The sequence below is a fragment of the Parambassis ranga genome, chromosome 14, assembly GCF_900634625.1.
Source record: "Parambassis ranga chromosome 14, fParRan2.1, whole genome shotgun sequence".
Taxonomy (NCBI): Eukaryota; Metazoa; Chordata; class Actinopteri; family Ambassidae; genus Parambassis; species Parambassis ranga.
In genome coordinates, this window is record NC_041034.1 from 21,657,658 (window position 1) to 21,729,746 (window position 72,089).

Here is a 72,089-nt window from a genome sequence, read left to right on the forward strand (position 1 = left end):
TGACCCTACTCAAAACAGGCCACAGGGGGCAGGCAGAAAAACCTATGAAAACACAACATTTTGTGTAGCCAGTAGGTGGCGCTCTGTCAAAGCCTCAATATTGTTGTATAGATGTGTTTAGGGTCAGACTCTGATCATACATGTGACATTTCGTACAGATCGGACAGAAAACGAAGAAGTTATAGAGACTTTCTGTGTCCTCAGAAATGGTCAAACTTTGAGGCCACGCCCCGGCCACACCGTCAGACTTTTGTAAGAGTTTTGGAATGCGTCTATTCCCTATGGTGTCCTGAGTGGACACGGCGAATTTCAGCTCAATCCGATGACGTATGCGAGGCGTGAAAAGTTTGGCAGCAGGGTCACACATCGCCAAAAATGGCCACAAACCTTCAAATGGCGGACTTCCTGTTGGGTTTGGAGGGGGGGTCCAAGAGACTTTTTTGTGCGTCTTGAGGTGATACATATGTGTGCCAATTTTCATAATCCTGTGTCAAACCGGCCAGAGGGGCTACGCGTTGGGGGCGCTATAGAGCCATTTTCTATGTGCATTTCAAAAGTCAGCAAATTTCAAAATTTTTCGGGCGAATGAATTTTTCTACCAAGTTTGGTGAGTTTTTGGGCATGTTAAGGCCTCCAAAAATGCGATCTCAGGGGGGGAAAGAAAAAAAAAAAAAAAAAAATAATAATCCTAAGGGTTTCAATAGGGCTCTTGCACCATTCGGTGCTCGGGCCCTAATAATAATCCTAAGGGTTTCAATAGGGCTCTTGCACCATTCGGTGCTCGGCCCTAAAATTAAAGCTGCAAGCAGCATTGCGGGCCCTCGCGCACCTTGCGATCCGCGGGGTCCATCGCAGTCTTCTCTCCTATGCTCTCGTCTCCTATACTCTCCTGTCCTATGCTCTCCTCCTCTCATTTCCACAGAGATACAACGAACACATGTTTACAACCAAACTTTCCTGCTACCAGTAGGTGGCGCTATGACCGTATCATCCTATTAGCATATATATCTGTTCAGACTCGGGTCCATAGCAGTACTGTAAGATTTTGTCCACATTGCATAAAGTATATGGGTAGTACTGCATAAAACACAGCGAGTTCCTTTGTAATGGCGAACGGTCAACTTTGAGGCCACTCCCCCGCCACACGGTAATACTTTTGAAAGAGTTTTGGAATGCATCTATTCCCTATGGTGTCCTGAGTAGACACAGTGAATTTCAGCTCAATTGCATGAAGTATGTGAGGCGTGAAAAGTTTTGAAGCAGGGTCAAAAATAGGCAAACAATTGCCACAAAAGTCAAAATGGCGGACTTCCTGTTGGGTTTGGAGGCGGGGTCCAAGAGACTTTTTTGTGCGTCTTGGGGTGATACACATGTGTGCTAATTTTCATGAACCTGTGTCAAACTGGCCAGCGGGGCTACACATTAGGGCAAAAAATACAGGGAGTTCCTTTGTAATGGCGAATGGTCAACTTTGAGGCCACGCCCCCACCACACCGTAAGACTTTTGTAAGAGTTTTGGAATGCGTCTATTCCCTGTGGTGTCCTGAGTGGACACAGTGAATTTCAGCTCAATTGCATGAAGTATGTGAGGCGTGAAAAGTTTTGAAGCAGGGTCACAAATAGGCAAAAAATGGCCACAAAAGTCAAAATGGTGGACTTCCTGTTGGGTTTGGAGGGGGGGTCCAAGAGACTTTTTTGTGCGTCTTGGGGTGATACACATGTGTGCTAATTCTCATGATCCTGTGTCAAACTGGCCAGCGGGGCTACGCATTAGGGCAATAAATACAGTGAGATCCTTTGTAATGGCGAATGGTCAACTTTGAGGCCACGCCCCCGCCTCACCGTCAGACTTTTGTAAGAGTTTTTGAATGCGTCTATTCCCTATGGTGTCCTGAGTGGACACAGTGAGTTTTAGCTCATTTGGATGAAGTATGCGAGGCATGAAAAGTTTTGTAGGAGGGTCACAAATCGCCAAAAATTAACAGAAATTTCAAAATTGCGGACTTCCTGTTGGGTTTGGAGGGGGGGTCCAAGAGACTTTTTTGTGCATCTTGGGGTGATACACATGTGTACCAATTTTCATGCCCCTACTCAAAACAGGCCAGGGGGGCAGGCAGAAAAACCTATGAAAACACAACATTTTGTGTAGCCAGTAGGTGGCGCTCTGTCAAAGCCTCAATATTGTTGTATAGATGTGTTTAGGGTCAGACTCTGATCATACATGTGACATTTCGTACAGATCGGACAGAAAACGAAGAAGTTATAGAGACTTTCTGTGTCCTCAGAAATGGTCAAACTTTGAGGCCACGCCCCGGCCACACCGTCAGACTTTTGTAAGAGTTTTGGAATGCGTCTATTCCCTATGGTGTCCTGAGTGGACACGGCGAATTTCAGCTCAATCCGTTGAAGTATGCGAGGCGTGAAAAGTTTGGCAGCAGGGTCACACATCGCCAAAAATGGCCACAAACCTTCAAATGGCGGACTTCCTGTTGGGTTTGGAGGGGGGGTCCAAGAGACTTTTTTGTGCGTCTTGAGGTGATACATATGTGTGCCAATTTTCATAATCCTGTGTCAAACCGGCCAGAGGGGCTACGCGTTGGGGGCGCTATAGAGCTATTTTTATATGTGCATTTCAAAAGTCAGCAAATTTCAAAATTTTTCGGGCGAATGAATTTTTCTACCAAGTTTGGTGAGTTTTTGGGTATGTTAAGGCCTCCAAAAATGCGATCTCGGAGGGGGAAAAAAAAAAAAAAAAAAAAATTAAAGCTGCAAGCAGCATTGCGGGCCCTCGCGCACCTTGCGATCCGCGGGGTCATCGCAGTCTTCTCTCCTATGCTCTCGTCTCCTATACTCTCCTGTCCTATGCTCTCCTCCTCTCATTTCCACAGATATACAACGAACACGTTTACAACCAAACTTTCCTGCTACCAGTAGGTGGCGCTATGACCATATCATCCTATTAGCATATATATCTGTTCAGACTCAGGTCCATAGCAGTACTGTAAGATTTTGTCCACATTGCATAAAGTATATGGGTAGTACTGCAGAAAACACAGCAAGTTCCTTTGTAATGGCGAATGGTCAACTTTGAGGCCACTCCCCTGCCACACGGTAATACTTTTGAAAGAGTTTTGGAATGCGTCTATTCCCTATGGTGTCCTGAGTGGACACAGTGAATTTCAGCTCAATTGCATGAAGTATGTGAGCCGTGAAAAGTTTTGCAGCAGGGTCACAAATAGGCAAAAAATGGCCACAAAAGTCAAAATGGCGGACTTCCTGTTGGGTTTGGAGGGGGGGTCCAAGAGACTTTTTTGTGCGTCTTGGGGTGATACACATGTGTGCTAATTTTCATGATCCTGTGTCAAACTGGCCAGCGGGGCTACGCGTTAGGGCAAAAAATACAGGGAGTTCATTTGTAATGGCGAATGGTCTACTTTGAGGCCACGCCCCCACCACAATGTAAGACTTTTGTAAGAGTTTTGGAAAGCATCTATTCCCTATGGTGTCCTGAGTAGACACAGTGAATTTCAGCTCAATTGCATGAAGTATGTGAGGCGTGAAAAGTTTTGAAGCAGGGTCAAAAATAGGCAAAAAATGGCCACAAAAGTCAAAATGGCGGACTTCCTGTTGGGTTTGGAGGCGGGGTCCAAGAGACTTTTTTGTGCGTCTTGGGGTGATACACATGTGTGCTAATTTTCATGAACCTGTGTCAAACTGGCCAGCGGGGCTACACATTAGGGCAAAAAATACAGGGAGTTCCTTTGTAATGGCGAATGGTCAACTTTGAGGCCACGCCCCCACCACACCGTAAGACTTTTGTAAGAGTTTTGGAATGCGTCTATTCCCTGTGGTGTCCTGAGTGGACACAGTGAATTTCAGCTCAATTGCATGAAGTATGTGAGGCGTGAAAAGTTTTGAAGCAGGGTCAAAAATAGGCAAAAAATGCCCACAAAAGTCAAAATGGCGGACTTCCTCTTGGGTTTGGAGGGGGGGTCCAAGAGACTTTTTTGTGCGTCTTGGGGTGATACACATGTGTGCTAATTCTCATGATCCTGTGTCAAACTGGCCAGCGGGGCTACGCGTTAGGGCAAAAAATACAGGGAGTTCCTTTGTAATGGCGAATGGTCAACTTTGAGGCCACGCCCCCGCCACACCTTCAGACTTTTGTAAGAGTTTTTGAATGCGTCTATTCCCTATGGTGTCCTGAGTGGACACAGTGATTTTCAGCTCATTTGGATGAAGTATGCGAGGCGTGAAAAGTTTTGCAGCAGGGTCACAAATCGCCAAAAATTAACAGAAATTTCAAAATGGCGGACTTCCTGTTGGGTTTGGAGGGGGGGTCCAAGAGACTTTTTTGTGCATCTTGGGGTGATACACATGTGTACCAATTTTCATGACCCTACTCAAAACAGGCCAGGGGGGCAGGCAGAAAAACCTATGAAAACACAACATTTTGTGTAGCCAGTAGGTGGCGCTCTGTCAAAGCCTCAATATTGTTGTATAGATGTGTTTAGGGTCAGACTCTGATCATACATGTGACATTTCGTACAGATCGGACAGAAAACGAAGAAGTTATAGAGACTTTCTGTGTCCTCAGAAATGGTCAAACTTTGAGGCCACGCCCCGGCCACACCGTCAGACTTTTGTAAGAGTTTTGGAATGCGTCTATTCCCTATGGTGTCCTGAGTGGACACGGCGAATTTCAGCTCAATCCGATGAAGTATGCGAGGCGTGAAAAGTTTGGCAGCAGGGTCACACATCGCCAAAAATGGCCACAAACCTTCAAATGGCGGACTTCCTGTTGGGTTTGGAGGGGGGGTCCAAGAGACTTTTTTGTGCGTCTTGAGGTGATACATATGTGTGCCAATTTTCATAATCCTGTGTCAAACCGGCCAGAGGGGCTACGCGTTGGGGGCGCTATAGAGCCATTTTTATATGTGCATTTCAAAAGTCAGCAAAGTTCAAAATTTTTCGGGCGAATGAATTTTTCTACCAAGTTTGGTGAGTTTTTGGGCATGTTAAGGCCTCCAAAAATGCGATCTCGGAGGGGGAAAAAAAAAAAAAATAATAATCCTAAGGGTTTCAATAGGGCTCTTGCACCATTCGGTGCTCGGGCCCTAATTAAAGCTGCAAGCAGCATTGCGGGCCCTCGCGCACCTTGCGATCCGCGGGGCTATCGCAGTCTTCCCTCCAATGCTCTCGTCTCCTATACTCTCCTGTCCTATGCTCTCCTCCTCTCATTTCCACAAATATACAACAAACACATGTTTACAACCAAACTTTCCTGCTACCAGTAGGTGGCGCTATGACCGTATCATCCTATTAGCATATATATCTGTTCAGACTCGGGTCCATAGCAGTACAGTAAGATTTTGTCCACATTGCATAAAGTATATGGGTAGTACTGCATAAAACACAGCGAGTTCCTTTGTAATGGCGAATGGTCAACTTTGAGGCCACTCCCCCGCCACACGGTAATACTTTTGAAAGAGTTTTGGAATGCGTCTATTCCCTATGGTGTCCTGAAGTAGACACAGTGAATTTCAGCTCAATTGCATGAAGTATGTGAGGCGTGAAAAGTTTTGAAGCAGGGTCAAAAATAGGCAAAAAATTGCCACAAAAGTCAAAATGGCGGACTTCCTGTTGGGTTTGGAGGCGGGGTCCAAGAGACTTTTTTGTGCGTCTTGGGGTGATACACATGTGTGCTAATTTTCATGAACCTGTGTCAAACTGGCCAGCGGGGCTACACATTAGGGCAAAAAATACAGGGAGTTCCTTTGTAATGGCGAATGGTCAACTTTGAGGCCACGCCCCCACCACACCGTAAGACTTTTGTAAGAGTTTTGGAATGCGTCTATTCCCTGTGGTGTCCTGAGTGGACACAGTGAATTTCAGCTCAATTGCATGAAGTATGTGAGGCGTGAAAAGTTTTGAAGCAGGGTCAAAAATAGGCAAAAAATGGCCACAAAAGTCAAAATGGCGGACTTCCTGTTGGGTTTGGAGGGGGGGTCCAAGAGACTTTTTTGTGCGTCTTGGGGTGATACACATGTGTGCCAATTATCATGATCCTGTGTCAAACTGGCCAGAGGGGCTACGCGTTAGGGCAAAAAATACAGGGAGTTCTTTGTAATGGCGAATGGTCAACTTTGAGGCCACGCCCCCACCACACCGTAAGACTTTTGTAAGAGTTTTGGAATGCGTCTATTCCCTATGGTGTCCTGAGTGGACACAGTGACTTTTCAGCTCATTGGCATGAAGTATGCGAGGCGTGAAAAGTTTTGTAGGCAGGGTCACAAATCGCCAAAAATTAACAGAAATTTCAAAATGGCGGACTTCCTGTTGGGTTTGGAGGGGGGGTCCAAGAGACTTTTTTGTGCATCTTGGGGTGATACACATGTGTACCAATTTTCATGACCCTACTCAAAACAGGCCAGGGGGGCAGGCAGAAAAACCTATGAAAACACAACATTTTGTGTAGCCAGTAGGTGGCGCTCTGTCAAAGCCTCAATATTGTTGTATAGATGTGTTTAGGGTCAGACTCTGATCATACATGTGACATTTCGTACAGATCGGACAGAAAACGAAGAAGTTATAGAGACTTTCTGTGTCCTCAGAAATGGTCAAACTTTGAGGCCACGCCCCGGCCACACCGTCAGACTTTTGTAAGAGTTTTGGAATGCGTCTATTCCCTATGGTGTCCTGAGTGGACACGGCGAATTTCAGCTCAATCCGATGAAGTATGCGAGGCGTGAAAAGTTTGGCAGCAGGGTCACACATCGCCAAAAATGGCCACAAACCTTCAAATGGCGGACTTCCTGTTGGGTTTGGAGGGGGGGTCCAAGAGACTTTTTTGTGCGTCTTGAGGTGATACATATGTGTGCCAATTTTCATAATCCTGTGTCAAACCGGCCAGAGGGGCTACGCGTTGGGGGCGCTATAGAGCCATTTTTATATGTGCATTTCAAAAGTCAGCAAATTTCAAAATTTTTCGGGCGAATGAATTTTTCTACCAAGTTTGGTGAGTTTTTGGGCATGTTAAGGCCTCCAAAAATGCGATCTCGGAGGGGGAAAAAAAAAAAAAAAAAAAATTAAAGCTGCAAGCAGCATTGCGGGCCCTCGCGCACCTTGCGATCCGCGGGGTCATCGCAGTCTTCTCTCCTATGCTCTTGTCTCCTATACTCTCCTGTCCTATGCTCTCCTCCTCTCATTTCCACAGATATACAACAAACACATGTTTACAACCAAACTTTCCTGCTACCAGTAGGTGGCGCTATGACCGTATCATCCTATTAGCATATATATCTGTTCAGACTCAGGTCCATAGCAGTACTGTAAGATTTTGTCCACATTGCATAAAGTATATGGGTAGTACTGCATAAAACACAGCGAGTTCCTTTGTAATGGCGAACGGTCAACTTTGAGGCCACTCCCCCGCCACACGGTAATACTTTTGAAAGAGTTTTGGAATGCATCTATTCCCTATGGTGTCCTGAGTAGACACAGTGAATTTCAGCTCAATTGCATGAAGTATGTGAGGCGTGAAAAGTTTTGAAACAGGGTCAAATATAGGCAAAAAATTGCCACAAAAGTCAAAATGGCGGACTTCCTGTTGGGTTTGGAGGCGGGGTCCAAGAGACTTTTTTGTGCGTCTTGGGGTGATACACATGTGTGCTAATTTTCATGAACCTGTGTCAAACTGGCCAGCAGGGCTACGCATTAGGGCAAAAAATACAGGGAGTTCCTTTGTAATGGCGAACGGTCAACTTTGAGGCCACGCCCCCACCACACCGTAAGACTTTTGTAAGAGTTTTGGAATGCGTCTATTCCCTGTGGTGTCCTGAGTGGACACAGTGAATTTCAGCTCAATTGCATGAAGTATGTGAGGCGTGAAAAGTTTTGAAGCAGGGTCAAAAATAGGCAAAAAATGGCCACAAAAGTCAAAATGGCGGACTTCCTGTTGGGTTTGGAGGGGGGGTCCAAGAGACTTTTTTGTGCGTCTTGGGGTGATACACATGTGTGCCAATTCTCATGATCCTGTGTCAAACTGGCCAGCGGGGCTACGCATTAGGGCAATAAATACAGTGAGTTCCTTTGTAATGGCGAATGGTCAACTTTGAGGCCACGCCCCCGCCACACCGTCAGACTTTTGTAAGAGTTTTGGAATGCGTCTATTCCCTATGGTGTCCTGAGTGGACACAGTGAGTTTTAGCTCATTTGGATGAAGTATGCGAGGCGTGAAAAGTTTTGTAGGAGGGTCACAAATCGCCAAAAATTAACAGAAATTTCAAAATCGCGGACTTCCTGTTGGGTTTGGAGGGGGGGTCCAAGAGACTTTTTTGTGCATCTTGGCGTGATACACATGTGTGCCAATTTTCGTGACCCTACTCAGAACAGGCCACAGGGGCAGGCAGAAAAACCTATGAAAACACAACATTTTGTGTAGCCAGTAGGTGGCGCTCTGTCAAAGCCTCAATATTGTTGTATAGATGTGTTTAGGGTCAGACTCTGATCATACATGTGACATTTCGTACAGATCGGACAGAAAACGAAGAAGTTATAGAGACTTTCTGTGTCCTCAGAAATGGTCAAACTTTGAGGCCACGCCCCGGCCACACCGTCAGACTTTTGTAAGAGTTTTGGAATGCGTCTATTCCCTATGGTGTCCTGAGTGGACACGGCGAATTTCAGCTCAATCCGATGAAGTATGCGAGGCGTGAAAAGTTTGGCAGCAGGGTCACACATCGCCAAAAATGGCCACAAACCTTCAAATGGCGGACTTCCTGTTGGGTTTGGAGGGGGGGTCCAAGAGACTTTTTTGTGCGTCTTGAGGTGATACATATGTGTGCCAATTTTCATAATCCTGTGTCAAACCGGCCAGAGGGGCTACGCGTTGGGGGCGCTATAGAGTCATTTTTATATGTGCATTTCAAAAGTCAGCAAATTTCAAAATTTTTCGGGCGAATGAATTTTTCTACCAAGTTTGGTGAGTTTTTGGGCATGTTAAGGCCCCCAAAAATGCGATCTCGGAGGGGGAAAAAAAAAAAAAATAATAATCCTAAGGGTTTCAATAGGGCTCTTGCACCATTCGGTGCTCGGGCCCTAATTAAAGCTGCAAGCAGCATTGCGGGCCCTCGCGCACCTTGCGATCCGCGGGGTCATCGCAGTCTTCTCTCCTATGCTCTCGTCTCCTATACTCTCCTGTCCTATGCTCTCCTCCTCTCATTTCCACAGATATACAACGAACACGTTTACAACCAAACTTTCCTGCTACCAGTAGGTGGCGTTATGACCATATCATCCTATTAGCATATATATCTGTTCAGACTCAGGTCCATAGCAGTACTGTAAGATTTTGTCCACATTGCATAAAGTATATGGGTAGTACTGCAGAAAACACAGCAAGTTCCTTTGTAATGGCGAATGGTCAACTTTGAGGCCACTCCCCTGCCACACGGTAATACTTTTGAAAGAGTTTTGGAATGCGTCTATTCCCTATGGTGTCCTGAGTGGACACAGTGAATTTCAGCTCAATTGCAAGAAGTATGTGAGCCGTGAAAAGTTTTGCAGCAGGGTCACAAATAGGCAAAAAATGGCCACAAAAGTCAAAATGGCGGACTTCCTGTTGGGTTTGGAGGGGGGGTCCAAGAGACTTTTTTGTGCGTCTTGGGGTGATACACATGTGTGCTAATTTTCATGATCCTGTGTCAAACTGGCCAGCGGGGCTACGCGTTAGGGCAAAAAATACAGGGAGTTCATTTGTAATGGCGAATGGTCTACTTTGAGGCCACGCCCCCACCACAATGTAAGACTTTTGTAAGAGTTTTGGAATGCATCTATTCCCTATGGTGTCCTGAGTAGACACAGTGAATTTCAGCTCAATTGCATGAAGTATGTGAGGCGTGAAAAGTTTTGAAGCAGGGTCAAAAATAGGCAAAAAATGGCCACAAAAGTCAAAATGGCGGACTTCCTGTTGGGTTTGGAGGCGGGGTCCAAGAGACTTTTTTGTGCGTCTTGGGGTGATACACATGTGTGCTAATTTTCATGAACCTGTGTCAAACTGGCCAGCGGGGCTACACATTAGGGCAAAAAATACAGGGAGTTCCTTTGTAATGGCGAATGGTCAACTTTGAGGCCACGCCCCCACCACACCGTAAGACTTTTGTAAGAGTTTTGGAATGCGTCTATTCCCTGTGGTGTCCTGAGTGGACACAGTGAATTTCAGCTCAATTGCATGAAGTATGTGAGGCGTGAAAAGTTTTGAAGCAGGGTCAAAAATAGGCAAAAAATGCCCACAAAAGTCAAAATGGCGGACTTCCTCTTGGGTTTGGAGGGGGGGTCCAAGAGACTTTTTTGTGCGTCTTGGGGTGATACACATGTGTGCTAATTCTCATGATCCTGTGTCAAACTGGCCAGCGGGGCTACGCGTTAGGGCAAAAAATACAGGGAGTTCCTTTGTAATGGCGAATGGTCAACTTTGAGGCCACGCCCCCGCCACACCTTCAGACTTTTGTAAGAGTTTTTGAATGCGTCTATTCCCTATGGTGTCCTGAGTGGACACAGTGATTTTCAGCTCATTTGGATGAAGTATGCGAGGCGTGAAAAGTTTTGCAGCAGGGTCACAAATCGCCAAAAATTAACAGAAATTTCAAAATGGCGGACTTCCTGTTGGGTTTGGAGGGGGGGTCCAAGAGACTTTTTTGTGCATCTTGGGGTGATACACATGTGTACCAATTTTCATGACCCTACTCAAAACAGGCCAGGGGGGCAGGCAGAAAAACCTATGAAAACACAACATTTTGTGTAGCCAGTAGGTGGCGCTCTGTCAAAGCCTCAATATTGTTGTATAGATGTGTTTAGGGTCAGACTCTGATCATACATGTGACATTTCGTACAGATCGGACAGAAAACGAAGAAGTTATTGAGACTTTCTGTGTCCTCAGAAATGGTCAAACTTTGAGGCCACGCCCCGGCCACACCGTCAGACTTTTGTAAGACTTTTGGAATGCGTCTATTCCCTATGGTGTCCTGAGTGGACACGGCGAATTTCAGCTCAATCCGATGAAGTATGCGAGGCGTGAAAAGTTTGGCAGCAGGGTCACACATCGCCAAAAATGGCCACAAACCTTCAAATGGCGGACTTCCTGTTGGGTTTGGAGGGGGGGTCCAAGAGACTTTTTTGTGCGTCTTGAGGTGATACATATGTGTGCCAATTTTCATAATCCTGTGTCAAACCGGCCAGAGGGGCTACGCGTTGGGGGCGCTATAGAGCCATTTTTATATGTGCATTTCAAAAGTCAGCAAATTTCAAAATTTTTCGGGCGAATGAATTTTTCTACCAAGTTTGGTGAGTTTTTGGGCATGTTAAGGCCTCCAAAAATGCGATCTCGGAGGGGGAAAAAAAAAAAAAATAATAATCCTAAGGGTTTCAATAGGGCTCTTGCACCATTCGGTGCTCGGGCCCTAATAATAATCCTAAGGGTTTCAATAGGGCTCTTGCACCATTCGGTGCTCGGGCCCTAAAAATTAAAGCTGCAAGCAGCATTGCGGGCCCTCGCGCACCTTGCGATCCGCGGGGTCATCGCAGTCTTCTCTCCTATGCTCTCGTCTCCTATACTCTCCTGTCCTATGCTCTCCTCTTATTTCCACAGAGATACAACGAACACATGTTTACAACCAAACTTTCCTGCTACCAGTAGGTGGCGCTATGACCGTATCATCCTATTAGCATATATGTCTGTTCAGACTCGGGTCCATAGCAGTACTGTAAGATTTTGTCCACATTGCATAAAGTATATGGGTAGTACTGCATAAAACACAGCGAGTTCCTTTGTAATGGCGAACGGTCAACTTTGAGGCCACTCCCCCGCCACACGGTAATACTTTTGAAAGAGTTTTGGAATGCGTCTATTCCCTATGGTGTCCTGAGTAGACACAGTGAATTTCAGCTCAATTGCATGAAGTATGTGAGGCGTGAAAAGTTTTGAAGCAGGGTCAAAAATAGGCAAACAATTGCCACAAAAGTCAAAATGGCGGACTTCCTGTTGGGTTTGGAGGCGGGGTCCAAGAGACTTTTTTGTGCGTCTTGGGGTGATACACGTGTGCTAATTTTCATGAACCTGTGTCAAACTGGCCAGCGGGGCTACGCATTAGGGCAAAAAATACAGGGAGTTCCTTTGTAATGGCGAATGGTCAACTTTGAGGCCACGCCCCCACCACACCGTAAGACCTTTGTAAGAGTTTTGGAATGCGTCTATTCCCTGTGGTGTCCTGAGTGGACACAGTGAATTTCAGCTCAATTGCATGAAGTATGTGAGGCGTGAAAAGTTTTGAAGCAGGGTCACAAATAGGCAAAAAATGGCCACAAAAGTCAAAATGGTGGACTTCCTGTTGGGTTTGGAGGGGGGGTCCAAGAGACTTTTTTGTGCGTCTTGGGGTGATACACATGTGTGCTAATTCTCATGATCCTGTGTCAAACTGGCCAGCGGGGCTACGCATTAGGGCAATAAATACAGTGAGTTCCTTTGTAATGGCGAATGGTCAACTTTGAGGCCACGCCCCCGCCACACCGTCAGACTTTTGTAAGAGTTTTTGAATGCGTCTATTCCCTATGGTGTCCTGAGTGGACACAGTGAGTTTTAGCTCATTTGGATGAAGTATGCGAGGCGTGAAAAGTTTTGTAGGAGGGTCACAAATCGCCAAAAATTACCAGAAATTTCAAAATTGCGGACTTCCTGTTGGGTTTGGAGGGGTGGTCCAAGAGACTTTTTTGTGCATCTTGGGGTGATACACATGTGTACCAATTTTCATGACCCTACTCAAAACAGGCCAGGGGGGCAGGCAGAAAAACCTATGAAAACACAACATTTTGTGTAGCCAGTAGGTGGCGCTCTGTCAAAGCCTCAATATTGTTGTATAGATGTGTTTAGGGTCAGACTCTGATCATACATGTGACATTTCGTACAGATCGGACAGAAAACGAAGAAGTTATAGAGACTTTCTGTGTCCTCAGAAATGGTCAAACTTTGAGGCCACGCCCCGGCCACACCGTCAGACTTTTGTAAGAGTTTTGGAATGCGTCTATTCCCTATGGTGTCCTGAGTGGACACGGCGAATTTCAGCTCAATCCGTTGAAGTATGCGAGGCGTGAAAAGTTTGGCAGCAGGGTCACACATCGCCAAAAATGGCCACAAACCTTCAAATGGCGGACTTCCTGTTGGGTTTGGAGGGGGGGTCCAAGAGACTTTTTTGTGCGTCTTGAGGTGATACATATGTGTGCCAATTTTCATAATCCTGTGTCAAACCGGCCAGAGGGGCTACGCGTTGGGGGCGCTATAGAGCCATTTTTATATGTGCATTTCAAAAGTCAGCAAATTTCAAAATTTTTCGGGCGAATGAATTTTTCTACCAAGTTTGGTGAGTTTTTGGGCATGTTAAGGCCTCCAAAAATGCGATCTCGGAGGGGGAAAAAAAAAAAAAAAAAAAAAAAAAAAAATAATAATCCTAAGGGTTTCAATAGGGCTCTTGCACCATTCGGTGCTCGGGCCCTAATAATCCTAAGGGTTTCAATAGGGCTCTTGCACCATTCGGTGCTCGGGCCCTAATTAAAGCTGCAAGCAGCATTGCGGGCCCTCGCGCACCTTGCGATCCGCGGGGTCATCGCAGTCTTCTCTCCTATGCTCTCGTCTCCTATACTCTCCTGTCCTATGCTCTCCTCCTCTCATTTCCACAGATATACAACGAACACGTTTACAACCAAACTTTCCTGCTACCAGTAGGTGGCGTTATGACCATATCATCCTATTAGCATATATATCTGTTCAGACTCAGGTCCATAGCAGTACTGTAAGATTTTGTCCACATTGCATAAAGTATATGGGTAGTACTGCAGAAAACACAGCAAGTTCCTTTGTAATGGCGAATGGTCAACTTTGAGGCCACTCCCCTGCCACATGGTAATACTTTTGAAAGAGTTTTGGAATGCATCTATTCCCTATGGTGTCCTGAGTAGACACAGTGAATTTCAGCTCAATTGCATGAAGTATGTGAGGCGTGAAAAGTTTTGAAGCAGGGTCAAAAAAAAGCAAAAAATTGCCACAAAAGTCAAAATGGCGGACTTCCTGTTGGGTTTGGAGGCGGGGTCCAAGAGACTTTTTTGTGCGTCTTGGGGTGATACACATGTGTGCTAATTTTCATGAACCTGTGTCAAACTGGCCAGCGGGGCTACACATTAGGGCAAAAAATACAGGGAGTTCCTTTGTAATGGCGAATGGTCAACTTTGAGGCCACGCCCCCACCACACCGTCAGACTTTTGTAAGAGTTTTGGAATGCTTCTATTCCCTGTGGTGTCCTGAGTGGACACAGTGAATTTCAGCTCAATTGCATGAAGTATGTGAGGCGTGAAAAGTTTTGCAGCAGGGTCACACATCGCCAAAAATGGCCACAAAAGGTAAAATGGCGGGCTTCCTGTTGGGTTTGGAGGGGGGGTCCAAGAGACTTTTTTGTGCGTCTTGAGGTGATACACATGTGTGCCAATTTTCATAATCCTGTGTCAAACTGGCCAGAGGGGCTACGCGTTGGGGGCGCTATAGAGTCATTTTCCTATGTGCGTTTCAAACGTCAGCAAATTTCAAAATTTTTCGGGCGAATGAATTTTTCTACCAAGTTTGGTGAGTTTTTGGGCATGGTAAGGCCCCCAAAAATGCGATCTAAGGGGGGGAAGGAAGAAAAAAAAAAATGAAAAATAATAATCCTAAGGGTTTCAATAGGGCTCTTGCACCATTCGGTGCTCGGGCCCTAATTAAAGCTGCAAGCAGCATTGCGGGCCCTCGCGCACCTTGCGATCCGCGGGGTCATCGCAGTCTTCTCTCCTATGCTCTCGTCTCCTATACTCTCCTGTGCTATTATCTCCTCCTCTCATTTCCACAGATATACAACAAACACATTTCCTGCTACCAGTAGGTGGCGCTATGACCGTATCATCCTATTAGCATATATATCTGTTTAGACTCGGCTCCATGGCAGTACTGTAAGACTTTGTCCACATTGCATAAAGTATATGGGTAGTACTGCATAAAACACAGCGAGTTCCTTTGTAATGGCGAATGGTCAACTTTGAGGCCACTCCCCCACCACACGGTAATACTTTTGAAAGAGTTTTGGAATGCGTCTATTCTCTATGGTGTCCTGAGTGGACACAGTGAATTTCAGCTCAATTGCATGAAGTATGCGAGGTATGAAAAGTTTTATAGCAGGGTCAGAAAACGGTAAAAATTACAAAAAAAATCAAAATGGCGGACTTCCTGTTGGGTTTGGAGGGGGGGTCCAAGAGACTTTTTTGTGCGTCTTGGGGTGATACACATGTGTGCTAATTCTCATGATCCTGTGTCAAACTGGCCAGCGGGGCTACGCATTAGGGCAATAAATACAGTGAGTTCCTTTGTAATGGCGAATGGTCAACTTTGAGGCCACGCCCCCGCCACACCGTCAGACTTTTGTAAGAGTTTTGGAATGCGTCTATTCCCTATGGTGTCCTGAGTGGACACAGTGAGTTTTAGCTCATTTGGATGAAGTATGCGAGGCGTGAAAAGTTTTGTAGGAGGGTCACAAATCGCCAAAAATTAACAGAAATTTCAAAATTGCGGACTTCCTGTTGGGTTTGGAGGGGGGGTCCAAGAGACTTTTTTGTGCATCTTTGGGTGATAAACATGTGTACCAATTTTCATGACCCTACTCAAAACAGGCCAGGGGGGCAGGCAGAAAAAACTATGAAAACACAACATTTTGTGTAGCCAGTAGGTGGCGCTCTGTCAAAGCCTCAATATTGTTGTATAGATGTGTTTAGGGTCAGACTCTGATCATACATGTGACATTTGGTACAGATCGGACAGAAAACAAAGAAGTTATAGCGACTTCCTGTTTCCTCTGAAATGGTCAAACTTTGAGGCCACGCCCCGGCCACACCGTCAGACTTTTGTAAGAGTTTTGGAATGCGTCTATTCCCTATGGTGTCCTGAGTGGACACGGTGACTTTCAGCTCAATTCTATGAAGTATGCGAGGCGTGAAAAGTTTGGCAGCAGGGTCACACATCGCCAAAAATGGCCACAAACCTTCAAATGGCGGACTTCCTGTTGGGTTTGGAGGGGGGGTCCAAGAGACTTTTTTGTGCGTGTTGAGGTGATACATATGTGTGCCAATTTTCATAATCCTGTGTCAAACTGGCCAGAGGGGCTACACGTTGGGGCGCTATAGAGTCATTTTCCTATGTGCGTCTCAAACGTCAGCAAATTTCAAAATTTTTAGGGCGAATGAATTTTTCTACCAAGTTTGGTGAGTTTTTGGGCATGTTAAGGCCCCCAAAAATGCGATCTAAGGGGGGGAAAGAAAAAAAAAAAAAATAATAATCCTAAGGGTTTCAATAGGGCTCTTGCACCATTCGGTGCTCGGGCCCTAATAATAATCCTAAGGGTTTCAATAGGGCTCTTGCACCATTCGGTGCTCGGGCCCTAATAATAATCCTAAGGGTTTCAATAGGGCTCTTGCACCATTCGGTGCTCGGGCCCTAATAATCCTAAGGGTTTCAATAGGGCTCTTGCACCATTCGGTGCACGGGCCCTAATTAAAGCTGCAAGCAGCATTGCGGGCCCTCGCGCACCTTGCGATCCGCGGGGCTATCGCTGTCTTCTCTCCTATGCTCTTGTCTCCCATACTCTCCTGTGCTATGCTCTCCTGTCCTCTCATTTGCAGAGATGTACAACAAACACATGTTTACAACCAATCTTTCCTGTTAGCAGTAGGTGGCGCTATGACCGTATCATCCTATTAGCATATATAACTGTTCAGACTCGGGTCCATAGCAGTAGTGTAAGATTTTGGCCACATTGCATAAAGTATATGGGTGGCACTGCATAAAACACAGCGAGTTCCTTTGTAATGGCGAATGGTGAACTTTGAGGCCACTCCCCCGCCACACGGTAATACTTTTGAAAGAGTTTTGGAATGCGTCTATTCCCTATGGTGTCCTGAGTGGACACAGTGAATTTCATCTCAATTGCATGAAGTATGTGAGGCGTGAAAAGTTTTGAAGCAGGGTCACAAATAGGCAAAAAATGGCCACAAAAGTCAAAATGGCGGACTTCCTGTTGGGTTTGGATGGGGGGTCCAAGAGACTTTTTTGTGCGTCTTGGGGTGATACACATGTGTGCCAATTTTCATGATCCTGTGTCAAACTGGCCAGCGGGGCTACGCGTTAGGGCAAAAAATACAGGGAGTTCATTTGTAATGGCGAATGGTCAACTTTAAGGCCACGCCCCCACCACACCTTCAGACTTTTGTAAGAGTTTTGGAATGCGTCTATTCCCTATGGTGTCCTGAGTGGACACAGTGATTTTCAGCTTGATTGGATGAAGTATGCGAGGCGTGAAAAGTTTTGCAGCAGGGTCACAAATCGCCAAAAATTAACAGAAATTTCAAAATGGCGGACTTCCTGTTGGGTTTGGAGGGGGGGTCCAAGAGACTTTTTTGTGCATCTTGGGGTGATACACACGTGTGCCAATTTTCATGACCCTACTCAAAACAGGCCACAGGGGCAGGCAGAAAAACCTATGAAAACACAACATTTTGTGTAGCCAGTAGGTGGCGCTCTGTCAAAGCCTCAATATTGTTGTATAGATGTGTTTAGGGTCAGACTCTGATCATACATGTGACATTTCGTACAGATCGGACAGAAAACGAAGAAGTTATAGAGACTTCCTGTTTCCTCAGAAATGGTCAAACTTTGAGGCCACGCCCCGGCCACACCGTCAGACTTTTGTAAGAGTTTTGGAATGCGTCTATTCCCTATGGTGTCCTGAGTGGACACGGTGACTTTCAGCTCAATCCGATAAAATATGCGAGGCGTGAAAAGTTTTGCAGCAGGGTCACACATCGCCAAAAATGGCCACAAAAGGTAAAATGGCGGACTTCCTGTTGGGTTTGGAGGGGGGGTCCAAGAGACTTTTTTGTGCGTCTTGAGGTGATACATATGTGTGCTAATTTTCATAATCCTGTGTCAAACTGGCCAGAGGGGCTACGCGTTGGGGGCGCTATAGAGTCATTTTGCTATGTGCGTTTCAAACGTCAGCAAATTTCAAAATTTTTCGGGCGAATGAATTTTTCTACCAAGTTTGGTGAGTTTTTGGGCATGTTAAGGCCCCCAAAAATGCGATCTTAGGGGGGGAAGGAAAAAAAAAATGAAAAATAATAATCCTAAGGGTTTCAATAGGGCTCTTGCACCATTCGGTGCTCGGGCCCTAATAATAATCCTAAGGGTTTCAATAGGGCTCTTGCACCATTCGGTGCTCGGGCCCTAATAATAATCCTAAGGGTTTCAATAGGGCTCTTGCACCATTCGGTGCTCGGGCCCTAATAATCCTAAGGGTTTCAATAGGGCTCTTGCACCATTCGGTGCTCGGGCCCTAATAATCCTAAGGGTTTCAATAGGGCTCTTGCACCATTCGGTGCTCGGGCCCTAATTATATAGACATGGTGAAGCATGGTGGCAGTAGATTCATTCACAGGGTGGCCAGAAGCGTGGCCTGCAAAGAAGGAGGACAGTGCTACAGTGATAAAGTGTTTGATTAATCATTACATTCCACAGCATGGATTTCAGAGCGAATCAGATCTGATAATGGGTTTCACTTCAAGAGTGCAGACCTAGAAAAGATGGAGCTGTCAGGATTTGAGCCAGGGCTCTTATTTTGATAGCTTATTTTCTGTGTGCATTACCTTGAGTTTTACTAGTCACTTCCTGTCTTATTTTGGTATTCATTTTTCCCTTTGTGTTTCAGGTTTGTTGATTTCCCCTTCCTCTTGTGTGCACCATTCCACCCTCCCGTGATTACCTGCTCCGCCCTAATGTGCCTCACCTGTGGCTTCCCGCCCTCTTGTGTTTAAAGTCTGTGTGTTTCCTCCCTCTCGTTCGTCTTGTGAGTAATCCTAGCGACACAGCCGTCCAAGTAGCCTCCCGCTCTTTTGATTTCCTCAGTGAGTTTTCGAGTGAGTTTTGGATTTTCCTGTGTATTACCTGTTTTGGACCGGACTACTGTTTTTGCCTTGCCCTTTGTGTTACCTCTGCCTCGCGGACTTATCTACTGTGTACCGACCACTGCTTTGGACTTTGACCACTGTTTTTGCCATTGCCCTTTTGGACACTTTTGCTACGCTGACTGATTACTCGTGTACCGAACATTGGCTTGAATTAAACACTGAGAATTGCCTTATACTTCCGGCTCCGCTGCGTTTGTGTCCTCCATCTTATATCAGCCTTGACAGGAGCAGGCTTTAGGCCTAAATGTAGGTATTGTATGGTATATTACCCACAGTCATAGGGTAAGGTGGAAAGATTGAACCAAATTTAGAAAAAATATTGGCTAAAATCTGTGCACAGACCAAATTTATATGGGTTCAAGTGTTTTTATTGTATTAACGTGTATATGATGTTCAGTTAATAATGCCGCATAATTCACATATTATGAGTTTCTTACAGGCTGACAGCCTCTTGGATTGGCTGGACGCTGAGACTGAAGAAGTGAGCAGTATGGTAGTAATATAAACCATAATATAATGAATTTTAAGCTTTGGTGTGAGTATTTATATCACAGGTGAAAGGAGAAACTGAGAGACCAGATGAGGACACGCCACACGCTGAGTGGGTCCTCCTGAAGGTGATAAAGAAGAAGTGGTCGGAGCCAAGGTGGACAGGCCCTTACCAGGTGGTGGAACGCACCTCCCATGCGGTGCAGCTGAAAGCGAAAGGAGACCCCTGGTATCATTGGAGCCAGTGCACCCCGGCCTTGGAGCCAGGGCGGACGCTGGCCGACATTCAGACGGACCAGGACAAGGAGAAAATACATGGGGCAGAATAATCCCCTAAACGCAGGAATGTGACCAGTAGGTAGTCTACCCTACTGGTTGAAGAGGACGAGACGGTGAATTACAGCCAACACGAGTGAGCAGTTGTCATTAGGAAGGTTTGAAGCTTCAGGAGCGGAGATTCTGGTTCCTGTTGTCAAGAAGATTCTGATGCTGGAGAGTGTGGGGTGGTTGTATTTTATTGTTTGTAATTGTTGTTGTTTGTTGTTGTTGATTCTATATGTATGGTATTGTCATTAATCACTTCTTTTGCAGCATTCTTGGGTATTTTAACTACATGTGGTGGTTGTTGTATTTTTGTGCACTGTTTAGGTACAAGGTTAATTGCATTAGCTATTGAGAAGAAAGATATAGGTGTATGTTATGCCTTTGTTGGTAGCTGAGATGGAGATGAGGAAGAGGAAGCTTTGTTGTGAGCTCTAAAATGAGCTCAAAAGGGGGAACTGTTAGGTGAAAGATTTTAGTTTGCATGATGTTGTTATGTGGTGTGGGTCCACATATCTAGAAGTGTGTTCCTAACTTTAAGTTTTCATTTCTGTATGCATATTACTGTAATGTGTTTTATGAGTACTTATGTGTTAAGTAAGTTTTACAGAAGATCAAAGGAAGACAGGTATACTGAATGTATTGAGAAGTGTGTAATTTCCCTACTTCTCATAGACTTTTGTAATTCACTCTCTGTTAGTTGTTGTGTGCTCTTTGGAGACAGCTCTAGTTGATATCAAGCTAAGGTTGTAAATCCAGATCTTGATTAAAAGAATGTGTTAATCTCCATGACCCCATTTTTTACGACCCACCCTTCCTGTGAGGTGGTCTTCCTGGTCACCTCCAGATCTGATCCACAGCCTATGAGATTTTAGGACTTAAAGTGAATTTACATGGGGGAAGAGGTGTAAGCTTTTATGGGGCATCATAAAGTCGCTCGTATGGGACAGTGATCATTCTCATGGAGAATTTATCTTCAACTTAGGTTTACGATTGACAAAAGGGGACCCCCTCCTATTTCCTTTCTGTTTTCTCCTGACTCTCAGGTTTAACCATTACCAAATAAGGTAAACTAAATATCAGTTGAGCTGACCCTATTGGTGCAGAGTTAGGGGAGGACATGATTTTATGGGATCTCAAGATGTGTTTACAAAAGAATGGGTTGTTGTTCTTTGGCTGTGAGGCCAGGCAACCACAGAGATCTCTGTTTGTGTGATTAAGAATTTGCTTCTTTACTATTAGAATAAATTGTAATTTTGAGACCAGATATTGTCAACTTCTTCTTAATCAAAGAACCGGGGAAGATGAACGAAAGGATCCAGAAGATTTCTTTTCCCCAACAATCATCGCATCCTGCTTCACAGATTAGAACACGAGATCAGGATTACAGGAACAGCACTGCGGTGGTTTAAATCGTATTTATCTGACAGATTTCACTTTGTTCATGCTAACGATGTTTCTTCCACAGGTGCAAGGGTTAATCACGGTGTTCCACAGGGTTCTGTGCTCGGACCGATCCTGTTCACCCTCTACATGCTCCCTCTTGGAAACATCATCCAGAAGCACGGCATAAACTTTCAATGTTATGCTGATGATACCCAGCTGTATTTATCCATGAAGCCTGAAGAAACGGTGCGCTAGTCAGACTACAGGTGTGTCTAAAGGACATAAGGGACTGTATGTCCTCCAACTTTTTACTATTAAACTCGGACAAGACTGAGGTCATTGTTTTTGGACCTAAACATCTCAGAACTAGTTTATCAGATAATACTTTCTCTTTGGATGGAATTACTCTGGCCTACAGTACGACTGTGAGGAACCTTGGAGTCATCTTTGTCCAAGACATGTCGTTTGTCTTTCATATTAAGCAGGTCTCCAAGACCACTTTCTTTCACCTGCGTAATATTACTAAGATCAGGAGCATCCTCTCTCAGAGTGATGCTGAAAAGCTCATCCATGCTTTTGTCACTTCAAGACTGGACTACTGCAACACTTTATTGTCTGCATGTCCACATTACTCCATCAACAGTCTGCAGCTGATCCAGAAGCAGCATCTAGAGTTCTGACAGGAAGCAGCCAAAGGGATCATATCTCTCCTGTTCTAGCGTCTCTTCACTGGCTCCCAGTGGACTCAAGAATACACTTCAAGATCCTTATTCTAAACTACAAGGCTCTTCATGGACTTGCTCCATTGTATGTGCAGGACCTGATTGTACCATATGTTCCTGATAGGACACTCAGATCTCTGAGTGCAGGTTTACTTGTAGTTCCTAGGATACATAAAAGTAGAATGGGAGGACGAGCTTTCAGCTATCAGGCACCACTATTATGGAACCAGTTACCATTCTGGGTCCGAGAGGCAGACACTGCCTCCACCTTTAAGACTAGACTTAAAACTTTTCTGTTTAGTAAGGCATACAGTTAGCCTTAGACCTAGTGTGTAGCACAGCTATGCTGCTCTAGGCCTATGTTGTCGGGGGGCACAAACATGATCCACTGAGCAGTTTCCCTGGCGTGTGTGCGTTTCCCAGAGGGTGCTCTGACCTCTCCTTTACTCTCCTTAGACTGGCTCACACTGGTCTCAAGACCTGCATGCTGACCTGCAGTCCGGCCCGTGAAGTCTCTCTTGCCCTACGTTGTCGGGGGGCACAAACATGATCCTCTGAGCAGTTTCCCCCTCACCCTATGACCTCTGCTCTACTCTCCTTAGTCTGGCTCATACTGGGTAATATCGTCTCATACTCTGTCTTTACTGTCTTCCTCGTAGTTTTGTGCCTCGCTCTCGCTCTCTCTCTGTCTCTTAACAGGTCTCGACACCCATGCTGACCTGCAGTCCGGCCCCCGAACTCTCCCTAGGCCTAAGTTGTTGGGGGGCACAAATATGATCCACTGAGCAGTTTCCAACTCACCCACTCACCTCTCCTCTCCTTAGTCTGGCTCATTCCGACCCCTGATCTCTCCTGTGCTCATCGACTTCACTAGCCCCTGCTGCTCATCTTTGCTTTGATTACTATCAAATTACTATTACTACTTATGGACTGACGATATATATAGATATCCATTATAATATAATCACTGTTTCATCTTGCTGTCATGTTTGCTCTGTACTGTATCATGTTTGTAACATGTTTGCTCCTCTCTCTCTCTCTCTCTCCTTCATCCTCTCTGTCCTGTCTCCCTCTTCTTCTCCTCCTCTACCCGGCCGACTAGCAGCAGGACTGGTTTCCCCTTAAGTTGACGGGTCCTGCTCAAGGTCTCTTCCTCTTAAAGGGAGTTTTTCCTTGCCACAGTGCTCTTAGAGGGGTTCGGGTTCTGGGTCTCACGCTCTGAGTTTCTGTGAAGTGCTTTGAGACAATTTCTGATTGTAAAATGCGCTATAGAAATAAAACTGAATTGAATTGAAATTGAATTGAATTGAATCTATCAAAGCAAACTACTGGAACCACCTGATGGCCAAACATTTCATTACAATAATGATTCTCTTTTACAAGCTTGAGCACAAAAAAAGGATCAATAACAGGACGATGCTTCAAGCTTGTCCTGATTACCTCCTTCAACATCACTGACAATAATTGACAGGGATGAAAAATAAATCAAGTTACAATCAGTGTGATGGCTATAGCATTGTATCAACAGATTCAAAATATGCTAAAAAAAAAAACTGAAATTGAGGGTCCTTCAATGCAGCATACAAGAAGGTATGAGCAAAAAAAACACAGGCTAAAATTGAGATATTTCATTAAAACCTCAACATTAAGTTATTCTAAAATAACTTTATCTAAATAATAAGGCAAGATTCACCCATTTGTTTACAGTTTATGGCGATATATAGTGGAAAAACTGGTTTATGGAGGCTGTTGGCACTTCAAAAATGTAAATAGTGACTGCCTATTATTTATGTAACCCTCTTCTTCAGGTCCGCTGCCAGCAGACACCATCCCTAATCCCGCTAATCTGCGTTGTGTTAGTCTTGATGTGTCATGCGGGTATGGGAGGAAAAGAGACAGCGGAGTTCTGGATTGCGGCTGAGACGTTTAGCTGCACTTTAATAGATCTCCACACAGTCTCTTCAGCAGAAAGAAAAATACTCAGATACATAGTCAGATACAGAACTAGAACATATAAATATACGATACGTTTGTTTACTCCATGTGGAGCTCCCAATAGCCGTCCGCAATCACCAAACTCAAACATAACTAAACCACATCACAAAATGAACAAAATAAAGTGCCAATGCCTGAAAACTGAATAATAAAAACTAACTATTTGGGCAACATAGCTGGTTCTGGTTTTTATAACAGTGTTTAAAATCCTGCCTACAGCGTTGCTTACCGTTCAGCAGAAAGAAAAATACTGAAGGCAATATGGCGCTCTGCGCCAACTTCACTGGGCACTACGGTGTCCTGTAAGACTCAAACAATGCCACGTACGAGCTGTCACTCCAGCCAAATCAATTGTGGCTCTGCGCCACCTACAGTTACAATTTTGTAATGTTAATCTAAGAAATACAGCTTTTGTATTTAATTATGTCTTTATAAACATGTTATACAACACACACCAAAAAAGCTCAATAATGCTTTAGGATCTGTTGAAATAAAAATACTATTTTCGACAAATTAAATGGTTAAAATGCATTTAAAATTAATGCCAAATCTTTTAACAATTTGAGACAGTGCATCTAGTTGTAAATTCAAACCATCCTACAATTAACTTTGAGCAGAAGATTCTAAAACACTCAAACATAGTTAATTGTATTCACATTAATGTTACATGTAAAAATTATCTTTAAAAAATCAACAAATTGCTACTCCAATTTAACAAATCCACAGAGGCTGTGGCAGTAGAAACAAGCCAGTGGCCCACTGATTTCCCTATGCTATGACCCATTTTGATTTGGTCAATAATGATTCAATGAAGGTCTGTTCTGTATGAAAACAACCTTTAGATGAAATTGAGCATGTTTATATGCAACAGGGATACTGTCATACTGTAATGCCAATACCTTTACAACCAATTGGATTCTAGCTTTGCAATCCCTTCTCTGATTAAGCCCTGCAGCCTCATGACACTCCAGCGCTTGTTCCTGCCTGTGCCATCCATTGCCTTTTCAGTGACAATCTATTACTCACCTCCACTGAAAGGCAGCAATGCACTCATTTAGCCACGAACGCTCAGTGAATGCTCACTGAGGGGCATGTTCACTCATGCCAACCTCCCCACTGTCAGATGAATGTTAGTCTGTGTTCACTATTGTTGCAATGCTGTGGATGTGTAAGCAGTGAGTCACTGTCAATGATTGTTTCATGACAATACAGCAGTGTTCTAAATCCAAAGTAGATTATGTGTTATTTATCTTGGTTACTGGCTTTTGAGTAACATTTTAAGAAACTCTATTTTGATTTGTATTTCTGGAATTTTGTCGAAAAAACTGGGAGGAAGTTTGTAATAATTGTTTAATATACTGTATATTCAGTGCTGCTGGAAAGTTTGATGTGAAGTCTTTTGATATTTCTATACTTTTCTGAAATCAAATGTGCACAATCAATCAACAGATTTTTTATTTTTATTTCAAGAAAAAGGCAACACCACCATCTCTTAAGAGGCTGGACAATTCAGGCAGTCAGGCAGATCGTGTATAGGTGAAGGAAATTCAAGACCGCTGTTACTCCCCAGGAGGGGTCAAATAACAAGGATAACTGCAAAAACAAGCTCACAAAGCATCCAGGGTAAAGGCTTCTCTTGCATTGGCTGATGTTATTACATGAATTAATCCACCAACAGGAGAACACTGAACAACCATTGTTTGCATAGAAGACCTGCAAGGAGTCCCTTCTGCAGTTTGCTAAAGCTCATGTTGACAGAGTAGATGGATGACGGATAAAACAAAAAATAGAATGATTTGGTTCAAATGAGAAGAAAATGACAACATAACCCAGTATAGGAACTTTATTATTTCTGTAAACCATGGTGGTGGTAGTGACATGGTTTGGGCCTGTTTGTTAAATGCTTGGAAATGTTTTAAATGTAAATGTTGTATCAAGTGTTTACAAGAGATGCCAAAAACAAAGATTCACATTTACCACTCACAGAATGCTTAATCATTTCCCTGATTTAATACATAACAAACTATGATTGTGTCATTTTTGTCTACTTTTGAGCTGCTCACTTAGAATTCTAAAGGGTTTACATGCTTTTTAAACAGCACTGTATAACTGACTTATCCCCATTTGAGGAGGTCCATCACTTCTACTGACAGAATCTGAAAGAGTAATCTCCAGAAAGGACGGCAAGATAAACTGCCACACTTCGCACTCCATGTCTTTTAGACACATAAGTTGTGTCAACTATGAGTAATATAACGCCAAAAAAATCTGATTTGTTTAATACATTTTAATGCATTTTAGTAAAAACAATAACAAAACTAACTTTTCAAACTGCACTTCCGCTGCAATGAAGGGGACACGCCTAACATGGTTTATAGTCTTAATCTTAAATATATTAGTACAAGCAGATGCTAATCATCATCAGCTAAGGAACTGAAGCTTTATTTTCACAACCAATTTGACTCACTGATAATTGCTATCCATCATGCAGAGTCTGTGGGATCAATGGGCAGAAGCGAGCAGTGATGTTGTCTGTAACTGGCTGTAGGTGTGTCATTATGTTAAATGGCTCAATCAGCCGAGCGGAGGAAGCTATACTGTTTGATTCACACAGATCAGGAAAAGTTGAGGGTGTTTTGGACCAAACTTTATCTTGTGTCAAGATAAATACGAAGCCCCAGGGGAGGAATTGTGTATTGAGGAAGAATTAGAGGGAAAGATTCCAGCCCCCAAGCTGGAGATTGAGAGATAATGCTGGAACGAGTCTAATCTTATTGTTCTTTTTCCCAATGAACAGTCACAACATTACTACTCTAGTAAAGCTGTGTTAATGCAGGTAAGCTGCACCTCAGGGAAGTGGGGGCACGAATGTTTCCAAAATTGTTCTGCAGTGGCTGCAGAGCATGTGTTTGAACAATACAGCAAAAACAGCTACGATAGTTTAAAATGCAGAAACCACATAGAGAGATTTTTAGTATTAACTACTTTAATGTAGCAGAAATTACTTTAGTAAGTTTTTAGGGAAACGTTGTAATATTACAAAACCTGAAGGGTGGCAGGATTTCAGTGATATCACTTGCACATTGTGAAAACAAATCATAATCAAAGTCATATTTTTATAAACACTAAAATCAGATATTATTTACAAATCCTGAACAACTGTTCAGTCTCATTCAGTTATGATACTCCCAAAGGCAGCTCTGTTCCTCTGAGAAGCAGAGCTGGACATTGCACCTGCTGCAAGGTATGTTGGTGTGGCCTTTACCATAGTGTCTCTATTGTCCTTTATTAGTTTGTACAGGGAAATGTCCAATCATGTCCTTCCATACTTCTCTTGTTGGGTGTACATTTGTATTTATGCCTCAGAGAACATTTAGAGACACCATTAGTGATGTTGATGAAGATTCTCACTCATCCAGGTCATTTTCATTCAAGGTTGAAGTGAGGCAACTGGACTTGTAGAGTTTTCTAGAAGATGTTTAGCTGCTTGTCCAAGCAGTTTCATTAGTTCCTGAACAGGACTCCACATGTCTAGTTGCCTCGCTTCAACCTTTTAAACATTAACGATGTTCTGACCTTTTTTAGATGGCCTCAGTAATGTCATACACACCATAGATGTTGGGATTGTTTTGCTACCTTTGTATCTGTGAGTCTTGTGTGTTTTGCTGTGTTTTACTGAGAGTTTTTCTGTTAAGGTAAATGTTAGAGTTTTGCTGTGCTTAGTAATTTGTTTCTGTTTTTTTTGTTTTTTGGACCTTCCTCTGTAAATAAACCAGTACATGAACATTACCTCCTGAGTCCACCTCCACATCAAACCCTGACAGACCTAACAAGCTCTAATTCTCAAACTATCAATAAATTCAAAAATACCTTAATATCTACATGATAGGCATCAGTTATTACAGAAAAACAATTTCAGGCATTTTACTTACTTTAGTCTTATTTTTTACAGTCACAAAAACCTGAACCTTAAGGCAAAGTTCACAAATTGTATAATGGCCATGTAACTATACTCTACTCATCTACTATACTCATTTTTGTTGTTAATGTAGTTTGAAAGACAAAAAAAACAGGTTTGGTTTTATATTTGTAAGGTTAAATGTGATGTAATATTACAACAGTGGGCCTCTGGGTAGGATAATCTGCCTTCGCCTTTGCCTTTGCCCACCATGGCGCTGGGTCCAGCCCCCATAAACACATAGTGATGCAGCTATATACAAATACACACACATTCTGCTTTCAAGGACTGAAATATCAACCTCATTTTATGTTTTTGTCTGGAGAGGATGGGCCGTAAGATGCCTTCTGATGTTGTAAAAGAAATGCCACATACACTTTCAAAAGGCCTGAGTGTGTACAATAGTAATATGCATTATGTGGCCCTTTATGTTTTGTTAATTAAAGGATATCATTTTCACCACTACACGTGCATCATAATGTAAAGGCATTGTGTCTCAGTCTTAATGCTTAGCCAAAAGGCAATTGTGTTCTTTAGTGGTGCTACACTAAATAAAGAAATGAGCTGATGAAGCTGTTTGTATGACAGTCTTCAGAAATTAGGATGTCAAAAATACACACAAACTTCTCAGCATTCAGTATAAATAACTAGACACAGACTAAATATAAAAAAACTTGTTACTTTAACAAGTCATAATAGTGTAAGATAAATTTGGTATATCTTTTTATCCCACATATTGTTGGACATCACAATTTGCATTATTGCATAAAGTGAGGGTAAAAATGTGTTTTTTGTGAGTAAAAATCATAAGCTCCAACTGCAATCAAATCAACAGTCTGGATTATTTTAATAAACAAAAGCAGCAGCAGAGTTCGTGTCTCAACAGGACCTGTTATTCAGCAAAAGCACTCATAGGAAGATGTTGGTAGATCTCACACGAACACACTGCAAACAACCAGAAAGCATTCTGCTTGAGATCTTCAAGGTGGCGCTCTCTCTCTTCCAGGAAGGCAGCAGTTGCCCAGTCAGTAGATATGAAACAAACTGCAGTGGCACAGCACTGTGCTGCTCCCAGGTGTGAGGATGTACAGAATGTGTATGAAGCAGGGGCAACACTAAAAAAGAACATGCACGCTCAGCAACAAGGAGAGGTGGGCTTGATGTTGTGGTATTTTGCAAAAAAATAAAATAACTTTTTGATGTGCACAATTGTGCTATTAAAATTGTACAACCTGTTTTTGGTTTTGAAAAGTTCTGATGAGAAAAATTTAACTGATAAAGATTTTAAAAAGCAAAGATATCTCAATATTATTCTAGGTGAAATTGCGAACTTTAGAAGCCAGTTTTTGTTTTGTTCCAGATACACTATGGGTATAAAGATGGATGAAGCCACCCACAGATTTCCTGAAGAGCAATTTGTGGCTCTGGCCATAACTGTCTAAGAAGAAGAAGTGACTTTCAACATATGTAGGTATGGATGTAGGTCTGAGAGTTTGTGAAACTGCTGATCTACTGGAATTTTCATACACAACCATCACTTGTTGGAGCTTACAAAAAGACAACAGGAACTCATATAATCACTGACTTGCAAAAGAGCATCTCTGAACACACAACAACCTTGAAGCAGCAGAAGAGCACACTGGGTGTCATTCATGTCAGCTAAGAAAAGCAAACTGAGGCTACAATTCACACAGACTCGCCAACATTGGACAACAAAAGACTGGGAAAATAGCTGCCTGGTCTGATGAGTCTCCATTTGTGCTGCCACATTCAAATGGTCAACTCAGAATTTGTTGCAAACAACATGCATGGATCTCTCCTAATCCTCCAAAAGAGCAACTTTGGGATGTGTTGGAACAGGAGATTCACTTCAAGAATGAATAGCTGACAAATCTGCAACAACTGTGTGATGCTGTCAAGTCAATATGGAGCAAAATTGTTGGATCTATGCCATAAAGAATTGAGGGAGCTTTGAAGGGTCTAACAAGCATAGTGACCAGTAAGTATAGACATAAAAAAATAATTTTACCCTTTTACACCTCTTGATGAATTTGGACATAAAACATCCACAGTCAGAGTTGGTAAACAGCACATGCTGTGTGATGTACGTTCAGTATAATCTGCAGATCAAATTTGGGCTGACATCAAAATACACTATATCAAATATCTGAGCTGAGCTGGAAACCTCACTACTTTACAGTATTTTTATTTGACAATTTTCTCTTTGAATAATAGCCAACCTACTGCACATCTACGATTGTTCTTATGGTCATTTATGCATTGTTCTTATGGTCATTTATGCTAGAAAAATATTGTGTGCCTTCCAAGGGGTGACAGTTCGCCAAATGATTTTTCATTATCCCATCTGTTGTGGATTCAGAGGGGCTTTATACCATATGCATATGGGACAGATGATTATTAATGATGCCAAAGCAACAATATACCAATTATAATTGGTTACCCCTAACACAGTGTATGTGGCTCCAAGACCACCATTTCCACCTCAGTTGCACTAATATGGCACATGAAGAAATCCGCAGCGCCCCCTCAAATAAATGTCTTGCTTTTATACTTTTTATATATATCATATATATCATATATATATCATCAGAAAAACCGTGGAAAAAGGGGCACTTTTTATCAACCTTTCCGTTGTGTCTGTCTGGGCTGCACACACACACATGCATCCCCTGAGCCCTCAGTCATCCAACACCAATCACCGTCCATATGCAAATGAGTCAAGACGTAGCCTAACAGTGTAGTGTCAGATTTCACTGTGATTATGGAGTGAGAAGACTTTGAAAAAGCTGCAGCGTTACACAGAGATGTGTCCACCTCTGCTGAATGTGACAGAAGACAAATGACCGCTGTTGGACAGAGCCCTACGTAAAGCCCCGCCCCAGAGTGTAGTTCTACACTGTTCTGTTTCATATAATCACAGCAGTTTTTACAAAGCCAGCTTACTTACTTTCCACTCCAGCTTTCAGCAGGACACAGACACTACAATGCATTCATTTTTAGAGCTTAGTACTGTAGTACTGCTCCTACCTGTACTAACAGTAGTAGCAATGATACTGTTGCTAGTACATCAGAGACAGCTACTATTACTACTAGTACTATTACTGCTGCAGCATCAGCAACCACTGCTTCTCCTGTTCTACCCCCAACAAGTGCTGTCCCAAAACTGCTTTAAAACTATTTTGTTTTATATATTTTATTTTTATTTTTCAGTTTCCCTGAGGGATTGCCACCTTATTGTAGTCAGGGAGTTTGCGTGCCCCAGTGACCTTATGAGCTATACCAGCAGAAGCTTTAGTCTTCTGGTGGGACACCAAAGTAGGACAAGGCAGAAGGTAGAGACCTGACAAAGTGCAATTCACTTCTTGTTCATCATCATCATGTTCTTCAACAGCTGCCATGAAAGTAATGGGGAATACATCCAACTCTTTGCATCTTAGTTTGTTTTGTAATTTAACTACAGTTTATGGATTGAAATTATAGAAAGTAACTATACAAACACGACTTGTGTTGTGACATTCTGAGTGTCAATGCAGTGTTACATACAAAATTGTGGAAGGTGATACATTATGTAATGTGCATTTATGTATTTATTTAAACACTGATATAGAATGTATGATGACCACTGCTATTTAGAAAATCTGGTCATACGGGTTTTTTTATTTGCTCATGGGAAGTAGGAAAAGGAGGGGAGAGAGAGAAAGGTTTGAATTGGTTGGTGCCAGTAGAGGATTAGCTGCTGCCTTCATGGAGAGAAGTCTTCTGTTCAATGGTTAAGGATGCTTAGAGGTGGTGGAAACCTAAATGGACTGGGGGTTCATATGGTCGGATATACAGACAGCAACAGGTGAATAGCGTAAGAGACAGTACAAAAGGCCGGACTCTTCCCTTTTTTGTTTGTGGAACTACCTACAGTATTTTGGACTTTACCTACGTTGGACTGAATGACTTTTGTTTTGAAATTGGTTTGTGTTTATTTGTGCTGTTTATCTGTTTTATTTTGGTATTTCCTGTTTAGTTCTGCATCACTGACTCTCCTCTCGTTTCAGGTGTCTTGACTTCCCCCTCCTTGTGTTCTCTCTCCTCCTCCCGGTGACCTGATCCTCCCGCATGTGTCACACCTGTGTCTAGTTGTCTACCCTGATCCCTGTGTATTTAGTCTGAGTCCTCCCTGCACGCTTTACCAGCCTTGACCTTGCGATCCTCAGGTTACCTTGTCTTGCCTTGTTTTTTGAATCTACCTTGATTCCTCGTTAAGAAACCTTGTTTTTTTGCCTTATAGAACTTTTGCAATGTTCTGTGTGATTTTTTGTTTGGAACTCTGGACTTGTTGCCCTACTGGCATTTAAATAAAGACTGTTTTTGTGTACTGATCTGCATCCTGCATCTGTGTCCACCCATCCACACAAGCCCTGACACACACAGCAGAGTGCAGCTATTTTTTTTTAGTTAGCTATAAGTTTCAATGACTTTTAATGGATTTTTATACACATATCACTCAAAACACAATAGCAGTAGAGCTGCTGTTACATCTACACAACTTTGTAATTAGATTTACCATTTTTTTATAAGCCCTGTGTATGACTTTATGATAATCGCCATCACACAATGCAGAATACACTTAGTAATTCATAATAATCAATGGTATAGTCTCAAGCACTGAAACATAGTTCCTTTTTTAAAGAAAGCATAATCCAGAAAACACTTAGTAGTCCATACCTGAATATAGCACAATAACATCTCATTTCCAATTTGCAGGACTTTGCAGAGAATAAAATGTAAATGCACACAGTTGGGCATCATCCCTGTCAGACTCTGTCAAACATAATCCCTCTGAGGTGAGACTATATACACTATTACTCTCACTTCAGGTGCTCTGGGTACATATTTGCATTTTCAGATGTCATGGTTAATTAAATTTCATTTCAAGGCACCAGGGTCCACTGTGACATCATATGCCCAGGATTGCAGCATGCAAAGATATAAACAAAAATGTTATATATTGACAGGCTCTGGCATTACTCCTCTTAATCAATTCCTCAGAATTCAATATTAGTGACATCTGCATACTTCACTGGGATCTTTTCAAATGGCAGCTTGTAAAATTGATTTTGGATCCAATGGACTGATTAGCTTGAGAAAAAGCTCTTCCTGCACCATGACATCTGAGGTGACAAGTGAGAAGGAAGAGGGGGAAGGAACTTTTTCAATCTCTTTGACCAACACAGAGTTTTTCCATTAACTTAAAATCAACTTTTTGACTGACACAGCATCAAGAAAGCCAGTCGTTTTCACAGTGCACCCCTGTGTGTTAACAGGGGCCTGACGAGCTACACAGATTGGAAGGTGTAAACACACTGGTACAGAAGAAAAGGAAAGAAGTCTTACCTGGAAACACAAGTGCAGCAAACACCCATGACAGGATGATGAAACATACGGAATTGTACATGCTTCCCAAGCAGTTCTGATTCTGGTATGCACGCTTTTGTATCTGCCCACTTTGCTTTTTTCCTTTCTCTCTTTGCCTGACTGTCAGCTTGAATAGCTTTTCATCCCCACTTGCTGATACTGAAGGTGCTTTAAATCCAGTGCATATAGTATTTGGTACCTCACACGGACACACGCACACAGAGGGAGAGAGTGAGATAGAGAAAGAAACAGAGAGAGGCTGGCTTCTCATAGAGCATTCGATCTCCCTCTCGTCCACGTACTACAGCACACAGAGGGACCAGCACTCTGCAAGATTGGGGGAAGTGAGGAGGGAAGGGCCTCTGCCAGCCTCTGCTTAGCCACCATTGGCTGACATGTCTGCCAATCAACTGTGAACAGTCTTTGCTCTGTTTTTTTTTCTTTCTCCCTTTCTCTGCCCTCTGACAGAACTAGAGCAGGATTAAAAGATGAGGAAGGACTGATATTTAATACAAACAGCAGCCTTCTAATAAATGCAAAAGGTGATTTGGGACTAGAGCAATTATCCCTTGATGATTTTTCATGATGTCTGACATTTCTTATAAGTGATTGTAAAGAACCCCCCCCCCATCAGACATCACTAATTTCTGCAGCCCCAAGTGTACTCTACTCTATTTCTGCCTAAATATGCAAATTAAAATTTGTTCAAGATGTGTACCTCTACACAGGATATTAACTATACAGGTTCCTATGTGTTGTTGCCACCACACAGGAACCATGAAAATGGCATAGAAGTTTGTTTGTGAAAGAACTGTGACTTTTAAAGGTAAAACATTTTGAAAACTCAGTAAGTCAGCCAAATTTTGAAAGTAAACACATGCCCCTTTCTCTCGGAGCTCACCTCGAAGCCACGCCTCCCAATCACATGGACGCGCATTACCTGAAGACAAGCTGTGGTCTGTGACTTCGGCCATCATGCATGTACCTCTCTGGTGCACGCAGAGCAGGAAGAGAGTGACAACCAGCCAATACTCTGCGCAGCGTCCACCCGGAGGAATGGGTGATGTTTTTAGCATGTTATAGCTTCCACAGATGATTAATATTCTTTGTTTAAATGCGAAACTGCCTAACTAATTGGTTGCTATCAGATTGTAAATAGAAGTTACACTAATTTAACAAAAAGTGCATCAGAATGAAATCTCCTACCCTACCATTAACCTAAAAACTTTTGCCTGTTATTTGTCTTATATTTCCCATTACTTTTGCATGTAATGGGATATACAGTGTTTTAAAAAACAACATTACAAAGGGCGGTAACACTTTATTTGAATGGGTGTGCATAAGGCTGACATAACGCTGCCATAATCATGACACGACACCTGTCATGAACATCAATGAATGCTTATGACAGTTGTCATAAGGTGTCAATCGGTAAATTATGTCACTTTTGATGCAAAGTTAACATTGTTTCAGATGTCTTTGTTATGACAACTTGACATTAACCAAGACAACATAACCTGTCATAAATATGACATAGCAGACCTCAAACTGTCAAACTGTAAGAAATATTGTTTTATATCTTTAACATGACATTAAGCTATCATATATGGTTGCTTTTGATATTGGCTGTCATGACACCATTATAATTGTGTCATGAATCTTGTCCTTTTCATTAAGATGTCATTAAGCGTAATTACAACGTCAAATCAGTTTATAACAGTGTCATGACTGTTTTCTGTGAATTCAAGTAAAGTGGAACAATTTTGCATTTTCATTAAGATGTCATTAAGTGTAATTACAAGGTCAAATCAGTTTATAACAGTGTCATGACTGTTTTCTGTGAATTCAAGTAAAGTGGAACAATTTTGCATTTTCATTAAGATGTCATTAAGTGTAATTACAAGGTCAAATCAGTTTATAACAGTGTCATGACTGTTTTCTGTGACTTCAAGTAAAGTGGAACAATTTTGCACTTTTCATTAAGATGTCATTAAGTGTAATTACAAGGTCAAATCAGTTTATAACAGTGTCATCATGACTGTTTTCTGTGAATTCAAGTAAAGTGGAATTTTGCATTTTCATTAAGATGTCATTAAGTGTAATTACAAGGTCAAATCAGTTTATAACAGTGTCATGACTGTTTTCTGTGAATTCAAGTAAAGTGGAACAATTTTGCATTTTCATTAAGATGTCATTAAGTGTAATTACAAGGTCAAATCAGTTTATAACAGTGTCATGACTGTTTTCTGTGAATTCAAGTAAAGTGGAACAATTTTGCACTTTTCATTAAGATGTCTAAGAAGTGCACTACACTATCAAATAACCGAAATGCCTCAACAAAAACAATACACAAGTCAAGAGATAGTTTTCCTTGCTGTATTTGAACACAAACATTTGAACAAAAGGAACTATTAAGTTATTTGTCCACAAGCAGAGGGTTCCAGAGCAGATAATTTTATTTAAAGCAACCTATATCTGAGAGTTCATGCAACACAAGCAAGAATTTAGTCAGAAGAGAAATTGTGAACAATATAGGTGCCCTAAGGAAAAGTTTGTGTCAACAGGACAGACAGGACAGATGCCAGCAGACAGTGCACAGAGTCAGATTTGATGTTCACTTGATTTGTTTTTTTACATCATGGAAAAGTCTGCCCAAGACACCATTGTAATGGCGTACACCTAACCAGTGGTGCCACTCTATCATCTTGAGATGAATCTTCAGTGACTCAGGAGTACGATTACCTCTATGGCGCCATACTTCCAGCTTGTAGTTTTGCCATGCATGCTCAATATGTTGAGTATGAGCACCAGTCTCCTGGTTAACAAAGTTTTTTTTATGGCATACAGAATACTGACCATATCCATACTTTGCAAGTTGCCCCTTGTAGGCACGCCACTCATCAGTGAGGATGGATGTTCTGGGTCTGATATGGCGTCTAATTTTGCCTATAAGGGTTTGCCTTGTGCGATCCCGGACAAGTCTCAGAATGGGTCTTCTAGAATTCCCATCAACCTCCAGCATCCCAAAGACCCACTGCCGCTCACGGTGCCAAGTGTTGCCGCATCAACCACGATGGTACTGAAAGTAAAAAAGAAATGACAAATATTTTAATAAGGTTTGGGCTATATCACATTTTTTAATTGTGTCCTTGCCACAGGCACTATAGCAAGGCAAGAGGGTGTGCTGCACAATCCACATGTAAAGCTTATTCAATCAACTGCCTGATTCCTCATGTCATTCAAATCATAGACACTAATGTCAATGTTAACCATCTTTAATGCACCACTGCCCCTTGCCATAATAATCTTGATCTAAACATAGAACAGATATACAGCTGACCTTTTGCTTGTGGGCAAATTTGCTCTCGTCGATAACAACAAAACGATGACGACCACCAATCCTCATTCCTCTTTTCCTCAGTCACTTGAGGGCAGCGATGCAAACCTTCAAATGTACACTCAACAAAAATATAAATGCAACACTTTTGTTTTTGCTCCCATGTTTCATGAGATGGACTTGAAGATCTAAACTTCATTCCAGATACACAATATTACCATTCCTCTCAAACATTGTTCACAAATCTGTCTAAATGTGTGATAGTGAGCACTTCTGCTTTGCTGAGATAATCCATCCCACCTCACAGGTGTGCCACATCAAGATGCTGATCTGACATCATGATTAGTGCACAGGTGTACCTCAAACTGCCCACAATAAAAGGCCACCCTGAAATGTGCAGTTTTGTCTCACAGCAAAATGCCACAGATGCCACAAGCATTGAGGGAGCGTGCAATTGGCATGCTGACAGCAGGAATGTCAACCAGATCTGTTGCTCGTGCATTGAATGTTCATTTCTCCACCATAAGCCGTCTCCAAAGGCGTTTCAGAGAATATGGCAGTACATCCAACCGGCCTCACAACCGCAGACCACGAGTAACCACACCAGCCCAGGACCTCCACATCCAGCAGGTTCACCTCCGAGATCGTCTGAGACCAGCCACTCAGACAGCTGCTGAAACAATTGGTTTGCATAACCAAACAATTTCTGCACAAACTGTCAGAAACCGTCTCAGGGAAGCTCAACTGCATGCTCGTCGTCCTCATCGGGGTCTTAACCTGACTCCAGATCGTCGCCGTAACAGACTTGAGTGGGCAAATGCTCACATTCGATGGCGTCTAGCACGTTGGAGAGGTGTTCTCTTCACGGATGAATCTCGGTTTACATTGTTCAGGGCAGATGGCAGACAGCGTGTGTGGCGTTGTGTGGGTGAGTGCTTTGCTGATGTCAATGTTGTGGATCGAGTGGCCCATGGTGGTGGTGGGGTCATGGTATGGGCAGGCATCTGTTATGGACGAAGAACACAGGTGCATTTTATTGATGGCATTTTGAATGCACAGAGATACCGTGATGAGATCCTGAGGCCCATTGTTGTGCCATACATCCATGAACATCACCTCATGTTTCAGCAAGATAATGCACGGCCCCATGTTGCAAGGATCTGTACACAATTCTTGGAAGCTGAAAATGTCCCAGTTCTTGCATGGCCAGCATACTCACCGGACATGTCACCCATTGAACATGTTTGGGATGTGCTTGACCGGCGTATACGACAGCGTGCACCAGTTCCCACTAATATCCAGCAACTTCGCACAGCCATTGAAGAGGAGTGGACCAACATTCCACAGGCCACAATAGACAATCTGATAAACTCTATGCGAAGAAGATGTGTTGCACTGCATGAGGCAAATGGTGGTCACACCAGATACTGACTGGTTCTGAGTCCCCAGACCGCCAATAAAGCAGAAACAAAATGCACATTTCAGGGTGGCCTTTTATTGTGGCCAGTTTAAGGTACACCTGTGCACTAATCATGATGTCAGATCAGCATCTTGATGTGGCACACCTGTGAGGTGGGATGGATTATCTCAGCAAAGCAGAAGTGCTCACTATCACACATTTAGACAGATTTGTGAACAATGTTTGAGAGGAATGGTAATATTGTGTATCTGGAATGAAGTTTAGATCTTCAAGTCCATCTCATGAAACATGGGAGCAAAAACAAAAGTGTTGCGTTTATATTTTTGTTGAGTGTAGAATTAAAACATCAAGTCTTAGTATGGAATTTGACAAATATGTATGCACACGTTTAGAAATAAGGTTTGTGCTTTGCAATGTACAGTATATGCATTGCATGTGTCACTGAGTGTGTGTATTGTGTAGCAATGTTATATCCAACAAACATATATTTAACTTAATTAATTATAGTACTTATAATTAGAGACCAGTATGTGATGTGACAACCTTTCTGAGTACTTTTGCCATTCTTGTTAATGTCCTGGAGCTTGCAGCTATCCCCTCAGTGATCATGTCAAGTTGCTTCAACCGCAAACCTTGTGCAAACCTGAAGAAAGGAAAAAATAATTAAGAAACCCAAATGGCATATTATCTTGTCATTGAATTGTGCTGACATGAAACTAAAATTAAACTGTACTATGTAACACAAGACTAGATATCTCTGCACAGTATATTGCACATATACATTTGCATATATACACTACCGTTCAAAAGTTTGGGGTCACCAGGCCAGTTCTACAGCTTCTCTGATCAGCATAACAGTTCTGCTGTGCTAACATAATTTCACAGGAGTTTTCTAATAATCAATTAGCCTTTTTAACACAATTAGCTAACACAATGAACCATTAGAACACAGGAGTGATGGTTGCTGGAAAATTTTTGTATATATTCCATTAAAACTAGAATAGTCATTTACCACATTAACAATGTCTAGACTGTATGTCTGATTACTTTAATGTTATCTATGTTTTTTTTTATAAAAATAAAGACATTTCCAACTGACCCCAAACTTTAGAACGGTAGTGTAAATTTGTACAAGTGTTGTCAAGCCTATCAAGTACATTCACTCATCCGCTGTATCCTCAATAAACTAGAATTTTCACTTTTTTGACATTGTCACCAAAAATCTATTTAATTTATGTAAGAGCTGTTGTATTGGACTGCATTAGATTGCACAAGTGTGCCTAATGTAGTGGCTGGTGAGTGTAGGTGTTATTTTATAATTAGTTATAGTTATTTTTTAGGACATAAATAGCTCCAGTGCTAAGAAATAGACACACTGAGTTACAAGTAAGGAATCCTACATCAAATATATCTATAAATCACACTGCTAAATATATTACTAACATTTTATTTCTTTAATATTTGACTATTGTACCTAGGGTTGGGCGATATTGGCAAAAAAATTAATCACGATTAATTGTGGCATTTAGCCGATAACGATTAATTTGACGATTAATTGATGACAGTTGCACTTACATGTTTTTGACTCTAAATTGGCACAGTGTTCTAGCATGATACCGACAAATCATCAGTCAAGTTAACTACTTCATTCACAACAGGCTAAGCTGGTGAGTAGGCACCAACCAGCCATGGAAATATGTATTGATAATATTGAGGCACAAACTGCTTCAAAATAATAATGAAGCAAACATTTAAAGTAACTTTGTCCTTCAAATGTTTTTATCTTAAGGTCACAAAGCATGTCAACATTAAAATTAAACAGACAAATAGACAAACAAAGTTCAGAAAAGTCACATCAGTGATTATTTCAAGTTAAAAAATGTGTCTGCGCAAATGAACCTGTGACTGGAATATGTCCCACACTAGTGCATGTTTTCACTCAGACTGTAGAACAGCAGCAGAAAAAACAAACAAACAAACAAACCGGACAATTTCACATTTAAATGTGTGTCTGTGCAAATCAACCTACGTTACGTTCTTCCAGCGCTTCGTTTGGTCGTAAGGAGCACAATGACTAAACGTATCGCGGATTCTCGGCTGAGTGGAATTCTTTCCAATATCTGCTGGAGGAGACTTCGCTGTTGTAATGTTTCCTATGTTGCTGTGGAGTCCGTAAATAAAGATCGGAGTTTATTCATTTGATACGAGCAAAAATTCAGTTACTATAGCAACAACCAACGCTACACGCGTCACCTAATGCATGTCGCGGCACTATATACAGCTGTAGTGTAGTGTTGTGTCCTCGTTGCGCTTTCTTCGTGCTCGGGTTTATGGTGACAGACGTTGAACTTATGTTAGAAACGTGCTGCTCCGCATTATTTAACTGAACACCACTGCCTTTTTATTGTTATTGTGGGCTCACATGTGCGCGGGTGATGGTGAGACTACGCCGCACACAAAAATGCGTCATCATGACGAGGCACTAATCGCCGTAATCGATAAGTGGCAAATATTAATCGATTACAGTTTTTCTGACGATTAATTGCACACGATACGATTTTGCACAAGCCTAATTGTACCTGTGCATGAACTCCAGCCATTTTATCAAAGTAATGTGAGACTTGTTGAATATTGAGCCATTGCGTACAGACCGTGGGGAACTTTTATGATGCTTACAGACCCTAAGAAAAAGAAGGCAAAATGCTGAGAAGTAGGCTACCCCATATAAAATATCAAACAGCATGTTATACATGTTATAACTAGAATATACTATAGAGGTTTCCAAAAGTTTTATAATGTTACAGTAAGATAATGCCCAAATGTTTTCTACTTCCTGCTATGTTGTCCACCTTGATGGCTAATAACTTCTCTTACCAAACTATAATAGCTAAATTAGCAAGTAAGAGTTAGCTTCTGATTACCACCACAGCCCATCCTTGACGTGACATGTCACCAGGTGCATGCAACGATTGCATTTAGCGCACTTCATCGTTCTCCTCAGGATACCATGTTTCTGCATCCATCTAACTGTTCTTCTTCTGTTCTTCTTTGTATCTGAAAGCCTAATTAGGGCCCGAGCACCAAATGGTGCAAGAGCCCTATTGAAACCCTTAGGATTATTATTTTTTTTTTTCCCCCCCTTAGATCGCATTTTTGGGGGCCTTAACATGCCCAAAAACTCACCAAACTTGGTAGAAAAATTAATTCGCCCGAAAAATTTTGAAATTTGCTGACGTTTGAAATGCACATAGGAACATGACTCTATAGCGCCCCCAACGCGTAGCCCCTCTGGCCAGTTTGACACAGGATAATGAAAATTGGCACACATATGTATCACCTCAAGACGCACAAAAAAGTCTCTTGGACCCCCCCTCCAAACCCAACAGGAAGTCCGCCATTTGAAAGTTTGTGGCCATTTTTGGCGATGTGTGACCCTGCTGCAAAACTTTTCACGCCTCGCATACTTCATCGGATTGAGCTGAAAGTCACCGTGTCCACTCAGGACACCATAGGGAATAGACGCATTCCAAAACTCTTACAAAAGTCTGACGGTGTGGCCGGGGCGTGGCCTCAAAGTTTGACCATTTCAGAGGAAACAGGAAGTCTCTATAACTTCTTCGTTTTCTGTCCGATCTGTACGAAATGTCACATGTATGATCAGAGTCTGACCCTAAACACATCTATACAACAATATTGAGGCTTTGACAGAGCGCCACCTACTGGCTACACAAAATGTTGTGTTTTCATAGGTTTTTCTGCCTGCCCCTGTGGCCTGTTTTGAGTAGGGTCATGAAAATTGGCACACATGTGTATCACCCAAAGATGCACAAAAAAGTCTCTTGGACCCCCCCTCCAAACCCAACAGGAAGTCCGCCATTTTGAAATTTCTGTTAATTTTTGGCGATTTGTGACCCTGCTACAAAACTTTTCACGCCTTGCATACTTCATCCAACTGAGCTAAAACTCACTGTGTCAACTCAGGACACCATAGGGAATAGACGCATTCCAAAACTCTTACAAAAGTATTACGTTGTGGTGGGGGCGTGGCCTCAAAGTTGACCATTCGCCATTACAAAGGAACTCCCTGTATTTCTTGCCCTAACGCGTAGCCCCGCTGGCCAGTTTGACACAGGATCATGAAAATTAGCACACATGTGAATCACCTCCACAAGCACAAAAAAGTCTCTTGGACCCCCCCTCCAAACCCAACAGGAAGTCCGCCATTTTGACTTTTGTGGCCATATTTTTCCTATTTGAGACCCTGCTACAAAACTTTTCACGCCTTGCATACTTCATCCAATTGAACTGAAATTCACTGTGTCCACTCAGGACACCATAGGGAATAGACGCATTCCAAAACTCTTTCAAAAGTATTACCGTGTGGCGGGGGAGTGGCCTCAAAGTTGACCATTCGCCATTACAAAGGAACTCGCTGTGTTTTATGCAGTACCACCCATATACTTTATGTAATGTGGCCAAAATCTTACACTACTGCTATGGACCCGAGTCTGAACAGTTATATATGCTAATAGGATGATACGGTCATAGCGCCACCTACTGCTACAGGAAAGATTGGTTGTAAACATGTGTTTGTTGTACATCTCTGCAAATGAGAGGAGAGGAGAGCATAGCACAGGAGAGTATGGGAGACAAGAGCATAGGAGAGAAGACAGCGATAGCCCCGCGGATCGCAAGGTGCGCGAGGGCCCGCAATGCTGCTTGCAGCTTTAATATTTTTTAGAAGTCCTTCCATTAGTGCCATTGCATTGACAACTGGTCCGGTCACATGTTGCGTGTGTCGCAGTGGAAGCAACATCAGGGAGTACGTCACTTCTTCCTCATTGCTGGAATGCACGCGTAAGCGATAGCGTCACCATCACCTGACCGTCCAGAGACAGTTATCGATCAACACAGACAGGAGTGCAACTGTGCAACGTAAAAAAGGAAACAACACCAAGGAAACAAAGTACCCTCAAAGTTTGCCATCTGAGGTAAGCTAAGCTAAAGGGAAACATGTAATTTGGATTTTATTTGGGGGAGACTGAATAACATTTATGTCAGTCTTTGCTGTTTTAGGTAAAGTCAAGGCAGCCGGTTATAACATGAGTAGTATTCCCTCCAATTTTCATCTTGCTAATTCTATACAACTGCAATATTGCATTTGCCAAAGTTACCTTAAATAATGTAATGTTAGCTGTCTTTACATGGTGCTTGTGTTCTTTGCTTCACACAACTGTTGCTAGATGGATACTCGTCTCAGCAAGGGGCACATGGGGTGATGAAGGCTGAGGAAGCTAAGGAAGTAGAGGAGGGGATGAACAAGGAACAGACAGAAGATGAGACAGAGGTCCCTATTCGAAGATATAAGAAAAAGAAGCCAGTCAAATATTCCCCGAAAAAACAGAGTGAGTCTTGTTATTCTTTTAATATATATTTTTTTACTACATTCACCTACAAGTCTTGAAATGAAGTTTTGGCTGTAACTTTTAAGTCTGTCACTTGTACTAGCTACGTCTGCAGCAGATTTCTAATCTGTGTTCACTTTACTTATTTATAGTCAATTGGTCATTTATGGTCATTTGGTCATTTGTCACATTATATGTCTTATTTTGTACATACACTAGGCTACATGTATAAAAGTATTTAGAGTATTGTGTTTTTCCACATTCACTGACTAAAGTAATAAATATTTAATAGAATGGTCGCTGCCCCTGTTGCAGTGTCTCCAACAGGGGCATTGGAGTTGGCCAAACTGAAAGAACAAAATAAGATGGATCGGCAGAAGATTGAACACCTTGAGGACCGCATTAAGTACCTGGAGGAGGCCAACAGGGATCTAAAAAATGACAAGGACTTCTTACTTTCCCAAATTAAGGGAGCCACCAACACACCTGCATCTACTGGGAAAGGTACAAATGCCCTACAATTAATATTATTTATGCAGTACTGTACTTGTACTTGCAGTACTTGTGGAGGAGAAATTTAAATAGGCTGGGTTTTCAGTACACTTTGTTTTCTTATACTTGTCCATCTCCCCCCACCCCCCTCCTCACAGGCTCTGGAAAGACTGCTCTGGAACCTGCTTCATCTTCAACCTCGACATCCCCCTGTCCTTCCTCAGACTCCAGCTTCTCATCATCCTCAGAAGAAGAGGAAAAGAAGAAAAAGAAAAAGAAGAAGACCAAGAAGTCCAAAAAACACCCTGATTCTCATAGCCGGTTCAGGCATTGATCATCTTTTTAATCAAATGCTTTTCAACTGTAAAGTTGACGATTACTTAACTGCCCTCATATTTGTTATAAAAGCAATTACTCAGCAATTACAGAGAGATGTACAGCTTTTTAATTCTCCGCAGGTTATTATGTGCTCTAATCTGGTTTTGTTAGATATTTAACCTCTGAAACAAATAAGAAAAAATCTACTTACTGTACCATTAGGTTCACAGTGCAAGGTGGTTATGTTTTGTACAGCTTCAGAGGCAGGTAAGCGAGGACATTACTTGTTGGGCATCCTTCTTCCATGCTGGTCATGGCAACTATTGCTAGCTACAGAGGCAGGTACGAAAGGAGCTAAATCTAATAGAACAAGCCTAGAAGGAGGATGCACATTAAACCAGCAGTAGGATAAGTGGGATTATTTCTCATTTGATAGTATTACAGTACCTTTAGGGTGCCCAATCAGCAATGCCAATGCATGTCTGAATTAAGATGCCTTTTTTGTTTGTTTTTGTGACCAGTGACCACAACGGATGGAGTTATCCGCCGCTACAAGAATGTCCTGTCCATATTCAATAAGCATGGATCCATGAAAAAGGCCTTCGCCAAAATTAACGTCGACCGCAACACAATTGCGAGAACAGCTGTGATTGCTGAACTAGCGATCACATTTCCAGACACCTTCAAGGACCTGCTTCCACGAGATAAAGCTAATGAGAAGATGTCTGCATTTGCAGAGCGTTGCAGGGGAGCTATAACACAGGAGATGGCTGAAATTATCACAGCAAAGAAAAAAAGTGGAAAACTCCTCCCAATAGTGTATAAATACACTTAAGAGTGTTCATTTATGTTGATGTTAAATGACACTGTTTATGTAACAACAGTTCCTTTTGTTCAAATGTTTGTGTTCAAATACAGCAAGGAAAACTATCTCTTGACTTGTGTTTTGTTTTTGTTAAGGCATTTCGGTTATTTGATAGTGTAGTGCACTTAGACATCTTAATGAAAAGTGCAAAATTGTTCCACTTTACTTGAATTCACAGAAAACAGTCATGACACTGTTATAAACTGATTTGACCTTGTAATTACACTTAATGACATCTTAATGAAAAGTGCAAAATTGTTCCACTTTACTTGAATTCACAGAAAACAGTCATGACACTGTTATAAACTGATTTGACCTTGTAATTACACTTAATGACATCTTAATGAAAATGCAAAATTGTTCCACTTTACTTGAATTCAAAAACAGTCATGACACTGTTATAAACTGATTTGACGTTGTAATTATACTTAATGACATCTTAATGAAAAGGACAAGATTCATGACACAATTATAATGGTGTCATGACAGCCAATATCAAAAGCAACCATATATGATAGCTTAATGTCATGTTAAAGATATAAAACAATATTTCTTACAGTTTGACAATTAGGTCTGCTATGTCATATTTATGACAGGTTATGTTGTCTTGGTTAATGTCAAGTTGTCATAACAAAGACATCTGAAACAATGTCAACTTTGCATCAAAAGTGACATAATTTACCGATTGACACCTTATAACAACTGTCATAAGCATTCATTGATGTTCATGACAGGTGTCATGTCATGATTATGGCAGCGTCATGTCAGCCTTATGCACACCCATTCAAATAAAGTGTTACCCAAAGGGCTTTACAAAATAATAATATATTAATAATAATAATAAATAGCAGTTAAACAATGGACTATCTGCGTGATGCCCTTTCTTCTTCGTCTGCAAAGACAACTCTATGCCCACCAAGAGGGCAATCCCCTCCCCCCCTTGACAATTCCCCCTCTCCGCTCCCCCTCTGCATAACTGTGACAATCGGCCAGGTGAGGAGACAGCTGGAGAAGTTAAACCAACACAAGGCTGCAGGCCCGGATGGCATCATCTCCAGGATCCTAAGCACCTGTGCCAGCCAGCTGTCTGCAGTTCTCTAGCATCTCTACATCTGGAAGACCTCCTGCCTGGTTCCTCTACCTAAGAATTCTTCTCCATCTGGCCTCAGCGATTGCCGCACAGTTGCCCTCACATCTCATGGGATGAAGGTGCTGGAGAGGTTGGTGTTGGCTAACCTTAGGCTGCAGGTGAGATCTTCTCTGGACCCTCTGCAGTTTGCCTACCAGCCACGCCTGGGGGTGGATGATGCCATCATCTATCTGCTGTTGCTCACTCACTCCTGGATGGTGGTGGAGCACAATGAGAATCACATTCTTTGACTTCTCTAGTGCCTTCAACACCATCCAGCCTCCATTACTGGGTGAGAAGCTGCTGCTGATGGGCACTGGCGGGTCCACTGTCTCCTGGATCACTGATTACCTGACAGACAGGCCACTGTTCGTCTGGCTGGGTGGTGTCCTGTCTGATATGGTGATGAGTGGTGTAGGAGCCCCACAGGGCACTGTGCTTTCTCCTTTTCTGTTCACCTTATACACCTCAGACTTTCAGTACAACCCAGAGTCATGCCACTTTCAGATGTTTTCTGATGACTCTGCAGTTGTTGGGTGTATAAGTGGTGGACGGGAGGAGGAGTACAGGATGGTGGTGGACAGATTTGTAGAGTGGGCTGGAGGGAATCACTTGCTGCTTGTAGACAAGACCAGAGAGATCAGAGATTAGAGAGATTAGAGAGAGTGATTGACTTCAGGAAGAAGGGAACAACATCGCAGGACATCAGGACAGATTTTGTACAAGGTTTAGGTTTTTAACTTTCAAATTGCACACTGTTGTCTTCTATATCATATCATTTCATATCTTCATACCAAATTGCGCAATCCGATTTAGACTTGTATGTATACCTGCATTACAAATTGCACATTTTTGCTTCTGCATTTTTATTTTTTATCTTGCTGTAAATAATGTTTATACTGTCTAATTTTTACCATTAGAGGTATATTTTTTATTTTATAGTATGCTTGAGTGCCTGTATTTTCCAGCTTGGGATGAATAAAGTATTTTCTATTCTATTCTATTCTATTCCATTCTATTCTATTCTATTCTATTCTATTCTATTCTATTCTATTCATTGTTGTGGATGGCACTGCGCACAGGAGAGTCCAGAAGGAGCTGAAACACTGTCTGAAGGAGAGTAAGGACGCCTACAGGACGAAGCTAGAGGAGAGACTGGAGAGAAACCAGACCAGTGATGTGTGGAGTGGGATGTGAGTGATCACTGGCTTCCTGGAAGGTGGACAGAGCTAATGAGTTAAACCAGCCCCCATAGCTGCCCGCCCACGTCTCCTCTGAGAGACCACTGGACTTCTTTACACCTCCCAGTGCCCCTAACACCTCTGCCACCTTCCTCTTCCTCCACCCTGCTGACACCATACACAGGCCCTGTCCACAGGGAGACGTGTGCGGGCGTGTCCACAAAAGTTTTGCATTGTGTGGACGAATCTAGCAAAACAATAACTTTTGAAAACACTTTCTAGGGATTTGGCCCGATTTACTTGACATTTAGTGGATGTCACCTAAAGGACCTGCTGATGAAAAGTAAATTAAAAGCTTTTCTCTAACTTACAGGGCGTGGCCTCTGTGGCTCGCCAAACTCTGGCGACGATTCATGATTTCTCCATGAAACATCAAACGGCTCTCACGCCTGCATACTTTATCCAAACATCTTCAAACTTTATGATCATGATGAGGGCTCCACCCTAAATGCCATATGTCGGAATTCTGCCTTACTCATGGCGCCCCCTGCTGGTAACAGGAAATGTTTTGGCAGTCAAATTTCGGCGATTTCCACCTTGGGTATGCAGACATATGGCTTAAAAAGGGCATTCAATGTAAAATTGTGAGCGGCGTGGGAGCAATGGATGGCACACCTTTACTAAGAGGCAGCACCGTGCGAGTTACGCCACCATATGCGAATGGATTGTGGACTAATGTATCTGCATTGACTGTTGTCCGAGCTTTTGAAAAAGCAGGCATAATTTCTGATTGGCCAGCTGGCAACAACAGTGACTATGACTCTGACAGCCTTTGCACCACACGGTGCTCGGGCCCTAACAACCTAATACTGAATGGATTTTAGTTCAATAGACAAGTTAATGATACATAGGTTTTCTATCAGCAGGGGAGCGCTACAGAGAGAGTTTGTTAGATGTGCTCACCTGGACTTTCCACAAACATGTGCAAACAGGGGAATTTGGACAATGGCATCAAAGGTCTGCTAAGAATTGAAAGTAACACCAAGGTTTCAGGCTTTGTTTTTAATATTACTAATTAGGGCACAGACTATGTGCTTAGATTGGCAGTGCTGAGGAGTTATGATTTTGAGCCATTTGGTTGCAGGAAATTTGTTGACATCCAGTTTTGGATCTTAGTAATGCATGCAGACCTATCATTAAAATGGACATACAAACGTGAGTCTTCATCAGGGTTAGCATTAGTCCCAGGGGTAGTGTATAATTGACTTCAGGCGTCATATCCATTGTAACCATGTAATGTTAAAATTGATAACTTGAATTCGGATTCTTTGTTTTATGTCTATGTCTACTAATATAAGGTACGATCAAAACACAAATCTTCTGTCTCTGTCCCTCCTTCCAGTAGATGGATCAGTAATAACTAGCATATTTGCTACACACCAAAAGTCCATGATAAAATATATTTTTCTATTTAAAAAAATAACATTGATTAATACAAACGAGATTATATTACATGTTCACATATTACACACAGTGCAGCCTATATATGATGAAGCATCTGATGCTGAGGTGGTAGTATGATATTTTGCTTAGGTCCCCATAAAGGCTTGGGCCGGCCCTGATTGACTTTCAGTTGTTTTTAGGTCCTCTGCCCTCTTTGATCACACTAAGACACACACGTTTTCTAACGGCTGTGTGCTGTTGTTGTATTTATAATTATTTGTTGTATATATAATTTTATAATGACTGACCACTAGGTCCGTCATTATAAAATTATAAACAACAACAAATAATTCTCAAAACTTGCCAGATAATCAATCACAAATGCAGCCTAGGAATATCTTGCCAATAATTTAACTATAATTAATTCTACTGACTTACGTGTTATTTTCTACTACCTTTTTCTGTAGCCACTTTTAGTAAGGAAATAATTTGATGTAAGGTATTAGAAAGTAATTTAAGTTTTAGTTAAAAATACATTTTTAATAAGTTTAGCGTGTGACAGAAAAGCCTACACAGGATAGTGAAGCCAATACCGTGTGACACAAGTGAGGAGGATACCAGCGCCAGTGACAAAAAGCAGCTGTTAGAAAAATAGAGACTTAGCCAATGCTAGCAGTAGTGAGAGGGAAGTTAAGAATGGACCACCTGACAATGGCCCAGGGACAAAAAAACGCAATACAGTGTTACATGCTGTAGTTTGTTGTGTGTATGTGTGTTGTGTGTCTCTCTGAGTCCAGGTATCGTGTGTACTTCCAGAAACAAGTGGATCGATCGCAGATGATTCCACTTGGTTCTCATCAGCACGGTATACGGTAAGCTGGCTGCTTGCACATGGCCAGGGCCAGTGGGCCAACTTGTGGGCACATAAGGGACATGTCTTTGCTCTGTCCAGTAGGATGAGAGCATGATGATCAGTGCAGGTTTCTTGTGTTTTGCCTTTGAGTTAGCTTTTGTTGTGTCATTTTTTGTTTTGTTTAATGAATCAGCACGGTATACGGTAAGCTGGCTGCTTGCACATGGCCAGGGCCAGTGGGCCAACTTGTGGGCACATAAGGGACATGTCTTTGCTCTGTCCAGTGGGATGAGAGCATGATGATCAGTGCAGGTTTCTTGTGTTTTGCCTTTGAGTTAGCTTTTGTTGTGTCATTTTTTGTTTTGTTTAATGAATAGTCTCAATGTTTCCGCCTCCTGCCTCTAACACATTATTGTTGCTCCCCATCATCCTCTGGACTAACCGAGGACCATAACACCAGATAGCTATAGTGAAGAAGATACTATATAGTGTGTAGATGCAAAGGGATAAAGCAGTATAGTCGTTTAGTTTTTTGTTGTTGTTGTTTTAGTTTAAATTTAGTTTTTAGTTTTAGTCTCACTTTAGTCTTTTTAAGCAATTTGACAGTTATTATACTGTAATAGATTTTGCAAACCTATTTGTCATGGAAGTGAACACTCCACTGTAAGCATACCTATAAATGTAGCTCTCAGCGTAAGTTCAGTCATGAAGATTTCACATCATCCACCTCTTATCTCGATCCGCTTCCCTCTTCACCATCCTCGCACTCTCTTTCACTGCACTGCCCTCCGTCTAGTGACCTCCCACATAGTCAGGTGTTTAATAGATGGCACCTCCCTAACCAATCAGCTGTGGATCCGTCCCTCTCCTGCCCAATCATAGCGTAGCAAGAAATTTAAAAGCCTCTATCTCTTCTCCAGCTGTCTCCTGATCGAATCCGGCAACCCTCCTCCACCCCAAGCACCTCCCGATCCATGAAGTTCAAGGTCTCCCCTCTCCTGCTCTCCTGCTTCTACACCACCACCAGGTCTAGACCCGGGGGGGGGTCTTCTGATCAGCAGCCTCTCCGCTCAAGCTTTCCCCCCTTTCGGACATGGTCCTCACGACGGGGTCTAGGACGCCAATGCACATTTACAATTATTGTATAAATAAATTCTTTCTCATTCAGTTTGCTGAGTCTCTCATGATTGAACTATGTATAGTCATTTTAACGAAAAATCTACCATATTACTTACAAAGAACAAAGAATGTCAAAGGCCTGTCAGAAAAAGTGCAATATAAGATCATATTCCTTACAAGTGCTTTATTTATATATCCTATTACAGTAGACATGTCTAGCTTTGATACATAGTTCAGGCAGCTCAGTGTGTTAAGGTGTGCACCCGTGTGAGTGAGAGGGTGTGCGACTGAACAAGCCCACAAGAGCGGTATAAGGTGTGTGTGTGTGTTTAATTTGTTGTGTTTTCTGCTGAACTTACATTACAAGGCTCTCCATCCTCATTGCCAAGAATGTACAGTACTGAGTGTTTAGTTCGGCTGGAAGGTAACAGGAATGTGTCCTTAAATCCTCTCTCCACTTGTCAAATAGGTGAAGATAATCTGTTCATAATGATTACTTTGTTCAGGGCTCTCAAGTCTCACAGATTGAGGGTGACCCAGATTTATACCGGACGCGTGCTTTACCGACGTAATACGCCCATCTGTCTCACAACATCAATTTACACCAGGAGTGTTTCAGAAGCATAGCACTGTGTAGCGCTGCCTCCACACTCTCATGAGATTCACAAAGTCACGTAGTAATCTGCCCGGATGACCGTGTAGCGGCTCGACTTTCCAAGTAAGAGGCTTAACATCGGTGGAAGTGCAGTTCATATAAATATTTATTTCGGCATGTACAGTACAAACATCAATCATTTTACCTACATGCTGGGAACCACAGGCAGCATGTGGTCCCAACAGCACACAAAGAAGCAGCCCCATGAATACAAAATGGCCGCCTTAAATAGTTGATGCCACACCTGGAGTCCTCTCCCATTCCCAGATGGGTGATCTCATTCTCCCTCCATTTTACATTCACCCCACCATACACCTTACACCAAATACAATGCAATATATATTTACAATAAATACATGGAATTCATTTTTTATTAGTTTAAAAGCTAGTTTAAAACTCATCACTGTAATTGTCCCTCAATCAAACAATACACTCCCCCCTGCACCTATTTCCTCAATGGACTGGCCCGGAACTATAAAAGCTGCCTGTTCCATGAGGGACCAATCATTGTACAGCCAATTTAGCAATCTATTTCTTTGTGTCTTACAGATAATGCTTCCACCCAAATCCCACCAGCAAAAACCAAACAACAATAAACAATTACTGTGTGCTGTGATTTTATTTTATCAATCATCCCACTGCCACTACACAAACAGAAATCATACTTCCTACATGGGTTAAAGGTGAACTAAAGAGGAATAGCTGTGCTAGCAAACACTGCTAACAGTAATGAAGAGGCCCTTCATTACAGTCAGGCAGGGTTACAGAGCAGTTACTGAAAACTCAGTTTACTCCCTCAACACACGGCAGCTCCTCACCATTGTTGGGTGTATGTGTGTAAGGAGGTAATAACTCCTTCATTTATTTTTGATCCCCCTTGCCAATGACTTATTATTATTTTCATGTATTATGTTGATTGTATGGTCTTTCCAGTGGACAGTGGGGTTTTGGTGCCCTCCACCCTTCGTGGGAGAACTGCCGGTCGCGGTAGGACAGCTCGTCGCGGGAGGGGCGCTGACCGCTGTGTGTGTAATCGCCGTCTGACAGTGGCGTGAGTCAGCTTTGAGAGTGGTGTTTATTGCTGGAGCATTATTAGTTTGCACTAAGTTAGGACAGTGTTCAGTGTGTGTGTTAGTGATTTGAATTGAGTTTTTTTCCCCCAATATGTGATTTTTTTGTGTCTTGTGCATTGAGACTGCATACAGGATTTTGTTTGTTTTTTTTCATATTCTGGGTGAATTTAAAAAAAAACACACACACACTTTAGTAATATTGACTACAAGTTTGTTGTTAAGGAAAGATATATATATATATATATATATATATATATATATATATATATATATAGTCCTCCTCATTGTTCAGCAACATTTAATGAGGGACGTGATCGCGTGCATGACAGCGTGGGCGCTGTGTTTGATGCCCCAACAGCCCTTCCTGTACGTCAGGACACTGAACATGTCCCTGTGGGTGTTCTCACTGATTTGGTGAAGCAGATTGGAGCTAGTATTGGTGAAAATAAGTCCATCCCAGCTGAGGATGCCAGTCTGACCCATTCCAACACTGTGGATCTGTCTAGGGTTAATCTGACTGTTAGCAGTCAAGGTTATGAGCCTCAACTATTTAGGGGAGATGACAGTGACGGCATTTCAGTTGCTGAATGGGAGGAGTCAGTTGTTGTATTTTTGGCGAAAAAGGATTTTAAGCTGTGTGACCAAGCAGATGAGGTCCTGGGTAAGCTGAGGGGGAGAGCATGCGATGTAGTGAAAATCGGACTATGGAGTAAGCCTTTTTTGAACTTAAAGGCTGGACCCCAGCCAATTTTTGACATTCTTAAGCAGCACTTCAGTGACTCTGTGACTTCCTTTATGCCATTGGCTGACTTTTATGACACAAAGCCCCTCCCCAGTGAATCTGCTGTTGACTACTGGATTTGTCTTAACAAAGCCATTGACATTGCTGTTGAGGGCCTGAAAAGACAGGGCAAGGTTATTGAAAACCCATCAAGGGAGGTGACTGTCATGTTCATTTCTCACTGTCCTGATCCTGACCTGTCTGTGATCTTTAGCTGCAAACCTCTTGAGGAGTGGACTTCCTCTGATGTTCAGGTGCGGCTGGATGAGCACCACCACAGAAGGCGTCTTCGACAACGTCAGTTGGCACGACAAAACACTGAGTTGTGTTCTCCTCGTACTGGGGACGTTTTGCATAGCCATGCTCAAACTGTAGTGGGTCCTGCCCCGCCTGCTCCTCCTTCCGCTGCTGTTACTGTCGGCCCGCTGACAGGTGAAGGCCGGTCCCTTGAACATGTCATTGCTCTCCTAGAGCGCTTGTTGCAACAGCAGCCCAGGTCTAATAGACCTAGACATGGTGGTCGTGCTAGAGCGCAGGGACCATGTGACATTTGTGGAGATGATTGTCATGATTCTATGACTCACTGCTGGAGGGACTGTCTATGCTTCCGCTGCCATGCTGCTGACTTGCCCCCTAGTGATGATGTTGACTTTGAGACCATCTATTCACAGTGTTGTGCCACTGTTGATAATGTGTCAACTGTAATATTTCAGAACACACAAAGACTGACTGCTTCTAGTACTCTTTTCTTTACTGATGTGGTGATTAATGATGTTGTGGATGTTCATGCCATGCTGGACAGTGGTTCCATGTCCTGTTCATTGAGCTCAGGGTTGCTTCCGGTACTGCAACAGGCAAATGTGGCTCTTTCTGACAGCATTTCTCCGACATCAGATGTCCTGTTAGGTTGTGGCGGCCTGAAGACTCGCCCACTCGGAGTCTGTGAGTTTAAGATGAAGGTGCTTGGCTGTCATGTTTTGGTGCCCACACTGATTGTGGAGGGTCAAAGTGATGACTTGATTCTGGGAAGTAATGTCATAAAACACCTCATCCGTGTACTAAAAAACTCAGGTGTCTTTGGTGATGTCGCTTCGTACTCTGAGCAGGCCTCTGCTGAGGAGGTGGACCTGCTACAACTACTGTCCTGTGTTGAGAGTTGGAAGGCTGGTGAGATTCCTGACAAAGTTGGAACAATCAAGCTGAAACGTGCTGTGGTCTTGGAGCCTATGAAGGAACATCTGGTGTGGGGTCAGTTGCCCAGCCATGCATGCTTGCCTGCTGGCAACACGGTTGTTGTGGAACCGTGTGTGTCAGCCACAGTGTCAAGGACAGTTTTGGTGGGGCGACTTCTGACACCATTGTGGGGTGATGGTTGGCTCCCTGTGAGGGCCATTAATCCTTCACATAAGCCAGTTACCTTACGACGGAACTGCAAGATTGCTGATGTGTCGCCATGTGTTGCGGTTGAGGACTTTGATGATGACGACTCATATATGGCTGACTTTCCCGGTGATCTGAAGTGTACTGTGACAAAGACTGTTGACCAGACTGACGCACGGAGTGAGAAGAGTTTGACTGTTGAATCAGAGTGTTGTACACACAAGCCTGGCAGTTCAGTGCTCCATGATTTGGGCCTGCAGGACATTAATATCGACTTAAACTGTTTGTCCCTGTTTTGGAAGACGAGGTTGGTCAAACTGCTGGCTGAGTATGAATCCATTTTCTCTCGACATCCCTTGGACTGTGGGAAGGCCAAAGAATTTGTCCACCGCATCCGGTTGAGTGACAGTAAGCCGTTTAGACTGCCATATCAGCGGCTTTGCCCGTCTCACTACGAGAAACTGAAGACGGCTTTAACAGAAATGGAAGAGCGTGATATAATAAGGAAGTCCATGAGTGAGCACGCGTCACCACAAGAAAAATGGTGACCTGCGTCTCTGCACTGACTTTCGGTGGTTAAATGCACGCACTGTCAAAGACGCGCATCCCTTACCTCACCAGGCTGATGCTCTGGCAGCTCTTGGGGGAAGCGCTTTCTTTTCGACTATGGACTATGGACTTGAGGATACTACAATGTTGAGGTACATGAGGAAGACAGGAGGTTCACAGCGTTTGCCTCTCCTTTTGGTCTGTATGAGTATAACAGGCTTCCGCAGGGACTCTGTAACAGCCCTGCCACGTTCATGAGGATGAGGATGGCGATCTTTGGTGATCAAAATTTCCTGAGCCTCCTTTGTTATCTTGATGACATTCTTGTCTTTGCTCCTGATGAAAATCTGGCTCTGCAGAGGTTGGAGATGGTGTTTGAGAGGCTCAAGGCTCACAACTTGAAGTTGTCTCCAAGAAAATGTCACTTCATGAAGCCATCTGTGAAGTTCTTGGGGCACATTGTACACGAACATGGCATCTCCACGGATCCTGACAAGTTGAAGGCCATTGTGGAGCTGTGTGAGAAGGATTTGATGGATGAGTCTGGTAGCGTCCCATCTTCCTCCAAAATAAGATCTTTTCTAGGGATGGTTGGTTTTTATTAGCAGTTCTTTGAGGGTTACTCACAGATTAGCAAGCCACTTTTCGCATTGACATCTGGTGTTGCAAAGCCGCGCCGCCCGAAGAATCACAAGAGTGCTGCTGTGGTCAGGCATCTCACATCAACTGACTGGATGACAGCGTGTGGTGATGCTTTCAAGCAGCTGAAACAAGCTTTGTTGGATAATGTCACTCTTTCTCACCCGGACTTCAACAAACCTTTCTTGCTCTCGGTTGATGCCTCATCCAATGGTCTTGGTGCTGTGCTTTCTCAGCTGGTTGAGGGTTCTGAGATTGCTCGTCCGATAGCATTTGCAAGCAAGTCCCTTAACTATGCCCAGTCACGATATCCTGCTCACAGACTGGAATTTCTGGCATTGAAATGGGCTGTTTGTGATAAGTTTTGTCATTGGTTGAGAGGTCACAGGTTCACTGTGTGGACAGACAACAACCCGTTGACCTACATTCTCAGTAAGCCGAAGCTAGACGCGTGTGAGCAACGGTGGGTGGCGAAATTGGCCCCGTTTGACTTTGAAATTTATTTTTATTTTTTAGATACTGTATTAATCCCAGAGGGAAATTCGTTACGGCTGCTGCACAAGCAGTGTCATACAATGACTAGCAAGGCGCGCCACAGGCTAGGGTGAAGTGTCTTGCCCAAGAACACACAACAGTGACTAGGGAGGAGTTGGGATCAAACCACCAACCTTCCGGTTATTGGACAACCCTGCTATCCCACTGCGCCACTGTTGCCCCCGAGGGGGTGCACCATTCCTGGAAGTACTGCAATACCAGGTTGATGCGTGGAGTGGACGGAGATCAAATACATTCCCGGCTCACGGAATGTTGTCGCAGATGCTTTTAGTCGGGAACCCTTTGTGAAGCCTAGTGTGCTCCATCGCCTCACGAGAATCCCTTATGGTGCTCTTTTGGAGGAGGCAAATGCAATGGACCCTGATGATGTACAGAATGTTTTTCGTCTGTCTTGTGACCCTTCAACTGAACCACAGCTGTGCCAGCATTCATCTCCTAAGGCACGCGACACATTGCTGCTTGGTCCCTCAATCTCCTCGCAGGCGGTGTCTGCTGTCTTGAAGCAGTCTTGGATCAGGAGTGCATTCCACCCCAAGCCTTCCTCCTGCCTCAGCTGGTTCAGTCCATCCAGCCGAGTGAGCTGTCAGACCTCTGTCCTTTCCCTAAGGACAGGCTTATGACGTTGCAGCAGGCTGACCCCACTTTGAGTCGAGTGCTCTGGTTCGTGGAGCGCCGGCGACGCCCTTCAAGACGGGAACCACCCATGAGCCAGCAAGTGTTCTGCGTCTTCTCAGAAATTGGGATAAGCTTCAATCCAAGTCTGGTGTGCTGTACCGCGTCTCAAAGAATGGAGTCACACGGAAGAAGACCTTTCAATATGTTGCCCCATCAACACTTAAAGAGAAAGTTCTTAAAGGTGTCCATGATGAGGCCGGTCACAAAGGAGAGAGGCGAACACTCTATCTGTGTAAACAGCAGTTTTACTGGCATGGCATGGAGGCTGATGTGATGGAGTATGTCAGGTGCTGCCATCGCTGTGTGTTCAGCAAGTCTTCAGAGCCTGAGGCTAGGGCGCCGCTTGAGAGTATCGTGACATCTAGACCTCTTGAGTTGGTCTGCATAGACTTTTGGTCTGCAGAGGGCCCCTCCAACAAATCTCTGGATGTGCTTGTGGTTACAGACCATTTTACCAAGTTGGCCCAGGCGTACCTCTGTCCCAACCAGTCAGCCAAGGCAGTGGCTCATCAACTTTGGCAGAACTTCTTTTGTGTGTATGGCTTTCCTGAACGGGTGCACTCAGACCAGGGTGTTGAGAGCAGTCTGATTGCCGAGATGCTTCAGGTTGCTGGTGTTCAGAAGTCACATACCACTCCCTACCACCCTATGGGCAACGGTGTTGTTGAGAGGTTTAATCGCACCCTTGGGAACATGATCAGAGCTCTCCCGCCCAAAGCTAAGCATAGGTGGCCCCAGATGCTGAAATCGCTGATGTTCTCCTATAATGCTACAGTTCACCGGACAACAGGCTTTGCTCCATTCCAGTTGATGTTTGGCAGGACTCCAAGGCTGCCCGTGGATGTGCTTTTCTGTTCTGTGCTTTTGGATGATCGGGTGGTTGATTATGACACCTATGTGCTTCGGCGTGTCTTAGCTGAAGCCATGAGAGTTGCCCAGGTCTCTGTGGAAAAACATCAGCGACAGCAGGCTGACTATTACAACAGGAAACTAAAAGGAACTCCTGTGGATGTTGGAGACAGAGTCCTGTTGGCAAACAAAGGGGAGCATGGGAAGAGGAAACTGGCTGACCGGTGGGAGAACCAACTTTATGTTGTTGTGGAGAAACATGTTGGCACCCACACCTTCAAGATCAGGAATTGCTCTTCTGGCCAGGAGAAAGTGGTCCACCGCAACCTCATTATGCCTGTGAATTTCCTGCCTGTTCCAGCAGAGTGTGTGGATGGGGATGCCTGTGTTAGTGTTGTGGCTTCCGGTACTTCTGATATGCCAGATGGAGATGTTGTCAGCTCAGTTGGACTCCCTGACTGTGGTTCAGAAGACAGGACTGTTTCCTGGGTGTCCCAGATTCCAGCTATCGCTGGTGGTTCTCTGGTTCCTTCAGAATCAGAATCAGAATCAGAATCAGAATCAGAATCAGAAATACTTTATTGATCCCCGGGGGGAAATTGTTTTCGTTCCAGGTGCTCCATGTATACTCAAAAAGACAGAAATACTAATAAGGTAAAGTAGTGAGCGTAAAAAATAAAAATAAAAATATAAGATAAAAACCTAATAAATTCTAAACATTAATGTACATTCAAGTCAATCCTGGCAAGTGGAGACTAAAGTCATATATAATACAACTTGTACCATGTGCAGTAAAATCTTGTCTGAATAAATCCAATATGGATAAGATTACAAGACAGTGTGTTCTGATCTCAGAGGGAGGTGTTGTACAGTTTGATGGCCACAGGAAGGAAGGACCTCCTGTGGCGCTCAGTGCTGCATTTGGGAGGGATCAGTCTGGCACTGAACGTACTCCTGCACTTCAGCAGCACGTGGTGTAGAGGATGGAAGCTGTTCTCCAGGATCCCCTGCAGCTTAGACAGCATCCTTCTGTCTGACACTGCTGTCAGGGAGTCCAGCTCCACCCCCACCACATCCCCGGCCCTTCTGATCAGTTTGTTGAGTCTGTTTGTGTCCGCTGCTTTCAGTCTGCTGCCCCAGCACACAACAGCAAACAAAATGGCACTGGCAACCACAGACTCATAAAAAATCCTCAGCATAGTCCGACAGATGTTAAAGGACCGGAGCCTCCTCAGAAAATAGAGGCGGCTCTGGCCCTTCTTGTAGAGGGCTTCAGTGTTTTTAGTCCAGTCCAGTTTATTGTCCAACACCACTCCCAGGTATTTGTAATCCTCCACAATGTCCACACTCTGCCCACCGATGGAAACTGGAGCCGCGAGTGTCTTGGTCCTCCTCAGGTCCACAACCAGCTCCCTTGTCTTTGCCACATTGAGCAGCAGATGGTTCCGCTCGCACCATGTAACAAAGTTGTCAACCACAGTCCTGTACTCAGACTCTCCACCTTTGCTGATACATCCCACTATGGCAGAGTCATCAGAAAACTTCTGAAGGTGACATGACTCTGTCTGGTAGCTGAAGTCAGAGGTGTAGAGCGTGAAGAGGAAGGGAGAGAGGACTGTCCCTTGTGGAGCTCCGGTGCTGCTGACCACTGTATCAGACAAACACCGCTGCATCCGCACATACTGTGGTCTACCAGTTAGATAATCCACAATCCATGACACAAGGGGGAGCTCTACCTGCATCGCTGTCAGTTTCTCACCCAGGAGAGCCGGCTTGATGGTGTTGAAGGCACTGGAGAAGTCAAAAAACATGACTCTCACAGTGCTCGCTGGCTTGTCCAGGTGGGTGTAGACCCGGTTCAGCAGGTAGATGATGGCATCCTCAACTCCCAGCTGGGGCTGGTAGGCGAACTGGAGAGGGTCCAGGTGAGGCCTAACAGTAGGCCGGAGCTGTTCCAGAATGAGTCTCTCCAGGGTCTTCATGATGTGTGACGTCAGTGCCACTGGTCGGTAGTCCGAAGAACCACTGGGCCGCGGTGTCTTCGGCACCGGCACTATGCAGGACGTCTTCCACAGCACAGGGACCCGCTGGAGACTCAGGCTCATGGTGAAGACCCGGTGAAGCACTCCACAGAGCTGGTCAGCACAGTCTTTGAGGACCCGAGGGCTAACACCATCAGGTCCAGCAGCCTTGCTGGTGGGGAGTTTGCTCAGCTGTCTTCGAACCTGGAGAGGTGTGAAGGGTGGAGACTGAGAGTGCGGAGGAGGGGAGTGCACAGACAGAAGAGGGCCGTTAGAGGAGGTGATTGGAGGTGGGGGTGGGGGGCCATTGTAGGAGATGGAGGCGTCAAGAGGGGGGAGGGGAGGGAGCAGTGCAGGTTCCAAACCAGGAGACTCCGCGTGGACCGGGACCGCAGTGTCAAATCTGTTAAAGAACAGGTTTAATTCATTGGCCCTTTCCACGCTACCTTCAACCCCTCTGGTAGCTGGTCTGAAACCTGTGATGGTCCTCATGCCACTCCAGACCTCCCTCATGTTGTTCTGCTGGAGCTTCCACTCCAGCTTCCTCCTGTAGTGTTCTTTAGCCTCTCTGGTTTTCACCTTCAAGTCTCTCTGTATGGCCCTCAGCTCCTCCCTGTTGCCACCTCTGAAAGCCTGCTTCTTTACATTGAGGATGGCTTTGATGTCCTTTGTTACCCAGGGCTTGTTGTTTGGGTAACATTTAACAGTCCTTGTTGTGACGTTGCAGTCAACACAGAAATTAATGTAGTCAGTGATGCACCCTGTAAGCCCATCAATGTCCTCTCCATGCGGCTCACAGAGCACCTCCCAGTCTGTTGTTTCAAAGCAGCCCTGCAGTGCCAGACAGCTGTCCTCTGACCATCTCCTCACTGTCCTTGTGGTCACAGGCAGCCTCTTAACCAAGGGCTCGTAACAGGGGGTGAGGTGAATCAAGTTGTGATCCGATCTTCCCAGAGGGGGGAGGGGGGTACAGCTGTTTACATACAGCAAGTCCAGGGTCCTCTCCTCTCTGGTCTTACAGGTCACATACTGGGTGAATTTAGGGAGTGTTTTGTCTATGGAGACGTGATTAAAATCACCCGAGATGATGATGAGAGCAGTCGGGTGTTCCGTCTGAAGTTCGGCGATTGCCGAGTGGATGACGTCACAGGCCACTGTCGGGTTAGCGAGTGGTGGGATGTAGACTGCGACGGCGATGGTGTGTGAGAACTCACGGGGCAAATAGTATGGTCTGAGGCCAACTGCTAGCAGTTCAATGTCGGGGCTACAGATACGGTCCTTGATTGTAATATGACCGGGATTGCACCATCTGTTGTTAACAAAAACAGCAAGCCCACCTCCTTTACGCTTACCGCTCTCGGTGCAATCCCTGTCAGCTCGAACCGTCTGAAATCCCTCGACGGAGACGTTGTTGTTAGGAATATCCGCATGTAGCCATGACTCGGAAAAAATCATCAGGCTACTCTCACGGTATTCTTTCTGGCTCCTGGCTAGCCCTGCTAGCTCGTCCATCTTGTTGCCCAGTGATCTCACGTTGCCCATGATCACAGAGGGGAGACACGGCTTGTATCTCTTCCTCTCCAAGAGTCCCTGTTTTTTCATGGACCGGGTTCTTTTCCTCCTCCTTAGTGATCCTTTCCCTCTGCAACCCCGGTGTGCCTTCCTCCATAGTTCAGCTGGAATATCCTCCCTCGCCATTACTGAGCCGGCCGGCTTCAGCGCCATCAGCTGATCCCTGGTGTAAACAAAGCGTTGTTGCTGAGCGACGGTCACGTTGCAGAACAAAAAGAGTAATTCCGCCGTGAAAAACCAGACAAAGACTCTCCAAACCAACATGTTTAGTGGGGTTATTAAAGGCTTGCCGATGTACAAAAAGAGAATCAAAAATAATTAAGAAAAAAAACAATAAAGTAGGAAAAAGTAGGCGAGAAACACGGAGCAACTGAAACAGGCTTCATGCGTCATGACGCATGCGCACTACTCACATGAGGAGCTAGCGAGTGTTACCTTGTCTGTGAATATTGACAGTGTTCCGACACTTCTGAGTGATCACCCTGAAAGCGTTGCTTCTTCCATTGACCCATGTGACTCACAATCTGTGGTTTCAGGCACTGATGGTGACATTGACACCGCTGGTGCAGTTTGCTTGTGTCCAATTGCTGATCAAGACAAGCAGACAAATCAGTTCAGCACAGATTCACGGTCAGCTAAACCACCTGTTGTGCAGAGTCACACTGCGTTTTTTGAGGTATCCTGAAAGGGGTTTCAAACTATTAACTATTAACGTTGTAGTGGTTAGAGTGCTGACGTAGGGTCTTTTGAAGGTAGGGTAGGAGATTTCATTCTGATGCACTTTTTGTTAAATTAGTGTAACTTCTCTTTACAATCCGATAGCAACCAATTAGTTAGGCAGTTTCGCATTAAAATGAAGAATATTAATCATCAGTGGAAGCTAGAAAACGCTAAAAACATCGGCCAATCCTCCGGGACGACTCTGCGCGGAGTATTGGCTGGTTGTCACTCTCTTCCTGCTCTGCTCGTACCAAAGAGGTACGTGCATGATAGCCGAAGTCACAGACCGCAGCTCGTCTTCAGGTAATGACTACATGACTACAGTAACTTGTAATTGGAGGCTAACTTCAGGGTGAGTTCCGAGAGAAAGGAACGTGTGTTTACTTTTCCGAAATCTGGCTGACTCTCACTGAGTTTTCAAAATCTCCTACCCTACCTTTAATATGCTGGTTCGAATCCCATGAGGAACAAAGTGCAGCGAAACCTGCATGCATGCTTGCTTTTTTGGAGGCTTTGAGTATGTTATGAGACGTGCAGAAATCGGACCCAAATGCAGACAGGGGTAATTTAAACAAAGGGTGCGCTTTAATGAAAGCAAAAACCAGTCCAGGGTACAAGAAAAAAACAAACTAAACTATGACTTGAACAACTGAAAGGTACAAGAGAAAAGGAGAATAAAAGAAACAACAAACCGGGGAGAAGTAATCCATGGGAGGACGGGAGGAGACCAAGAAGACGATGAACACGGCACGGGGAGTGACAAACACACACAATGAACTGACAAAGACAAAGGGGAGCACAAGACTTAAATAGGAAAGAGACAGCACAGGTGAAAACAATTAGGGAGGAGCTGACAATCAGGGAGGAGGAACAGAAGGAGAGAGGGAAGGACTGAGGAGCAGAGAACAGGAGGAGGAGGAACAAAAGGAGAGAGGGAAGGACTGAGGAGGAGGAAGGAAAAACACTGAAAACTAAATAACAAAATAAACAATATAATAACATGACAATGAGCAAAACCCAGGCTCATGACAGAGTAATCCATTTCTAATCTGATCTGTTTTGTGAAGTCTTTCTCTAAAATCTGATGGTTTAGGTATACAGTGAAACAGAAATATGATTTTTTGTGGTTAAAATCATTGTGGCACAGAGGTAGAAAGTAACAGATATAAACCTACCAACCTAGGTAACACTTTATTTTACGATGTCGCTATTAGAGCGTACCTACCTATAGAAAATGAGGTCACATGTCTGAGGAGCCATTTAAAGCTGATGGTCGAGGAAAGTGTTAATAAGTCATTTGTTTTTATACCCTGCTAGCTGATCTCAGAAAAAGGGGTCAATCAGAAGTATTGCAAAACCTGGACACACTTGAAATTAAGAACAATGTTAAGTGCAATCATGAAAAGTTTTATAAACTGCTGTAAATTATGACTATGCTGTAGCTCAGTTGTATTAACTGTCACATCACATCATGATTTTGCAGCCGTGCTATTATTCATTATGAGCAGAGGAGTGAATGGCAGAAAAGGACAAAGGAGGACGACTGTATCTCCAAGTAAAAACAGTTTCTGCCATTTGGCATTTGGGTGATGTTGTCATCTGCTCAGTGTGTACTCCCTCAATTCATCAGACATAACTTCTGCCTGTATTTCCATCAGCGGCCAAGCACTGCTTCCCTTCTCATGGAGTCTTTAAAGGCCACATTTATTATGAGCCTCCAGCTATGTCCAGTGGCCACGTTCTGAAATGAACAATCAAATGCTGCAAAATCCCAAAAAGCATGTGGTTTACAATGTAATTGTCTCTTAGAGTCGACCTGTAATACTCTGTTCAAAATAAGAAGTGCTTGACCTTGGTGTTTTGTATTGTGTTGGAATCCTGTTTTAAGAGAACTTGAAGGGGTTTTTTACACATTTGCCACAAATATTCATTTTGACGCAAGGATAATGTGACTGGTCTTTAGACGTACAGCAGCACTGCCAGGGTTTGACTTCAAGCTTTTTCAGCCACTTGTCCTTCAGGCAAGTGTTTAAGGTGTTGTTCTTGTCTGCCGGCTATAGATTCCATAATGAGAGTAAATTCTTTGTGTATTTCTCCTCATTTTTGTGGCTAAAATTTAATAAATATATTTCATACTTAAACTACAAATTGTCAAACTATATTAAAATCTCAATGTGGGTGGCTGTCCCACCTGTCTTTAGGTGGAGCCAAATTTATTTAGGTCAGGTAAGGCACACAATGCCTTAGTAATCAGATGGGTTGGAAGGCTGTGTGGTTGCCACGCTAAAACGTTTTGGTCGTGTGGTTTTGACCTATTTTTGTTGATATTATAAGTTCTGTAATGGGCATTGTATAAGAAGAAAACAATGATTAAATTAAATGAACGTATGAAGTCGACGCTGCCTGTTGGATTCTTCAGCTATATCCATGGACACACGTCAAACAAAGCATGACACACACAGTCTAGGTGGCTTCTTTATTTTTTTCTTTATCTTTATAAGTTTTCAAAGCCTGCAAAAGCATATACTGATTTAAAGTCTCACTTGTCTCTTGTCAAGCAAATATTCATATGTGAGAGAGTGATGGAATTTCATCCATCCATCTTTGCCGTATTCACAAAGATTCTTAGAATCCACTCTTATCTTAGCCTAAATATTCTTAGTATGGACTCCTAGCTTAAAAGTAATTTAAGAACATTCTCAGAGTGACTCTGAGAAGGGAGCAGACTAAAAGTTTGATCTAGGTTAGGAGGCAGGTTTGACCCCGTTGCTAAGTGTGATACATGTCACGTTTTAGAAGATGAGATTGGTTGATAAAACATGAGAATACGTTCCTAATATATAAGCAGCATTGATTGGACAGTGACAGGGGCCATATGCACAAAGATTATTTGTTTCTGTTAGGAGTGAAATTCTAAGAACATTCATAGAATTATGACGTATTGACTCTTATATTTAAGCCTAAATCCTAGTAAAGATAAAAGTGATTCACAAGCCCTAAAAAGAGGTCTTAAGGTGAGAAAATGTTAGGAGCAGAGAGGAGGACTTCTAAGAGGCTTAAGAGTTCCCTAAACAGAGAGGACAAAGAGGGGAAGATAAGATAAGAGATAAGATAAGATAAAACTTTATTAATCCCGAAGGAAATTCTTGTGCCAGAGGTATCAAGTTACATTAAATGCAGTTAAGTACAGAGTATAAGAGTATAAGTGTCACTATAATCCAAAATAAGAGTACAGTACGCAGTATGAGCACAATATATGATACATAAGATAAGATAAGATAAGATAAAACTTTATTAATCCCGAAGGAAATTCTTGTGCCAGAGGTATCAAGTTACATTAAATGCAGTTAAGTACAGAGTATAAGAGTATAAGTGTCACTATAATCCAAAATAAGAGTACAGTACGCAGTATGAGCACAATATATGATACATGGATACAAATATGGAGATGTAAGGTGCTAAGTAAACATAGACAAGTGGAGGGAATGACAGTGATGCCTGACATGATTATCTAGCGCTTCTCCCTACAGAAAGGGGAGGAGTTATACAGTCTGATGGCCACTGGCAGGAAGGACCTCCTGTGGCGTTCTGTGCTGCTCCTCGGTAGTCTCAGTCTACCGCTGAATGTGCTCCTGTAGGACAGCAGTGTGTCGTGCAGGGGGTGAGACGTGTTGTTACGAATACTGAGGAGTTTCCTCAGTATCCTCCTCTCTGTCACCTCCACCACAGACTCCAGCTCCACTCCCAGTACCGAGCCAGCCTTCCTAATGAGCTTGTTGAGTCTGTTGGTGTCGGTCGTCTTCATCCTGCTGCCCCAGCACACTACAGCGTAGAAGATGACGCTGGAGACCACCGAGTGGTAAAACATCTGCAGCATGGTCTGGCAGACGTTAAAGGACCTGAGTCTCCTCAGTAGATACAGGCGACTCTGTCCCTTCCTGTATATTGCCTCTGCGTTTGTGGACCAGTCCAGTTTGTGGTCAATGTGGACACCCAGGTATTTGTAGCTGTCCACAATGTCCACGTTGGTACCCTTGATGCTGACCGGGTTTGGGAGTGTCTGGTGCTTCCTGAAGTCCACCACCAGCTCTCTTGTCTTTGTGACATTCAGCTGCAGGTGGTTCTGTCCGCACCACTCCACAAAGCTGTCCACCACACTCATATACTCCGCCTCCCGACCTCTGCTGGTACAGCCCACAATGGCAGAGTCATCCGAGAACTTCTGCAGGTGGCAGGACTGTGAGCAGTGTCTGAAGTCCGATGTATAGAGTGTGAACAGGAATGGAGACAGTACCGTGCCCTGGGGTGCCCCCGTGCTGCTCACTATCGTGTCCGAGACGGTGTTCCTCAGCCTCACAAATTGTGGTCGACCTGTAAGATAGTTAGTGATCCAGGTGACCAGTGGGGTCTCTACCTGCATGTCCAGGAGCTTCCTATTCAAAAGGGCAGGCTGCACGGTGTTAAACGCACTGGAAAAATCAAAGAACATGATTCTAGCAGTGTTACCTGCCTCCTCCAAGTAGGTGTGTGCTCTGTGCAGCAGGTAGATGATGGCGTCCTCCACTCCAATACGGGGCTGGTAAGCAAACTGCAGGGGGTCCAGCGATGGTTCCACAACAGCACGCAGGTGTTTCAGGACCAGCCTCTCCAGAGACTTCATCACATGTGAAGTCAGAGCAACTGGTCTGTAGTCGCTGTGTGTGCTTGGATGTTTGGTCTTGGGCACAGGAACAAGGCATGTTGTCTTCCACAGGGCAGGGACAGTCATCAGGCTCAGACTCAGGGAGAAGATGTGCTGGAAGACCCCACACAGCTGTGTGGCGCAGTCCCTGAGTACTCTGGGGCTGAGTCCGTCCGGTCCTGCAGCTTTTCCCGGTCGTAGGCGACTGAACTCCCTCCTCACATCCTCTGTGGTGATGGTAACTGTGGACACAGAAGAGCAGAGAGAGAGATCTGATGGGGGAGGGTGGGGGGTTGTTAATGGAAGGTGGGGTAAGGGGGGCAGGGTGATGTTATTGATGGGGAGGTGAAACTGGTTAGTATGGTTAGGGGGAGGGGGAGGAGGAGGAGGTACATTGTTGTTATAGACAGGTGTTAATGGTGCATCACAGGGAGGGGGAGGGTGGTCAGGGAGTGGACTATCAAACCTGTTGAAAAACAGGTTCAGCTGGTTGGCCTCCTGCAGATCTCCATCCATCAGCTGGTCAGAGATCCTATTGTGGCCGGTGATGGTTCGCATGCCACTCCATACCTCCCTCAAGTTGTTCCGGGCAAGTTGGCTCTCCAGCTTCCTCCTGTAGCTCTCCTTGCCCTCTCCAATCTTCTCCCTCACCTCTGCCTGGGCCCTCCTCATCTCCTCTCTGTCTCCACTCAAGAAGGCTGTCTTCTTTCTGTTGAGTGATGCCTTGATGTCCTTTGTCACCCATGGTTTATTGTTTGGAAAGCAGCGTATTGACCTGGTGGGGATTAGAGAATCTGTGCAAAAATTAACATATTCTGTGATACAGTCTGTGAGTGTGTCTACATCCTCACCGTGGGTGTCACAGAACACATCCCAGTCAGTCACCTCAAAACATCCCTGCAGGGTCTCCAGGGCTTCCGGTGTCCACCTCCGTACAGTTTTTGTGGTCACCGGCTGCCGCTGTACTGCTGGTATATACTGGGGTTTGAGATGGACTAGGCTATGGTCTGATCTGCCCAGGGGAGGGAGAGCTATGGAGCTGTATGCCTCTTTAACATTAGCATACAGTAAATCTAGAGTTTTATTTTCTCTTGTTTTGCAGTCCACAAACTGCTTGAAAGTGGGCAGAGTTGATTTCAGATTAACATGGAAACCTCCAAACTAAGAATGAGTGAGGTATTAAAACGCTGCGGATGCATCGTGACTTTTTGTAGTTATTTGTTTATTTTGTTTAGGCTATTCATTTTACACAACAGTGATATGCTTACACAGATATTCGGATTGCTGAAGGAAATTAAAAACATTCTCTGCCACTTGGGACAGCTGTTTACGGGAGGCGCACCTCCTGAAAATAATCCATTAGGCTTTAATGGAATATGTTGTTATGCTTCATGTAAACTTTTTGCAAAATACGTGCATACAGCCATCACCTGTACGAGCAGATCCCCGTGTATGTGCAGCGATCTCCCCTCATCTTACATTGCAGACGTACCACCACTTTTCTCACAACTGTCAAAGTGCGCAAAAGGAAGCGCTGATGTCCAACTAACGCCTCCATGTAACAGACAGCAATCACAGAAAGGTGATGCTTTGTCATTGACTTTCATCCAGTCATCCACATTCAAAGATTGCTTTTCCTTATCCCACTATGACCTTGTTTTTTTTCTGTTTAGGTGTTAATGATGGTGTTCATTTAGCTTTTCTGTTTGTACGTCCCATTATCTTTAGGCGATTTCACAGTTCGGGCACAGATGTTGACTCCAGTATCTTCCCATTTGTTCCTGATTTTTTTTGTTGTGCATTTTCTGTTTTCAAGACATTTTGCCTGTATTTTTCTGTCTTGACGCTTTGATGTGTGTGTCTCTCTTGTTGGAGCCATAATACATGTCAATCTACTTGGTGGAACAGCTCTCCAAGGTACAGATTAACAAACAGACCTAATCTGGTGCAGGTGGGAAAGGAAATTGAATGGGTGATTCCATAATTTTTTCCTTGGAATCGAGTAATTCCATTTATTTGTTACTGACCACCACAATTTTTTTTCTTGATTTCCTTTAATGTTTTGTAAAGCCAGCAAATTGCCATTTGAAATCAATTTAGTTTTGTGTCATGTCTGTGATCTACCTTTTTTCTAAAAAACCCATCCTCGGAAGCCTTTCATTATACAATAAAAACTACAATGAAATGAACCCTGAGGTGTTTTACATTACTAAGAGCAGTCTTGGATGGTATTTATTGATTCATTAAAACTTTATATAAAATCGTGAAAGTGTGTGAAAAGAGTGTGCGCTCCAGCCAGAGCACCATTTCTTCCTGCGGGACAAACTGTATGAGAGAAAACAACGGATTTACAGACGTGAACACTAATACAAACATTATTTTTGCTCTAGTTAAACAGCTGGATGTAGGGTTAAAATGCAGCTGGAACTGATTGTGGCTAAAGCTGGAGGACAACGGTGGGCAAGAGGTGTCCTTTCGTCTAGGGGATGTTTTCAACAAAATCAACAGGCAAGGATTTGCCAGATGTGTTCTCTGCCACAAATATATCAATTAGCAAACAAAGGCAGCCATGCTCTGCAGGCTCAACGTCAGATGGAGATTCCCAAGAAGAAGGTGGAGATGATCGCTTCCACACATATGCTGTTTGAAATCACTCCCTAATCACTATATAGGGACCTACAGTATATAGTGCCTTCGCCATTTTGTAGTGCTGTCAAAATTCTAAGTGAAAAATTATAGACCCCATAGACAGAGTACACTAGCACTTTGAGATGTTTATTAAATTTATTATTATTATTATTATTATTATTATTCACAATTAAACACTATCTTTACATTAATTGCATACTTTGTGTATTAGGCAATGGTTATATAGCACCATTCATACTGCCAGAGAGGTGGGGGCCAGCTGTTCAGAAAGACCTTCTACAGCATCCCTGGTTAAATTAGCTAACCTAAGAACATTATAATGCACATAATTAATTCTGTCAACATTTTTATTAGGAGTCCCTGGAAAAAGAGCAGAGAGGATAGGAATGTTTTCAAACCCTGCTGCAACCTGGTCAGCCAATTTGAATTCATCTGGAATGCCTCTTGGAACCCCTATTGCATCTATGTAGGTGGGACTGCCTAAGGATAAATCAAAGTGGCTTGCGTAACGTTTTGTGATGACATGGCGCCGCCATCTGCGAGTCAGCGCCGCATTTCCTTGTTGTTGGGATGGTGCCCTGGTAGCTTTCTCACCTACTATCTGCAACAGAGACATCAATCCAACCATAGAACACAAACCCCTTCCGTCTACTCGTAGAAAAACAAACAAATGAGGCCCCCCACAGTAATAATATAAATCCGCTCTAGCCTTTGATCCTAAAACCGAGGTATTACGTTGCACTACCGTCTCACACCATGATACATCAATATTTCCATAATTAACCGTTCCTGTGCCTGTCATGTTGAAACATGTGTAATTACCAGTACCCTTCCACGGCCTGAAGGGTCCAGTTTTAGTTTGCTCACTAATTGGTGGGAATAAAGAAGACAACGTGGTACAATTTGGTGGAGAGACTTCACGAGTCATGGCCATAATACAACCAAATCCAAATGCATCATCTGGCTCAGTGTACAAGTGGTGTCGCGCTGATGCACAGGCAACACAATCTGACATATTTTGCTCCCTCACCTGTTTCACCATCCATCTGAGCCAAATATTATCCTCCTCATAACCAGTAGACAATGCTAATACATGAATGGGGTAAACATAGTGTAATCATGAACTACGATGTCCTTCTGAGGAGGGGAAGTTGGCGATGGATTAATCAGTGCCGGTGTATCAAGCAAATTAATCTTAATCAATCCTACAGGATCCCTACCGGACACGTCTACTCCCACGACAATATAAAAATCATCAGATTTGGAGTCCCAACATTGGCCAGGCACTCCAGAAGGTTTAACATAAGGGTTTTGCTCCAGGCCAATAATTGATAGCATAATGGGGTTCTGTGTGTGGCTCCAATCCCTTTGTATACGGAAAAACCCACTTAACAAGATCCACCCATCTGAGGTTGTTTTAGCTGTGTTAGGTGCCCAATTTGTTGCCTGCCATACATGTTCCCATAAGGAACACCATCTCCAGGCCCCTGGCCACCCTAACCCAAAAACATAGATGTTATACTCTCTCCACGATGCATTATGTCCTCCGCAGTTGATTACTGCACACAGATCAAAAATATAAGAGGACTCTGCACCCTTATAATAGTCTAACTCTATACCCCTTTCTTTTCTCACACATGCATCTCCTCCTGTCCCTGGTGCTCTCCTCACTCTACGTATGCTGGACCCTGGGGAAAAAATCAAATCACTTCTCTTTTCACACACATAAACTCAGAATTACAACAAATCACCCAACACTCTCCACTTTCCCCACAGTTCCATCTTGTCAGTCTTGATAACAGGAACCAAAACCTCTGCTCCTGAAGCTTCAAACCTTCCTCTTGACAACTGCTCACTCGTGTCGGCTGTAATTCACCGTCTCGTCTCTTCAACCAGTAGGGTAGACTACCTACTGGTCACATTCCTGCGTTTAAGGGATTATTCTGCACCATGTATTTTCTCCTTGTCCTGCTCCGTCTGAATGTCGGCTAGCGTCCGTCCTGGCTCCAAGGCCGGGGTGCACTGGCTCCAATGATACCAGGTGTCTCCTTTCCCTTTCAGCCGCACCGCATAGGAGGTGCGCTCCACCACCTGGTAAGGGCCTGTCCACCTTGGCTCCGACCACTTCTTCTTTATCACCTTCAGGAGGACCCACTCAGTATGTGGCGTGTCCTCATCTGGTCTCAGTTTCTCCTTTCACCTGTGATATAAATACTCACACCAAAGCTTAAAATTCATTATATTATGGTTTATATTACTACCATACTGCTCACTTCTTCAGTCTCAGCGTCCACCCAATCCAAGAGGCTGTCAGCCTGTAAGAAACTCATAATATGTGAATTATG

At 43.5% G+C, this 72,089-nt stretch overlaps 1 long non-coding RNA gene across 1 annotated transcript; it reads right to left on the reverse strand.

The window, feature by feature from the left end:
* Positions 1 to 36,723: 36,723 nt before the first annotated feature.
* Positions 36,724 to 41,201, reverse strand: LOC114446638 (uncharacterized). The gene is made up of 4 exons (XR_003671757.1): positions 41,062 to 41,201; positions 40,720 to 40,821; positions 38,684 to 38,783; positions 36,724 to 36,828 (listed from the first exon to the last, which is right to left on the reverse strand). It is a non-coding gene; the product is annotated as an uncharacterized LOC114446638 (long non-coding RNA).
* Positions 41,202 to 72,089: the final 30,888 nt, after the last annotated feature.